We start from the raw sequence: 71,707 nt of genomic DNA, 5'->3' as shown, positions 1-71,707 counted from the left end.
ATTATTTAAATGGAGAAAAATTACATCGTGCGACTGTGCAGAGGGACCTGGGGGTCCTTGTGCACGAGTCGCAAAAACTCAGTCTGCAGGTGCAGCAGGTGATCAAGAAGGCGAATGGAATGTTGGCCTTTATCGCGAGGGGGATAGAATATAAAAGCAGGGAGGTCTTGCTGCAACTGTACAAGGCACTGGTGAGGCCGCAACTGGAGTACTGTGTGCAGTTTTGGTCCCCTTATTTGCGAAAGGATATATTGGCCTTGGAGGGAGTGCAGAGAAGGTTCACCAGGTTGATACCGGAGCTGAGGGGTGTAGCTTATGAGGAGAGATTAAACAGATTGGGTCTGTACTCGTTGGAGTTTAGAAGGATGAGGGGTGATCTTATAGAGACATATAAGATAATGAAGGGGCTGGATAGGGTAGAGGTGGAGAGATTCTTTCCACTTAGAAGGGAAACCAGAACTAGAGGGCACAGCCTCAAAATAAGGGGGGGCCGGTTCAGAACAGAGTTGAGGGGGAACTTCTTCTCTCAGAGGGTAGTGAATCTCTGGAATTCTCTGCCCATTGAAGTGGTGGAGGCTTCCTCTTTGAATATGTTTAAATCACGGGTAGATAGTTTTCTGATCGATAAGGGAATTAGGGGATATGGGGAGCAGGCGGGTAAATGGAACTGATTCGCTTCAGATCAGCCATGATCTTGTTGAATGGCGGGGCAGGCTCGAAGGGCCAGATGGCCTACTTCTGCTCCTATTTCTTATGTTCTTATGTTCTTATGGAGGGCCGAAGGGCCTGTTCCTGTGCTGTACTTTTCTTTGTTCTTTGTTCCAAGTCAAAAATCTCTGAGAGAATTCAATGTTCAGAAATCACTGGTAAGAAGGTCCCAGCTGGAGCAGTGCGTACAATTCTGGGCCTACATTTTAGTAAGGCTGTCGAGGCCTTGGAGAGTTTGCAGCAGCTTCTCTCCCGGCTGATACCAGGGATAAGGAACTGGTGAGATTGGAGAAATTGGATAGTTCTCCTGAGGGCAGAGAAGGTTCAGGGGGGATGGAAAGAACGATGCAAAATGATAGGGCTCCTGATGGAACAAGTCAGGAGCAACTCTTTCCACTGGGAAATGGGTCAAGCAACCTAAAGGATTGAAAATAATTGGTGAAAAAGCCAGAGGGAAAATCAGGAGAGTTCCTTCACAATTCTGAAACACGCTACCGAGAAAAGTCTGGAATCCGATTCGAGAGGAACTTTTAAAAGGTAACGGGAGGTGTATTTGAAGGTGATTAACATGTAGGGTTACAGGGAAAGAGCTGGAGTGTGGCATGAAACAGGACAGTGTTTGTAAAGGGTTAGCACAGGTGTGATGGGCTGAATGGCAGTGCTGTTACAATTTGATGATTCCAGCTGCTACAAGCAGCAGCCACAGTCAGTGCTGCATTGTCCTTCACAGTCAAGGTCACATTGGCCAGAAACCTCTTTCCCTCCAGCCTCTCCCAGCCTGTTACAGGGGATTTGTACTTTCACTCAATCTGGATCGTGACTGTCTCCAAACCCAGTGTTTTCTCTTCTGAGCTTTCTTGTTGTGTGATTGCTGAGCTGCTGTTTGTATTGGCTCTCACACACAGTCACGGCACTTTTCATAAGTTCCTTGTTCCAAGGAACCCAATGTATTTAATCCTGAGCTGTCAAACAACTGATAAACAATCTTCATGGTGAATTGTTTGATGAAAACATTTCAATTCTAAATTTACATTTGTGCCATTGGGTGTGAAATATTGGCACGGATTTCACTGCTTTCTCTTAAAGGTAAATTTTACAAATGCAGGACAATCATTGTTCTGTGTTTAAACAAGAGAGCACAGCGGCTAATCTTCTTAACCATTTGGTGTTAGCTAACCGGACAGGAGGGGATTGAATTTGGGAGTTGTCCAGGCCTCCCTCTGCCTCATCCTCACCCTTCCCTTCATCCTCCACTAGCCTTACTCCCTGACTGAGCTGTGCTTGTGTATCTTCCTCCTGACTGTGGGATTGGTTCAGTGTGTTGATGTGACTCAGCTGCTCTTTCATTCTGCATTTGGGGATCAATTATTCTGGGGAGGGGTTGGACCTCCACTGGACTCTTGGCAGAGCTGGGGGGAGGGGCGGGATGGTGGTGGGAGGCAATCGCCGGGTCATGTGGGACCTCAGGCGTCTCATAACTCACTTTCCGAGATGCAGTGGGGCTTAATCCCTTGCATGCAAATGGGGCTCTACCTCTCTGTCTCGTCCCCTCTCTCTTTCTGTCTCTCTCTCTCTCACACACACTCCATCTCTGCTCCAATGCTCATGTTCACGCTGCTGCTTCAACCACAAGCTGTTTCTTCCCCACCTTCTCTGTTCACTGCTGAGACACATTTGAACCAATCAGCAGCAGATGTGGGAGAAAAGCAGCCTGTGATTGGAGGAGGAGCTCCTCACGCTTTCTGGGGGTGATTTTACCATTGCGTTGCGCCCATTTCTGTGCGCGAAAACTTGGTAAAGTCGGGCCTGAGATGACCAGTGTGATCCATGCCCGCTTCTGCACTGATTCCCTCTTTACCAAGGCCTGAAAATGGTCGCGATTGGAAACTGTCCAAAATGGATGCGATGGACATTTAAATGTATTTGCATGCATTTCAATCCACTTAACGGGCTGCTCGCCCAACTTTACTACCGCGTTGGCCAATCTGGAATCAGCCTGAATCAGACATGCTCCATAAAACTCTGATTCGAGTGAGGAGGTAAGTGCCTGGTGTCCGACAGCTCCCTGATGCTCCTTTTGTGGTGGCCATTTTATTTTTCGGTTTGGTGTGGGCTCTGCGAGTATGTGGGGGTGGTGGAGGGCTGTTGCTCAGCAGGATGTCCAATGTCCGATTTGCAGCACAGACCCGGGTCTCAGCACTGACCTTGAGTCTTGTGGATGCTGCTGGGTCCTCATGCACTCAGCACTCTTCCAGCTGAAGGATGTGCACAAAACCCTTGGAAATTGCACTGCTGCAGCCTCAGAGCTTTTCAAGGAGCTGTGATTCTGTGGGTTATGTGGATGAAGATTAGGGCATCAGTGTTGCTGGGGGCATGTGGGTGGGAAATGGGGGGTCTGTGATACTGGGGGAATGTAGGTGGGATAATGGGCAGTGTGCGTTGCTGGGCTCGGGGCAAGCAGTGTTCCTTAACCTTTTCACATCTTTCTCTCGTTCTCCAAACCAAATAATGGTTGGAATGTGAGTCTTAACAGGTAATCAAGTCTTTACAGGTGCAGACAATGTGAGTCGAGAGAGGGATAAACAGAGGTTAAAGAGATGTGAATTGTCTCCAGCCAGGACAGTTAGTGAGATTTTGCAAGCCCAGGCGAGTCGTGGCAAGTCGCATTCCAACCATTATCTTGTGATTGAGTTTGTGTCTATATATGCCCTGTATGTGAAACAAATCCTGTACTCACCTGATGAAGGAACGGCGCTCTGAAAGCTCATGCTCCCAAATAAACCTGTTGGACTTTAACCTGGTGTTGCGAGACTATTTACTGTGCCTACCCCAGTCCAACGCCAGCAACTCCACATCACTTGCAGGAGTAGAGGGAGACGGAGACTAGAGACAGGAGGTGGCCGTCATTCGCCTGGGATGGAGTGGCGCAGGAGAAAGAGGGAGTGGAGACCCTGGCAGTTCCACGCACGAGTGTCATTTGAACAGATGTTGGACATTGCGTGCCGCCTCCGCCTCCGAAAGGAGAGCGTGCAACACCTGAGCCACCTGTTGCAGGACCTGGCACCTCGGGGCGGGGGGGCACCCACTCTCGGTGGCTGTCAACTTGACGGTTGCTCTGAATTTTTATGCCACTGGCTCCTAGCAGTGATGTATGTGGCGTTTCGGAGTCAGCTGTGCACATCCTGTGTCAAGCAGGTTAGGGAAACCCTGTATGCTCAGGCTGGGCAGTACATCAGATTTAACCTGGACCAGGCCCAGCAGGAAGCCGGGCAGCAGGGTTCACAGCCATTGCGGGGATGCCTAATGTGCAGAGGTCCCTCGACTGCACCCACGTCACCCTCAAGGCCCCGCTGCAGAATCCACAAAGATTCATCAACAGAAAGGGGTTCCACTCCCTCAATGTCCATCTGGTTTGTGACCAACATATGAACATTACGCACGTCTACGCGAGTCACCCTTGCAGCGAGCATGACTGCTTCATTCTAAGGAGCTCTGACATACGGGAGGCCTATGAGGAGGAGCCCAGGCTGCAGGGGTGGCTCGTGTGTGATATGGGTTACCCGCTTTGGACATGGTTCACAGCCATTGCGGGGATGCCTAATGTGCAGAGGGCCCTCGACTGCACCCACGTCACCCTCAAGGCCCCGTCTGTGCAGTACATCAGAACTGTCTGTGTGGAGTTTTGCACATTCTCCTCGTGTCTGCGTGCGTTTCCTCCGGGTGCTCCGGTTTCCTCCCACAGTCCAAAGATGTGCGGGTTAGGTTGATTGGCCATGCTAAAATTGCCCTTTAGTGTCCTGGGATGCGTAGATTAGAGGGATTAGCGGGTAAAATATGTAGGGATATGGGGGTAGGGCCTGGGTGGGATTGTGGTCGGTGCAGACTCGATGGGCCGAATGGCCTCTTTCTGTACTGTAGGGTTTCTATGATTTCTATGATGGCAAATGACGTCTGTGCAGAGGCATGGAACTGAGATGGAGACCCGCTATAATGAGGCCCATGTAGCCACCCGCTCGACAGTGGAGAAGTGCGCAGGCCTCCTGGAAATGCGGTTCCGCTGCCTGGGCCGCGCTGGCGATGCCCTACAATACAGCTCTCTGATCTCTTCCCGCATTGTGGTGGTGTGCTGTGCCCTGCACAACCTGGCGCAGCAGAGAGATGACCTTTCGGAGGAGGAGGAGGACGTGGAGGCCGACCAGCCGGGCGTCGCTGGGGAGGAGTGTTATCCTGGTGTCAAATTTTTCAAAATGGCCCCCCAAGGTTTGTCTCAATTCCTCGCTCGGGTTTATTAGTGTTTTCTCTCTTCTGTGTATGTCTATCATCTCAATCAATCCTATCCCAGCGGGAATGTGTGGTTTAATGCAAAAGGTAGCGTTGTGGATGTTACATATGGCTGCCCCAAACTGGTAATTTTTCGAGCGAGGTTGGAATACAATATTCTCCCTCCCCCCGTAAGCTCCCGGGTGATATCCCTTTCCAAATTTTGAATTTCCAGTGTACAATTTAGGTCAGTGGCTGTTCTAATCCACACAGGGCATGTTCATTTTCACACACCGGATATGGGCACACGTCCGTTTTGTCTGTGTTCACATTTCTCCAGACTGGTGGCAGGCAGGATTAAGGAGAATCCTAAGGCATTCTATTCATACGTTAGGAACAAAAGAGTTGTCAGGGAGAAAATCGGACCTCTCAGGGCAAAGGAGGGGAATTATGCTTAGAACCCAAGGGAATAGGGGAGATCCTAAATGAATACTTTGCATCGGTATTCACGAAGGAGAGGAGCGTGTTAACCGGGAGTGTCTCGGAGGGAGGTGTTGACCCGTTAGAGAAAATCTCCATTACAAGAGAGGAAGTGTTAGGTTTTTTAGGGAACATTAAAACTGACAAAGCCCCAGGGCCTGATGGCATCTATCCTCGACTGCTCAGGGAGATGAGAGATGAAATTGCTGGGCCTCTGACGGAAATCTTTGTCGCTTCTTTGGACACGGGTGAGGTCCCTGAGGATTGGAGGATAGCGAATGTTGTCCCATTGTTTAAGAAGGGTAGCAGGGATAACCCAGGAAATTATAGGCCGGTGAGCTTGACATCCGTGGTAGGGAAGTTGTTGGAGAGGATTCTTAGAGACGGGATGTATGTGCATTTAGAACGGAACAATCTCATTAGTGACAGACAGCATGGTTTTGTAAGAGGGAGGTCGTGCCTTACAAATTTGGTGGAGTCTTTTGAGGAAGTGACAAAAACGGTTGATGAAGGAAGGGCCGTGGATGTCGTCTATATGGATTTCAGTAAGGCATTTGACAAAGTCCCACATGGCAGGTTGGTTAAGAAGGTTAAGGCTCATGGGATACAAGGAGAAGTGGCTAGATGGGTGGAGAACTGGCTTGGCCACAGGAGACAGAGGGTAGTGGTCGAAGGGTCTTTTTCCGGGTGGAGGTCTGTGACCAGTGATGTTCCGCAGGGCTCTGTACTGGGGCCTCTGCTATTTGTGATATATATAAATGATTTGGAACAAGGTGTAACTGGTGTAATCAGCAAGTTTGCGGATGACACGAAGATGGCTGGACTTGCGGATAGCGAAGAGCATTGTCGGGCAATACAGCAGGATATAGATAGGCTGGAAAATTGGGCGGAGAGGTGGCAGATGGAGTTTAATCTGGATAAATGCGAAGTGATGCATTTTGGAAGAAATAATGTAGGGAGGAGTTATACAATAAATGGAAGAGTCATCTGTGTAGAAACACAGAAGGATCTAGGTGTGCAAGTCCACAAATCCTTGAAGGTGGCAACACAGGTGGAGAAGGTGGTGAAGAAGGCATATGGTATGCTTGCCTTTATAGGACGGGGTACAGAGTATAAAAGCTGGAGTCTGATGATGCAGCTGTATAGAACGCTGGTTAGGCCACATTTGGAGTACTGCGTCCAGCCCTGGTCGCCGCACTACCAGAAGGACGTGGAGGCGTTAGAGAGAGTGCAGAGAAGGTTTACCAGGATGTTGCCTGGTATGGAGTGTCTTAGCTATGAGGAGAGATTGGGTAAACTGGGGTTGTTCTCCCTGGAAAGACGGAGAATGAGGGGAGATCTAATAGAGGTGTACAAGATTATGAAGGGGATAGATAGGGTGAACGGTGGGAAGCTTTTTCCCAGATCAGAAGTGACGTTCACGAGGGGTCACGGGTTCAAGGTGAGAGGGGCGAAGTATAAGAACAAGAACAAAGAACAAAGAACAGTACAGCACAGGAAACAGGCCCTTCGGCCCTCCAAGCCTGTGCCGCTCCTTGGTCCACTAGACCAATCGTTTGTATCCCTCCATTCCCAGGCTGCTCATGTGACTATCCAGGTAAGTCTTAAACGATGTCAGCGTGCCTGCCTCCACCACCCTACTTGGCAGCGCATTCCAGGCCCCCACCACCCTCTATGTAAAAAACGTCCCTCTGATATCCGAGTTATACTTCGCCCCTCTCAGCTTGAACCCGTGACCCCTCGTGATCGTCACCTCCGACCTGGGAAAAAGCTTCCCACTGTTCACCCTATCTATACCCTTCATAATCTTGTACACCTCTAATAGATCTCCCCTCATATAACTCAGATATTAGAGGGATGTTCTTTACACAGAGGGTGGTGGGGGCTTGGAATGCGCTGTCAAGTAGGGTGGTGGAGGCAACAATTCTCTCCCTCGGATCCAAGATCTGGCTTTGGGGCGTAACGTCACTGCACCCATTTTGGGTCAATTATGGTTCAAATGTGCATGGAGGACCTCCTCCCCATTCAGCATGACTGGCCATAATTATTCCCTTTTAGGGTTTGTCAAGTTGGTATAGGTAAGGGATTGGGTAGGGGTTCGGTTTTCACTAAATTCCCTCCCGTAGATTCTACCCAAAGTCCTTTGACTATCCTAGTTCTAACTACAGAGTTTGTCCACCTCGTGTTACAGACAGCGGGCTTATGGCCCAATTTACTGGTCGAATCTGTATTAGTCCTTCACTCACTTAAGACTGGCCGTGAGGTGGGGCAACCTGCTCTCTTAATTCAGGCTCAGATGGAATGTTCGAGAATATGGGATTGAAGTTTCAAATTCAGAGCAACGTATCACTTCTTATCAAAATTCCATCTGGGGTGCCAAATATTGTACCTGTTAATTCTCAGTTACCTGACTCGACCAGATTACTTACTCAAAGGTTTTACCCCAGTGCCCTTATTTGCAAGATGGAAAAAGGACAAACACAACTCAAAGTTCAATTAGTTTATGAATAATAATAGTATTAACCCTTAAATTACCCACATAAAACTGTAGGATAGCCCAGATTCAACCCGCAAAGATGGTTTGGTAAACTGCCGGCCCGATTCTCTGAGTCCCTCTGGTCCATCGACATGTAGGTGAGTCTCGATAGCAGCTTCTTCCTTCCTTCTTTCTCTGGTCAGTCTTCCGGATGGTCAAGGTCGCCTCCCTCATCGAGTCTTCGCTGCTTGTGTATCTGAGATGAGTACCTTTATTCCCCTCCCTCCCCGCCTTTCCAGAAACTTCTCTGGCTTCCAGACAATGAGGCCTTGGGAGGGGGTCCCAATACCCAGTGGGTTGCTTGAAGTCTGCCTGACAGGACACTGGGGCCCGTCCCCAGGTGTCCATCTCCATGGTGTTGCTTACATGTAATCTTTTGCCATATAGGTTAACTGCAGGAACTATAGGTGACCCTAGTCTATCTGGCCTGCCCGATGTTTGACTGTGTTTGATTTTAATAAGCCCAATTCTTTAATTTAATATCTCCAATTTAATCAGCCTTATAAGTAGGCCCTGATTATATTACCACAGGGTAAACCTTTTGGAACTGAGGTGAGGAGAAATTTCCTCATCCAGAGGGTGGTGAATGTGTGGAATTCATTACCACAGAATGTAGCTGAGGCCAAAATGTTGTCTTTTCAAGGAGAAATTAGATGTAACTCTTGGGGCTAAAGGGATCAAGGGCTATGGGAGGACTTGGGGATAAGATATTGAATTCGATGATCAGCCATGATCAAAATAAATGGTGGAGCAGGCTCAAAGGGCCGAATGGCCGACTCCTGCATCTGGTTTCTATATTTTTATGTTTCTAAGGTATCCCTGAAGGGGTGAGGAGGGCTATTCCTGCTCCTACTGGCCCACAATGATTCTGTCAAACTGTTCTCTGTTCTCTGTTCAATTTTCCATGGCAATTGCTCGACCAATCAGAGACCACTTGCAACCAAATGGCACTCTCTTGACAAGTGGTATAAATTGTTGTTGCCTTTGCGGTTGAATTGTTCTGATGAGTACAAGATGAAAAGCTTCAACAGCATGTCGATTGTTTCAGTAATATTCAAGTTCTACACTCCCAAAAAATATGAAAATCTATAAAAGTTTCAAACTAACATTTATAGGCTCTCCCATGCCCAGGTTGCCAATGCTGTCAGTTTTAACTGGAGTATTTGTGACTGTGTGGGTCCATGGTGATAACAGGGGGCATGTTCTGATTATACTGCTGGGGGGCAATGATGCTGTTTAAACTAGGCCCCTGGTTCTGTGGGATGGATGGCCATGCAGTGCCCAATATCAGGTGAGTTACACTGATGGGTGTGGGGTGGGTGAGAACCAATGCAGAATGTGGCAAGAAACACTTCCACCATCTTAAACCTTGGTGCCCACCTGTACCCTTGGTACCTGATGGGGACAGAGGTTAAACAAGACCCTGAAATTCAAACGCAGGCAGCTCCATGACCCAGAGAAAGAGGAGACTTGCAGCCGATGGGTTTATGTAGGTTAGTTGGCAATGTGCCCTAGATTCTCCCTCATGGAGATATTCCATGTTAAAAGGGAGCAGCAATAAACAGATTTAGTGAAGCTATTGATGAGGGAGTTATTATATATTTTTATTCAATCCTGTGGTAAGCACTGCTGCCTCACAGCGCCAGGGACCCGGGTTTGATTCCTGCTTGGGTCACTGTCTGTGTGGAGTTTGCACATTCTCCCCATGTCTGTGTGGGATTCCTCCGGGTGCTGCGGTTTCCTCCCACAGTCCAAAGATGTGTTTATATAGTCTCTTATCTTCATCCTTTACCGCATAGGACACTGGTCCTGTTCTTAAAAGGATTGTTCCTGGTGCCCATGGGGTGCTGTTTCCAAAACTTCGCACTTGGACTGTGTCTCCTGGTGAAAAAACTCTCTCAGCTTTTAGTCTATCATGGCCCCTTTTTTGGGCGTTTTGCTTTTCTTCAACTTATCCACTTAAGTTTGGGAAAGTAAGGCTTAGCCTGGCCTGTAGGCACCTGCCCATCAGTAACTCGGTTGGGGATGAACCTGTCGCTCCATGTGACACTGTTCTGTAATTAAAAAGGAAATGTGCCAGTTTTGTGTCTACAGACCCCCTGGTCTGTTTTCTCATTCCCTTTTTAAAAACTTAGACTGCTCGCTCCGCTAATCCATTTGAGGATGGATGGTAAGGAGCTGTGCAGGCATGTCGTATTCCATTTGTTTCCATAAATGTCCTAAATTCCCTACAGGTAAATGGGGTTCCATTGTCTGTCACAAAATTCCAGCCTGTATCTGCTTTAAATCTGATTTCTTGACTATATCCAAATAAAAGAGTTGATGCTGGAGTCTGGTTGGCGAGTCTGGAACCACAGGACACAATTTCAAAATGAGCCACTTCGGACTGAGATGGGAAAAGATTCTTTTACTCAGGGGTTTGTGAATCTTTGGAATTCCCTCCCCCAGAGGATTATGAAAACTCAGTCACTGCGTATGTTTAAAGCAGAGATAGACAGCTCTGTAAATACCAATGACATGAAGCTATAGGGGGCTATTGTGTGGGTAAAGCATCGAAGTGGATGATCAGCCAGCCCTGATCTTCCCCTCCCCCCGATGGCCAGCTCTGATCACCCACTATCCCAATGGTCAGCCCCGCCCACTCTCCTCCAATGACCAGCCCTGACCTCGCTCACCTTGATGGCCTGGCCCGATACCCCCCCAACCTAATGGCCTTATAGCTCCCCCCCGAAGACCAGGTCCAATTCCATCTCCACCCACCCCCGATGGCCAGAGGTGGGGGGTTGGTGGAGACACTAGCTGGCCCATGAATCCAATCCTGGGCTTGCTAATTACATGGAAATTGTAATTTTCATGTGGCAATCAACGCCGCGCCAATTTCCGGTGAAGTCCCCCACGCTGGTGTCTCCCGGGTCAGTGCGCAGCTCGAGCAGAACAACGCGCCAGGAGAATCCCGGCCATCATTTACATTTTTAACTACCCAACTTAAACTCCCATTTTCTGAGATTGAATTCCTTCCACTGATTAATTCCTTGTCATTTAAAACCAACTAAAATATCCCGACATCTCAGTAGGAATAACATTTGGGAAGGGGCGGAACAGGAGGTTGGTATAAATTGACCAAAGCTGTGCCAGCAATTGCAGAAATCACAGTAAAATAAATCCATTCGACATAATGACTGTCCACACTTTCACCGAGTGACATGTGTCATTTCATGCTTTTGTTGCCTGTTGATGTTGCCTGGTCTCGAGGGTGTTGGCTATCAGGAGATAATCATAGAATCCCTACAGTACAGAAGGAGGCCATCCGGCACATCAAGTCTGCACCGACCAGAATCCCATCCAGGCCCTAGTCAGAGGCTGAGGGGGGACCTGATAGAGGTCTACAACATTATGAGAGGACAGTCAGAGGCTATTTCCGAAAGTGGAAGTGTCAATTACAAGGGAGCACCGGTTCAAGGTGGGAGGGTGAAAGTTTAAGGAAGAGGTGCGGGGGAAGTTTTTCTCACAGAGGGTGGTGGGTGCCTGGAAAGCGCTGCCAGAGGAGGTGGTGGAAGCAGGCACATTAGCACCATTTAAGAGGCATCTGGATGGGTGGATGAATAGGGAGGGAATAGAGGGATACGAACTGAGCAAGGGCAGAAGGTTTTTTGAGTTTAGTTCGGGCATCATGATTGGCACAGGCTTGGAGGGCTGAAGGGCCTGTTCCTGTGCTGTACTTTTCTTTGTCCTTTGTTCCAAGTCAAAAATCTCTGAGATAATTCAATGTTTACAGATCACTGGTAAGAAGATCCCAGCTGGAGCAGTGTGTACAATTCTGGGCCTACATTTTAGTAAGGCTGTCGAGGCCTTGGAGAGTTTGCAGCAGCTTCTCTCCCGGCTGATACCAGGAATAAGGAACTGGTGAGATTGGAGAAACTGGATAGTTCTCCCAAGGGCAGAGAAGGTTCAGGGGGGATGGAAAGAACGAGGCAAAATGATAGGGCTTCTGATGGAACAAGTCAGGAGCAACTCTTTCCACTGGGAAATGGGTCAAGCAACCTAAAGGATTGAAAATAATTGGTGAAAAAGCCAGAGGGAAAATCAGGAGAGTTCCTTCACAATTCTGAAACACGCTCCCGAGAAAAGTCTGGAATCCGATTCGAGAGGAACTTTTAAAAGATTTAAAAGGTATACTTGAAGGTGATTAACATGTAGGGTTACAGGGAAAGAGCTGGAGTGAGGCATGGAACAGGACAGCGTTTGTAAAGGGTTAGCACAGGTGTGATGGGCTGAATGGCAGTGCTGTTACAATTTGATGATTCCAGCTGCTACAAGCAGCAGCCACAGTCAGTGCTGCATTGTCCTTCACAGTCAAGGTCACATTGGCCAGAAACCTCTTTCCCTCCAGCCTCTCCCAGCCTGTTACAGGGGATTTGTACTTTCACTCAATCTGGATCGTGACTGTCTCCAAACCCAGTATTTTCTCTTCTGAGTTTCCTTGTTGTGTGGTTGCTGAGCTGCTGTTTGTATTGGCTCTCACGGCACTTTTCATAAGTTCCTTGTTCCAAGGAACCCAATCTATTTAATCTTGAGCTGTCAAACAACTGATAAACAATCTTCATGGTGAATTTTTTGATGAAAACATTTCAATTCTAAATTTACATTTGTGCCATTGGGTGTGAAATATTGGCACGGATTTCACTTCTTTCTCTTAAAGGTAAATTACAAAATGCAGGACAATCATTGTTCTGTGTTTAAACAAGAGAGCACAGTGGCTAATCTCCTTAACCATTTGGTGTTAGCTAACCGGACAGGAGGGGATTGAATTTGAGAGTTGTCCAGGCCTCCCTCTGCCTCATCCTCACCATTCCCTTCATCCTCCACTAGCCTTACTCCCTGACTGAGCTGTGCTTATGTATCTTCCTCCTGACTGTGGGATTGGTTCAGTGTGTTGATGTGACACAGCCTGCTCTTTGATTCTGCATTTGGGGATCAATTATTCTGGGGAGGGGTTGCATCTCCACTGGACTCTTGGCAGAGCTGGGGGGAGGGGGGGGATGGTGGTGGGAGGCAATCGACGGGCCATGTGGGACCTCAGGCGTCTCAAATCTCACTTTCCGAGATGCAGTGGGGCTTAATTCCTTGCATGCGAATGGGTCTCTCCCTCTCGCTCTCGTCCTCTCTCTCTCTCTGTCTCTCTCTCTCACACACTCTGTCTCTCCGTCTCTGCTCCAATGCTCAGGTTCACGCTGCTGCTTCAACCACAAGCTGTTTCTTCCCCACCTTCTCTGTTCACTGCTGAGACCCACATTTGAACCAATCAGCAGCAGATGTGGGAGAAAAGCAGCCTGTGATTGGAGGAGGAGCTCCTCACACTTTCTGGGGGTGATTTTACCATCGTGTTGTGTCCGTTGTCGTGCATGAAAACTTGGTAAAGTCGGGCCTGAGGTGAGCAGCCTGATCCGCGCTCATCTCCGTACCGATTCCCCCTTTTACCAAGGCACGAAAATGGCCGCAATCGGGAACCTGCCCAAAACAGACGCGATGCCCATTTAAATGTATTTGCATGCATTTCAATCCACTTAACGGGCTGCTCGCCTAACTTTACCGGCACAACCCCTTTTATCACCGCGTTCGCCAATCCGGAATTGGCCCGAATCAGACATGCTCCATAAAACTCCGATTCAGGTGAGGAGGTAAGTGTCTCGCATCTGACGGCTCCGTGCTGCTTATGGGGGTCCTTTTGTGGTGGCCATTTTGTTTTTCACAGGAGTAGAGGGAGACGGCCACTGGAGGCAGGAGGTGGCCATCATTCGCCTGAAGAGGGGGGAGGGGCAGGGGGGGAGGGCACATTAGAAAGAGGGAGTAGAAGCCCTGGCATTTCCACACACGAGTGTCATTTGAACAGATGTTGGGCTCTGCGAGTGTGTGGGGGTGGGTGCGGGGCTGTTGCTCAGCAGGGTGTCCAATGACTGATTTGCAGCACTGACCACGGGTCTTGTGGATGCTGCTGGGTCCTCGTGCACTCAGCACTGTTCCAGCTGAAAGATTTGCGCAAAGCCCTTAGTAATTGCACTGCTGCAACCTCAAAACCTTTCAAGGAGCTGTGATTCTGTGGGGCATGTGGATGGGGGGGGGGGGGGGGGGTGCGGGGGGGTGGGGTCTGTGTTGCTGGGGGTCATGTGAGTGGGGAATGGGGTTCTGTGATGCTGGGGGTATATAGTAGAGAGTATTGGCAGTGTGTGTTGCTGGGCTAGGGGCAGGCAATGTTCCTTAACCTCTCCATGTGTTTCTCTCCTTCTCCAAACCATGCCCCCCACTCCACTTCAGAGTGGCGAGATGGCTTTTGCGATGCAACTGATTGATCTTGCTGTTTGTTTGGTTGCTGCTGGAGCTGAGGAGGAGGAGCAGGAGGAAGAATTGCAGGCACAGGAGGCCCAGGCCTTACCACTCACAGGAGTAGAGGGAGACGGCCACGAGAGGCAGGAGGTGGCCATCATTCACCTGAGGGGTCGGGGGGGGGGTGAGGGGGGAACGGGGGGGCACATTAGAAAGAGGGAGTGGAGACCCTGGCATTTCCACACACAAGTGTCATTTGAACAGATGTTGGACATTGTGTGCTGCCTCCGCCTCCGAAAGGAGACAGTGCAACACCTGTGCCACCTATTGCAGAAGCTGGCACCTCGGGGCGGGGAGGCACCCACTCTGAGTGCCTGCTCTGAATTTTTATGCCACTGGCTCCTGAGATGTATGTGGCATTTCGGAGCCAGATGTGCACACCTGTATCGATGGGAGCCATGATGTGGAGATGCCGGTGTTGGACTGGGGTGAACACAGTAAGAAGTCTCACAACACCGGGTTAAAGTCCAACAGGTTTATTTAGTAGCAAATGCCATAAGCTTTCGGAGCACTGCTCCTTCGTCAGATGGAGTGGAAATGACATTTCCACTCCATCTGACGAAGGAGCAGCGCTCCGAAAGCTTATGGTATTTGCTACCAAATAAACCTGTTGGACTTTAACCTGGTGTTAGAAACATAGAAACATAGAAAACCTACAGCACAAACAGGCCCTTTGGCCCACAAGTTGCGCCGAACACATCCCTACCTTCTAGACCTACCTATAACCCGCCATCCTATTAAGCTCCATGTACTCATCCAGGAGTCTCTTAAAAGTCCCTATTGAGTTCGCCTCCACCACCACTGATGGCAGCCGATTCCACTCACCCACCACCCTCTGTGTGAAAAACTTACCCCTAACATCTCCCCTGTACCTACCCCCCAGCACCTTAAACCTGTGTCCTCTCGTAGCAGACATTTCCACCCTGGGAAAAAGCCTCTGAGAGTCCACCCGATCTATGCCTCTCAACATCTTATACACCTCTATTAGGTCTCCTCTCATCCTTCGTCTCTCCAAGGAGAAAAGACCGAGCTCCCTCAGCCTATCCTCATAAGGCATGCCACTCAATCCAGGCAACATCCTTGTAAATCTCCTCTGCACCCTTTCAATCTTTTCCACATCCTTCCTATAGTGAGGCGACCAGAACTGAGCACAGTACTCCAAGTGGGGTCTGACGAGGGTCTTTTATAGCTGCATCATTATCCCCGAACTCCTAAACTCAATCCCTTGATTGATAAAGGCCAGCACACCATACGCCTTCTTAACCACCTCCTCCACCTGCGGGGCCGATTTTAGAGTCCTATGGACCCGGACCCCAAGGTCCTTCTGATCCTCTACCATACTAAGAGTCTTTCCCTTTATATTGTACTCCTTCATCCCATTTGACCTACCAAAATGGACCACGACGCATTTATCTGGGTTGAAGTCCATCTGCCACTTGTCCGCCCAGTCTTGCATCCTATCTATGTCCCTCTGTAGCTTCTGACATCCCTCCGGACTATCCACAACCCCACCAAACTTCGTGTCATCGGCAAACTTACCAACCCATCCCTCCGCTTCCTCATCCAGGTCATTTATGAAAATGACAAACAGCAAGGGTCCCAGAACAGATCCCTGGGGCACACCACTGGTGACTGACCTCCATTTAGAAAAAGACCCATCTATACCCACTCTCTGCCTCCTTTGGGCAAGCCAGTTCTGGATCCAGAGGGCAGCAGTCCCTTGGATCCCATGCCCTCTCACTTTTTCTAGAAGCCTTGCATGGGGGACCTTATCGAACGCTTTGCTAAAATCCATGTAAACCACATCTACCGCCTTCCCTTCGTCAATGTGGTTAGTCACATTTTCGAAGAACTCCACCAGGCTCGTAAGGCACGATCTGCCCTTAACAAAGCCATGCTGAGTATACTTGAGCATACTAAACCTCTCTAAATGCTCATATATCCTGTCCCTCAGGATCTTCTCCATCAGTTTACCAACCACTGAGGTTAGACTCACCGGTCGGTAATTACCTGGGCTATCCTTATTCTCCTTCTTGAAAATAGGAACCACATCCGCAATCCTCCAATCCTCCGGCACCTCTCCCGTCTCCATCGACGAGGCAAAGATCATCGCCAGAGGCTCTGCAATCTCCTCCCTCGCCTCCCACAGTAACCTGGGGTACATCCCATCCGGACCCGGCGACTTATCTATCTTGATGCCATTCAAAGATTCCAGCACAACCTCTTTCTTAAAGTCCACATACTCAATCCCTTCAGTCCACCGCACGCCCGCAGTACACCCACCCAGGTCCTTCTCCTCTGTGAAAACCGAGGCAAAATACTCATTGAGCACCTCTGCCATTTCTACTGGTTCCGTACAGACTTTCCCGCCTTCACCTTTTATAGGCCCTATTCGTGTTGTGAGACTTCTTACTGTGTACACCTGTATCAAGCAGGCCACAGAAACCCTGTATGCTTGGGCTGGGCAGTACTTCAAATTTAACCTGGACCAGGCCCAGCAGGAAGCCGGGCTGCAGGGTTCACGGCCATTGCGGGGATGCCTAATGTGCAGGGGGCCTTCGACTGCACCCACGTCACCCTCAAGGCCCCCCTGCAGAATCCACAAAGATTCGTCAACAGAAAGGGGTTCCAATCCCTAAATGTCCATCTGGGTACATGTTCATAGCTCCTTAAAAGTGGAGTCACAGGCGGACAGAGTGGTGAAGAAGGCGTTTGGCATGCTTGGTTTCATCGGTCAGAACATTGAATACAGGAGTTGGAATGTCTTGTCGAAGTTGTACAAGACATTGGTAAGGCCACACTTGGAAGACTGTGTGCAATTCTGGTCACCCTATTATAGAAAGGATATTATTAAACTAGAAAGAGTGCAGAAAAAGATTTACTAGGATGCTACCGGGACTTGATGGATTGAGTTTTAAGGAGAGGCTGGATAGACTGGGACTTTTTTCTCTGGAGCGTAGGAGGCTGAGGGGTGATCTTATAGAGGTCTATAAAATAACGAGGGGCACAGATCAGCGAGATAGTCAATATCTTTTCCCAAAGGTAGGGGAATCTAAAACTAGACGGCATAGGTTTAAGGTGAGAGGGGAGAGATACAAAAGTGTCCAGAGGGGCAATTATTTCACACAGAGGGTGGTGAGAGTCTGGAACAAGCTGCCAGAGGTAGTAGTAGAGGCGGGTATAATTTTGTCTTTTAAAAAGCATTTAGATAGTTACATGGGTATGATGGGTATAGAGGGATATGGGCCAAATGCGGGCAATTGAGATTAGTTTAGGGGTTTTTAAAAAGAAAAGGGCGGCATGGACAAGTTGGGCTGAAGGGCCTGTTTCCATGCTGTAAACCTCTCTGACTCTATGGTTTGTGACCACAGTATGAAGATTATACACGTCTGCACGAGACACCCTTGCAGCGAGCATGACTGCTTCATTCTGACATACCGGAGACCTTTGAGGAGGAGCCCAGGCTGCAGGGGTGACTCGTGGGTGATATGGGTTACCTGCTTCGGACATGGCTAATGACGCCTATGCGGAGGATGTAACTGAGATGGAGACCCGCTATAATGAGGCCCATGTAGCCACCCTCTCGATCGTGGTGAGGTGCGCAGGTCTCCTGAAAATGCGGTTCCGCTGCCTGGGCCGCGTTGGCGATGCCCTACAATACAGCCCTCTGATCTCTTCCCGCATTGTGGTGGTGTGCTGTGCCCTGCACAACCTGGCGCAGCAGAGAGATGACCTTTAGGAGGAGGAGGAGGACGTGGAGGCCGACCAGCCGGTCGTCGCTGGGGAGGAGTGTTATCCTGGTGTCAAACTTTTCAAAATGGCCCCCCAATGTTTGTCTCAATTCCTCGCCAGGGTTTATTAGTGTTTTCTCTCTTCTGTGTATGTCTATCATCTCAATCAATCCTATCCCAGCGGGAATGTGTGGTTTAATGCAAAAGGTAGCGTTGTGGATGTTACATATGGCTGCCCCAAACTGGTAATTTTTCGAGCGAGGTTGGAATACAATATTCTCCCTCCCCCCGTAAGCTCCCGGGTGATATCCCTTTCCAAATTTTGAATTTCCAGTGTACAATTTAGATCAGTGGCTGTTCTAATCCACACAGGGCATGTTCATTTTCACACACCGGATATGGGCACACGTCCGTTTTGTCTGTGTTCACATTTCTCCAGACTGGTGCCTATGAGCTTCCCTCCTTTCTCAACCACACATGGTAAAGTCCCCTGGTATCCCATCCACATCCCTCCTTTAATGATCCCTATATTTTCAGCTTCAGGAAGTCTCAACCCGACCTTATCTTTCAATATTACTGGGATCCCCAGCACCATTCCTAGTGCGGTCCTCGGGGTTCCTCTACAACTATCGGAAGACCAGACCTGGGTCATTTGCAGTGAATTAGTTGCAGAAACTGGCAGTTAGTGACATTGGGGTGTCTTTTTCCCCGGAACAGATGTTCAATCTGTTCATCACTGATCCAGGACAGAATGTTCCCCCGTCATCTGGTCAAGATTCACTCGTAGTTACTTGACCATCCATTGCCCATAGCTGCTACACAGAGTTCAGTTCTGTTGCCTGGCATCATCTTCCACCCTCCGGCGGGCGATCTGATTAATAGTAAGGGCATGTCCTTCTAGTGCAGTAACAATAAGGCTACCTAACCTGTTCTCAGCCAAATCCGCCTTGGCATCTTGCCAAGTGTTTTAATTTAAAGTTGCAAGGTCTGGTTAACCTGTCGGGTTCCGACTCTGAGCTTATTATCCAAATCAGCCGGATCCAGTGCATTAATGGTGGATACCCTCGCCCCGTGTTCAGCCGTCAGATCATTCAGGATTTCCCTTCTCTTGCGCCCCTTTGACCTGGGCATCTCTTCCCCCTCGTGTGTCCCAGTCTTTCAGCTTAGTAGCCTCTGGGTCAAGTGGAGGTACAACTTTCTAAGTGAGGAAAGACACCAGTCTGGAAAATTGTGTTCCTGCTAAATCGACCACTCCCGGCATTTATTTGTAGTGTGTGCTGCGAATAATATTTTCCTGTATGTTTCAGTATCAACCCATTTTGGGGCCGTGGGGTGGTTTCAGGACAAGTGGGAAGGGGTGTGCTAACAGTTGGTCTTGACCCATTCTTAATTTCATAGTATATATACTCGTTCTGAATAGCCTTACCGGGGCACTTCTCTCCTATTTCCAGCCCTTTTTCTGGGCCATGGGCTAGACAGGCTAGCTCCATGCACCCATGGTTAATGTACGCCCACCAATCACTTGTGAGGGTCGTCCTTAGGGAGCAGTAATCAGAGCTCCCATTATATTTCCTGTACACCACTCTTTGGTTGCTACATCCATAGGTGATCCTCTTATTGGGGTATACCCATTGGATGCCATCCTCACATTTGCCTGCATCTGGTGGGGTGAACCACCGGGGTACGGTATATCCGGGGTATGGTAGGCTGATCTTCTGGTCTTCAGTTGGTGTGATGTCTGTGGTTCTGTCCTTCTGTGTCCATTATGAGACGAGGAGTCCCAGATAGCAAAGAAGTATGTAGTTCATTCTGGGGGAGATCAAGGAAGCAGCTGTTAATTCTTATCAATACCCGATTTCCTTTTCCCTTTCTTTACAAGAATATCGTATCGCTCCCCTCTTTTTTTAAAAAAAAACAAAGAAATAAGCAGATGAATAATAAAGACCAAGAGTGACATACGAAGCGTTGCTCGGCAATCAGTGTTTAATGGGGTTGAGTGGGGTAAGGAGTTTGCACAGCGTTGCAACAGGAAGTGTACGGTATCAAGTGAATTTCCACAGGATAGTAGCGGGAAAAAATTATTTTGGGTTGTCTCAAATAATAACAGATGGCGATGGTGTGTAACAATGATTTTAACCAGAGGAAAATGTCTGTCAAGCGATTAAAAAAAACATTTTGGGTATGTGGCATGTGTCCTTGTTGTCGGAGGACTATGGCACAGTATAACAAGAGATTCTTTATCCTACAACCAAACTGTGGTGTGTCGGAAGATTATGGCGCAGTATAATGTGGGCGGATAAGAAGCCCTTTTCAATTGGGTGATGCGTGGAGTGGGCGGATTAAGCTATTTACAATTTGGACTGCGATGTCCTGATTCCTCTTCGGTGGAGGGAAGCTACGTGGGCGGGCTTTGGCTGCCGGGTATCCACTGCGTTACCACCTCTGGTAGTGAGCACCAGGTCAAGTGGTTCTGGGATTCCCAGAACCAGGGGTGCCATAGGGGGTAACGTTTTCTGGTGCCGTGGAGTCCTTTTGGTCGATGTCTCCTTAGATGGGACCTTCCTCCTGACATCCGGTGAATTAGAGCAGGGAGCGGGCGGGCCGGAATCGATTCCAGAGTCATAGGGTGGAGTTTTGGGGCCTGGAGTACAGGGTGTGGGTTATAGTGGCTTGTCGGGCCAGTTCTTCGAGAGGCATGGGTTGGGGTCCTGATGCACCATCAATCAAGCAAAGACTAGTTTGTATGCAAGAACAAATACGCTTTTATTTGCAAAAGACTTGGAGCACACCCATACCGATGAACTGGTCCAGACTGAGGCAGGGGGGTAGGGAGCAGTCGCCTTTATACTTGGACCGGGGGGGGTGGAGTCCTGGGCAGGGCCGGCTGGGATGTGTCCAGGCATGTCACACACACAGGCAATAAGCTAACAGTGGTTTACCACAGGTCCATTGTTAGGGAACCGCTGAAACGGTCGTATGGGGTAATTGGGTGATGCCCTACAGTCCCGGGCATAATGGTTGGGTTTCCCGCAGTTACAACATTGTGCTTGTGGGGGTGGGCCTCTGGGCTGGGCTCTGCATGCTTCTCGGTCTCAGGGGTTGGAGCTTTGTCCTGTGCAGGCATGTGTTTCAAAGAACAAAAGAACAAAGAACAATACAGCACAGGAACAGGCCCTTCGGCCCTCCAAGCCCACGCCACTCCCTGGTCCAAACTAGACCATTCTTTTGTATCCCTCCATTCCCACTCCGTTCATATGGCTATCTAGATAAGTCTTAAACGTTCCCAGTGTGTCCGCCTCCACCACCTTGCCTGGCAGTGCATTCCAGGTCCCCACCACCCTCTGTGTAAAATATGTCCTTCTGATATCTGTGTTAAACCTCCCCCCCTTCACCTTGAACCTATGATCCCTCGTGAACGTCACCACCGCCTGGGGTAAAGCTTCCCACCGTTCACCCTATCTATGCCTTTCATAATTTTATACACCTCTATTAAGTCTCCCCTCATCCTCCGTCTTTCCAGGGAGAACAACCCCAGTTTACCCAATCTCTCCTCATAACTAAGCCCCTCCATACCAGGCAACATCCTGGTAAACCTCCTCTGCACTCTCTCCAAAGCCTCCATGTCATTCTGGTAGTGTGGCGACCAGAACTGGACGCAGTATTCCAAATACGGCCGAACCAACGTTCTATACATCAGCAACATCAGACCCCAACTTTTATACTCTATGCCCTGTCCTATAAAGGCAAGCATGCCATATGCCTTCTTCACCACCTTCTCCACCTGTGACATCACCTTCAAAGATCTGTGGACTTGCACACCCAGGTCCCTCTGCGTATCTACACCCTTTATGGTTCTGCCATTTATCGTATAGCTCCTCCCTACATTAGTTCTACCAAAATGCATCACTTCGCATTCATCAGGATTGAACTCCATCTGCCATTTCTTTGCCCAAATTTCCAGCCTATCTATATCCTTCTGTAGCCTCTGACAATGCTCCTCACTATCTGCAAGTCCTGCCAATTTTGTGTCGTCCGCAAACTTACTGATCACCCCAGTTATACTTTCTTCCAGATCATTTATATAAATCACAAACAGCAGAGGTCCCAATACAGAGCCCTGCGGAACACCACTAGTCACAGGCCTCCAGCCGGAATAAGACCCTTCCACTACCACCCTCTGTCTTCTGTGACCAAGCCAGTTCTCCACCCATCTAGCCACCTCCCCCTTTATCCCCTGAGATCCAACCTTTTGCACCAACCTACCATGAGGGACTTTGTCAAACGCTTTACTAAAGTCCATATAGACGACATCCACGGCCCTTCCCTCATCAACCATTCTAGTCACTTCTTCAAAAAACTCCACCAGGTTAGTGAGGCATCACCTCCCTCTCACAAAACCATGCTGACTATCGTTAATGAGTTTATTCCTTTCTAAATGTGCATACATCCTTTCTCTAAGAATCTTCTCCAACAACTTCCCCACCACGGACGTCAAGCTCACCGGCCTACAATTACCCGGGTTATCCTTCCTACCCTTCTTAAATAACGGGACCACATTAGCTATCCTCCAATTCTCTGGGACCTCACCTGTGTCCAGTGACGAGACAAAGATTTGCGTCAGAGGCCCAGCGATTTCATCTCTCGTCTCCTTGAGCAGCCTTGGATAGATTCCATCAGGCCCTGGGGATTTGTCAGTCTTTATATTCTCTAACAAACCGAACACTTCCTCCCTTGTAATGGAGATTTTCTCCAACGGTTCAACACTCCCCTCCGAGACACTCCCAGTCAGTACATCCCTCTCCTTTGTGAATACCAACGCAAAGTATTCATTTAGGATCTCCCCTACTTCTTTGGGCTCGAAGCATAATTCCCCACTTTTGTCCCTGAGAGGTCCGATTTTTTCCCTGACAACCCTTTTGTTCCTAACGTATGAATAAAATGCCTTGGGATTCTCCTTAATCCTGTCTGCCAAGGACATTTCATGACCCCTTTTTGCCCTTCTAATTCCCCGTTTGAGTTCTTTTGTGTCAGTGATCAGCAGGGGTGTATGGGTGCTCGGGTTTGCTGCTCCCCTGAAGTTGGGTGGTGCCCTTCAGTCCCGGGCAAAATGGCTGGGTTGCCCGCAAGTTATAACACAGTGCTTGTGGGAATGGATATCTGGTGTTGGTTTTATCTTGTTCCCTGTAGCTGGGGTTGGGAAAATATCGGATTCTGCGTGGGGCTGTGGTTCCCTGTATCGATGATTGGCAGCAGTGTATGGGGGTGGGTGCCCTGAGTTTCCCAGTCTCGTGTTTCCACCTCCCCCTTTGTTAGGCCAAACCGGGGCCAGGTCTGGGTGGATCGGATTCATCTTTCCGTGTTTCATGGACTTGGGGTTGTCTGTTTGTCTGACTTCCCATTCCCACACGCGAATCATTTTGTGGATGGCCCACTCTTGTGTGTGTTATCATCGGAGTCAAAATTCTCACAATTCAGACTCTCCTCGATGGCGTGTGCTATCAGGGTCCAGATCCATGTGGTCCATGGTGTGCCTTTAATTATACTCGATTTAATTGGCCGAAAACCCCAACAAATTGGATCCATAGTTGGCCATCATAGGCCGTCGGGCGTTCCCCTCTCTTTTGTTGGCTGTTGTTTAAGCTTTGTACCGGGTCATCCCTATTGTAGCCTATGGCAACCAGAATGGCTGCCTTCATTTTCGGTAGGCTTCCCCCAGCCACATTCTGGGGTTTGGGTAGGACGGAACGGATGGCGGGACTTAAACATAACAGAATAATTTTAACCTCTTCTGCCTCATCTCGGCCGTTTAAAACTCAATATTGGGTAATCTGGTCAAAGAGAGCAGGTGGATCCCCGGAGGGTTTGAATACTCCAATCGCTTTAGCTTTGTCAGTGAGTTGGGTCATGGTTTACAGACTTACATCAGTCACATTGTGGTTCTGTCCATTCTGTTGTCGGATGGTGACTAGATTCATTGGAACAGGAACTGGTTTAGTGACTGGAATCAGCGGGATGGGAATCAGACTTGGGATGGGATCTAGTAAGATAGCAGTCAGACTAGAGGTGGGATCTACTGGGATGGAAACAGGACCAGGGGCTGAGATTGAGTTTTCCGGGATGGGAGCTGGATTAGGTGGTGCCGTTGGTTCCATTTCCGGGAATGGAGGTGGGGATCCCCAGTCGGCAGTGGCACGAGCTGTTGCAGAATGGCAGGCATCCTGTTCTAATTCCCCCCCACTCTACCCCTGGATCACTATCCCCGGTTTCGGTGGTGTATGCATGCATTACACCCCTTTTTATGGATAGTTGTGATTTTAAATCTTCAACCTTGTGCAGGCATTTGGAGTGGTTTGTTGCGTGGGCAGTATTTTCATTTCCTGCTTGGTGCAAAACCTTTACTGCAGCCTGCAGGTCACTGCATTTACATTTAACTTCCTCTACCTGTTACAACATGGCCTCTTTCTCACTGACAGCGTGCTGTGCCTTTTGGTAGGCTTTACCACATTGAGCCTGGAACTGGCGCATGTGTATCATATTAATCTGGTTCCTTTCCTCTCATTTGCCTACCTCCACTTCGAATTGTTGTATGCGCGTGGTCGCACTCATTAAATCCTGCTTTAGTTGGGTTACCTGGGCCTTTCTCTCCCGTTTAACCCGGATAATTTCCATTTCTCTACCACGGAGCTGTTCTGGAAAATTGGCGATTGCAATTTCCTTACTAAGCTTGGGAGCCCTTTTAGCCACTTTCTCATGGGCATGACTCCAACAATTCTCTCCCTCAGATCCCAGATCTGGTTTTGGGGCGTAACCCCACTGCACCCATTTGGGTCAATCATGGTTCAAATATACACGGAGGACCTCCTCCCATTCAGCATGACTGGCCATAATTATTCCCTTTTAGGGTTCGTCACGCGGGTATAGGTGAGAGATCGGGGTAGGGGTCCAGTTTTCACTTATTTCCCTCCCATATATTTTACCCAAAGTCCCTTGACTATCCGAGTTCTAACTACACAGTTTGTCCACCTCATGTTACAGACACCAGGTTTATGGCCCAATTTACTGGTCGAATCTGTATTAGTCCTTCACTCACTTAAGACTGGCCGTGAGCTGGGGCAACCTGCTCTCTTAATTCAGGCTCAGATGGAATGTTTGAGAATATGGGGTTGAAGTTTCGAATTCGGAGCAGCGTATCACTTCTTATCAAAATTCCGTCTGGGGTGCCAAATATTGTACCTGTTAATTCTCAGTTGCCTGACTCGACCAGATTACTTACTCAAAGGTTTTACCCCAGTGCCCTTATTTGCAAGATGGAAAAAGGACAAACACAACTCAAGGTTCAATAAGTTTATGAATAATAATAGTATTAACCCTTAAATTACCACATAAAACAAGAGGATACCCCAGATTCAAGTGTACTACCTGCAAAGATGGTTTGGCTAAACTGCCGGCCCGAATCTCTAAGTCCCTCTGGTCTGTCGATATGAAGGTGAGTCTCGATGGCAGCTTCTTTCATCCTTCTTTCTCTGGTCAGTCTTCTGGATGGTCAAGGTCGCCTCCCTCATCGAGTCTTTGCTGCTGATGTGCCTGAGATGTGTACCTTTATTCCCCTCCCTCCCCACCTTTCCAGAAACTTCTCTAACTTCCAGCATATGAGGCCTTGGGAAGGGATCACAATACCCAGTGGATTTCTTGAAGTCTGCCTGACAGGACACCGGGGTCCGCCCCCATGGTCCATCTCCATGGTGTTGCTTACATGTAACCTGTTACCTTATAGGTTAACTGCAGGAACTATAGGTGACCCTAGTCAATCTTGCCTGCCCGAGGTTTGACTGTTTTTGATTTTAATAAGCCCAATTCTTTAATTTAGGATATCCAATTTAATCAGCCTTATAAGTAGGCCCTGATTATATTACCACAGGGTAAACCTTTTGGAACTGAAGTGAGGAGAAATTTCCTCACCCAGAGAGTGGTGAATGTGTGGAATTCATTACCACAGAATGTAGCTGAGGCCAAAATGTTGTCTTTTCAAGGAGAAATTAGATATAGCTCTTGGGCCTAAAGGGATCATGGGCTATGGGAGGACTTGGGGATAGGATATTGAATTCGATGATCAGCCATGATCAAAATGAATGGTGGAGCAGGCTCAAAGGGCCGAATGGCCGACTCCTGCATCTGGTTTCTATATTTTTATGTTTCTAAGGTATCCCTGAAGGGGTGAGGAGGGCTATTCCTGCTCCTACTGACCCACAAGGATTCTGTCAAACTGTTCTCTGTTCTCTGTTCAATTTTCCATGGCAATTGCTCGACCAATCAGAGACCACTTGCAACCAAATGGCACTCTCTTGACAAGTGGTATAAATTGTTGTTGCCTTTGCGGTTGAATTAGTGTGTGACTGTCCTGATGAGTACAAGATGAAAAGCTTCAGTAGCATGTCTATTGTTTCAGTAATATTCAAGTTCTGTACGACCAAACAAATATTATAATCTATAAAAATTTCAAGCTATCATTTATTGCCTCTTCCATGCCCAGGTCGCCAATGCTCTCAGTTTTAACTGGCGTATTTGTGACTGTGTGGGTCCATGGTGATAACAGGGGGGATGTTCTGAGTATATTGCTGGAGCGGTAATGATGCTGTTTAAACTCGGCCCCTGGTCCTGTGGGATGGGTGGCCAGGCAGTTCCCAATATCAGGTGAGTTACGCTGATGGGTGTGAGATGGATGAGAACCAATGCAGAATGTGGCAAGAAACAATGCCACCATCTTAAACCTCGGTGCCCACGTGTACCCTTGGCAGCTGGTGCGGACAGAGGTTAAACAAGACCCTGAAATTCAGACATCGGCAGCTCCATGACCCAGAGAAAGAAGAGACTTGCAGCCAAAATGTTTATGAAGGTTAGTTGGCATTGTGCCCTGGATTCTCCCTCTTGGAGCTATTCCAAGTTAAAAGGGAACAGCAATAAACATATTTAGTGAAACCATTGATAACGAAGTTACGATCTAATTTTATTCAGCAGTAAATGTACAGCATCCAAAATATTTTTGTTTTAAGGTGTGCCAGGTTTTGGTAACACAATCGAGACCAATGTACACATATTCACCACCCCTTTCTCATAAGAAAGTGACTTACAGGGAAATATTTAATGAACATGAGTTGTTATTTTTACAATTGTAATAATTCCTGGAGTTGGATGTAAAGGAACAGTGCTTCATTGCACCAAATAAAGTAAAACAAAACCACAAGGCTGTGGTGAACACAAACAGGTGCCATCCGAGACAATGCAATAATGGACCCACTCAGGGTCCTGCTTTATAAAGGACTCTGTATACAAGCTCCATCTGGCGAGTTGATTACCAATCCCCAAGGAGCTCATATTCACTGCGTCCTCCAGGGAGGTCAATCAGTGATCCCCCCTGCAAGTCCTGGGGGTTATCACACCCCTCCATCTCTGAGTCCGAGAGGTCTCCCTCACGCTTTGGATGCCAGGGCCTGTTTCATCTTTCGACCCACAATCTTTTCTCTGTTTCACACTCCCCCTGGTCAGGTGGGGCATACAGTATCGGCGAGTGTCTCTTTCTGGATGACTGTCGAAGTATCACTGGAGGTGATTCTTCCTCAATGACGACTCCTGGCTGAGATTCCTCTGCTGTTTCCATGTCAGAGTCAGAAATCTCACAGGATGTTTTTCAGCCTCCCGTTGGTTGAGTTGCTTTGTCGTTCCTCAGTGTACTGGGGGTCCCAGATGGCATCCTTGCTGTGTTAGCTCCTTCTATCAACAGCTCCTGATGGAGTAGGTGGTCTACATGTTTCTTCAGTATCTTGTTCCAACCTTTACCGTATAGGACACTGGCCCTGTTCTTAAAAGGATTGTTCCTGGTGCCCATGGGGTGCTGTTTCCAAAACTTCGCACTTGGACTGTGTCTCCTGGTGAAAAAACTCTATCAGTTTTTAGTCTATAATGGCCCCGGTTTTGGGCTTTTTGCTTTTTTTCAACTTACCTACTTAAGTTTGAGAAGGTAAGGCTTCGACTGGTACCCCCCTACCCTGATGGCCTGGCCCGATACCTCCCCCCGCCCCTGAAGACCAGGCCCAATACCAACCCCTCACCCCGGATGGCCATCCCCAATCGCCTCCTTCCTTCCTTTCCCACCGATCCCAGTGCATAATCACAGCGGATCCCCCCCATCAGTAATGTTCGAGGGGGGCAATGTCCATGGGGACCAGGGGAGGCATTATCTGGCCTGGGAGGGATGTGGCAGGGGAGCAGCATTCTATCTTTTTTTGCAACCGTGCATGAGCAGTTGGAGGCTCCGATCGGAGCTGCAGGGTTTTGGGTGTGGTAAGCCCCGCCCACAGGCTTCTGCAGCGAGATTTGGATTCACTGATATTTTTAATAGGCAGAGTGCGTATGGGGGCTCCTGAGAACGGGCCCAGAAAACGGATCTGAAACACTCCCAGTTTCATATCCACCCAGCACTTAGAATGAAAATGGTAAAATCACCCCCTCTGTCTCTCCCACACATGAGGATGGCTTTTCTCTCATTGGTCACCATGGTGATTGGATTTTACCTGGGGTTTTGGGGGGGCTATCGGGGGTAAATTCACCCACCATTTTGGGTGTATTTTGAAGCCTGCAGGGGTAGATGGAGTTAAATGACAAATCAACCACAATCCAATAGAATGGGGAAACAGAGTTGAGGGGCTGAAAGAGGTGAGCTGTAAAAGTTGTTTGTCAATCAGTTGATGTGAACACGAGTGGCAAAGATCCCTCTTGGTCTGTCTACTGGTCAGTGAGAAAGAGGATCTTTGTCGAAACAAACATAACCACAGGAGAGAGCAGCTCAAAGCAGCTCAGAAACTGTCCCTGCTGCGATTCTGGATAATGTTGGTGAAGGGCAGCATGTGGGTGAGAAATAGAAGGAAGCGAAGGATAGATCCTTGGGGGACACCATCGGTAACTGTGTGGGAGCAGGAAGGTAATCCATTGAGGTGATACTGTGTCTGTGGTTGAATAGATAGTTGGGAATTGAGGAATTCCCAATGTCATTCTCCCGTTTCTTGAGCAGCAGTGCCTGCCTGAACTATCCTGATGACAGGGAGTAGTGGCCAGGCTGGAGTCAAGCTTGCCACCTACCTCAGCAGGCCTGAGGTGGAGACAGAGGCAGGATGACACTGAGGTGATCAAGTTAAAATCTCCCTCCTTCACTGAGACATTGGGCCTATTTCTGGAGATGATAGTGAGGCCCCCAATCTTCATCCCCCTGTCCCCACCCGTGTAACACCAATAAACCCTTCAAACCTCCTCCTCAGCACCGCTGACTCTTAATATCCCGGAATCAGGCCCTGTGCGCTCATTTCTAAAGCCGGCCTGACATGGTTCAGGCCTGAGTTGGGGTGGAAGAATCTGGCCGAGCTTCTCTGAAATTGAAGTTCACATCCCAATTACAAACCCATTCTGTACATTTATCGGTATCTTTCCATATCTTCTCACTGTCTATCTCTGTCATAATTTTAGGTTTAGATAACTTTTAGGTTTACTTCACTGAATTTTTCTGATTCTAGACTCCAAATGTTTGAGGTAAACAGTGTAAAACAGTGGTTCCCCAACACCTCTCGTTGTGGATCACCATTTTGCACCTTGTGCCAGTTTGAGTAAATCCCCTTCGCCTCTACTCTCTGTTTTCTGTTTTCAAGCCAGCTTGCCGTCCATTCTACTATTTGTTCCTTTAGCTGCTCTGGCTGTTATCATGAGTCTCCAGTACTAATCTTTACAAATGGGTTAAATTCTCACTGCTGCCAGTGAATGAAAGAGATGCACTGTTATGGTGAGAAATGGGGGAATAGATGGGATTCAGATCTATTATAAAAGAGGTTGGATTATCTGATGTGCGTTCTCATGTTTTGAGACTATTATCCTTTTTTCGAGGTCTTTATCTCATTATAATGATGAGAGAATTCTAAATGTTCTCATTAATTATCAAATCCTAATTTCTGAAATCCATTCATTTAGAGTCTGATTAATGGGGTTCGGAACAGTGAGTCAATCATAGAATCTACAGTGCAGAAGGAGGCCATTTGGCCCATCAAGCCTGCATCGACAACAATCCCACCCAGGTCCTGTCCGATCCAAATAACCCCACATATTTACCCTCCTAACATGAAGGAGCAATGGCCAATCAACCTAACCTGCACATATTTGGACAGTGGGAGGAAACTGGAGCACCTGGAGGGAACCCACACAGACACGGGGAGAATGTGCAAACTCTGCACAGACAGTCACCCGAGGCCGGAATTGAACTCGGGTCCCTGGTGCTATGAGGCAGCAATGTTAACCACTGTGCCACCGAGTGCAGTTTCCATTTCTCACTGAGGAGTGACAGCGCCACATTACACAATCTCAGATGTGGCACAGTAAATATTTGAACATTTTCCAGCTCATCCTGTTGGCTCTCAGCCACTAATTGGTCAACAATTATTTTAACATCATTAATGGTCCAGCCAATCGGATTTGATTTCAATCGCACCATTGATTGTCAGTCTGTCTATATATTTTTGCAGTGACACTTGAAACCTCATCACAAGAGACAACTGCGAAAAGAGAGGTAGGAATGGAGATGGGAAATTCCCACTTTTCAATGGAAATCTTGATCTTAATGTTGAATTTTTTTGTATTTTAGGTTTGTGGAAATAAGCTTCACTGCAATATGATGCTGATTGGAGTTTTGCTGCTGGCTGCATTATTCAGCGGTGATGTGGCAGGTAAACTGAAATAAAAACAGAAAATGCTGGAAAAACTCAGCAAGTCTGGCAGTTTCTGTGGAGAGAGAAACTGAGTGAATGTTCTGAGTCCAGATGGCTCTTTTTCAGAGCTGACGAGGGGTAGAAATGTGATGGGTTTGATACTGTGGAATACTGCGATTGCATGGGAGGATGATGTGGGAAGGGGATGAGGTGCTGGGGTGATAGAGCAGTGTCACAGAGGGAATGGTTCCTCCAGAATGCTGACAGGAGACGTGAGGGGAAGATGTGCTTTGTGTTTGCATCATGCTGGAAATGGCGGAGGATGAGCCTTTGAATGTTGAGGCTGGTGGGTGAAAAGTGAGGACAAGGGGAACCCTATCATGATGCTGGGAGGGAGGGGAAGGGGTGAAGACAGAACTGTGGGAGATGGGATGGACACGGTTGAAGGCTCAGTCAACCTCAATGTGGGGAAACCTCGGCTGAGGAAAATGGAAGGCACGTCAGAAGCACCATTTTGAAAGGTAGAATCACTGGAACAGACGTGACGGAGGCAGAGGAACTGGGAGAATGGGTTGGAGTCTTTACAGAAAGTAGGGTGTGAGGAGTTGTAGTCAAGATGGCTGTGGGAGTTGGCATGTTTGTAATGAATATTGGTGGTCAGTCTATCACCAGAAATGGAGACATAAGTCTCGGAATGAAGGGAAATGTTGGAGATGGACCATGTGAAGGTGAGAGAGACGGTGGCAATTAGAGGCAAAAAAGACGGGCATAACTGGGGCCCATGCAGGTAACCATAGCCAGAGCTTTTATTTTCAGGAAGTGAGTCAAGTTAAAGGGGAAACTGTTCAATGAGAGAACAAGTTCAGCCAGGTGGAGGAGGCTGATGGAGGATGGAGATTGTTCAGGTCTCTGTTCCAGGAGGAAGTGGAGACCACTGAGAGCATCCTGGTGGGGATGGAGGTGAAGAGGGATTGGACATCCATGGTCAAGTGAAGGCAGTTAGGGTCAGGAAACTGCAAATTGTGGATATGACGTAGAACATCAGAGGAGTCCTGAATGTAGGTGGGAAGACACTGAAAAAGGGGAGAGAGAACAGAGTCAAGATAGAACATAGAACATTACAGTGCAGTACAGGCCCTTCGGCTCTTGATGTTGCACCGATCAGTGAAACCAATCTAAAGCCCCTTTTAATCTACAATATTCCAATATCATCCATATGTTTATCCAATAACCATTTGAATGCTCTTAATGTTGACGAGTCCAGTCCTGCTGCAGGCAGGGCATTCCACGCCCTTACTACTCTCTGAGTAAAGAACCTACCTCTAACATCTGTCCTATATCTCTCACCCCTCAATTTAAAGCTATGTCCCCTCGTGTTAGCCATCACCATCCGAGGAAAAAGGCTCTCACGATCCACCCTATCTAATCCTCTGATCATCTTGTATGCCTCTATTAAGTCACCTCTTAACCTTCATCTCTCTAACGAAAACAACATCAAGTCCCTCAGCCTTTCCTCATACGATCTTCCCACCAAACCAGGCAACATCCTGGTAAATCTCCTCTGCACCCTTTCCAATGCTTCCACATCTTTCCTATAATGCGGCGACCAGAACTGTACGCAATACTCCAAGTGCGGCCGCACCAGAGTTTTGTACAGTTGCAGCATGACCTCCTGGCTCCGATAGGAAAAAATTAGTTAATTGGGGCAGGAACAGGCTGAAACAATGGCTCTCGCAGGACAGTCCTGTTTGTGGATTTTGGGAAGGAGGTAGAAGCGGGTTGTGTGGGGTTGGTGGACTATGAGGTTAGAAGCTGTGGAAGGAAGATTTCCAGAGGCGATGAACTCTTTCGATGGTGGGACATGGTCCAGGGGAGGGTGAATGAAGTGTATGAGAGTTGGCGCTAAGTCTCTGCAAAGTAGAGGTCGGAAAACCAGATAAGAACAGAAGCACCCTTGTCAGCAGGTTTGCTAACAAAGTCAGGGTTGGGCCTGAGAGGACGGAGTTCAGCAAGTTCAGAAAGAGACAGGTTGGACCGGGTGAGAAGAGCAGAGGAATTAAGATGGTCGATTTCACACCAACAGATTTCAATGAAAAGATCAGGAGCAGGTAAGAGGCCAGAGGAAGGGCTTCAGTTAGCGGGAGAATGCTGGACACGGGTGAAAGGATCAGTTGAATGGGGAGAGGAATCCTGCCCAAAGAGGTGATGATGGAAGAAGAATTCAGCATTGTGCCGAGCCTGAAATTCATTGAGGTGAGGGCGGAAAGGGATAAAATGGAATCATTTGCTGAGTACAGAATGTTCAGTAGCAGAGAGGGGAAGGTCAGAGTGCACAGTGACTATACGGGCAGAGCTGGGATTAGGAGGGATGGGGCTAGAGGGATGGGAAGGGCTGGAGGAGCCTAAATAGACTGGAGACGGTAAAGTTGTTGGAGCTTGCGTTCCTTAAAAGCTGAGAGAAAGGGGGCGATTTTACCATTTTGATTCCAAGTGCTGAATCAGGGCATAATTCAGATCCGACTTGTAAACCTGTTCTCAGGTGCCCCTAACGCACTTAGCCTTAAAAAATAATCACGAGTCTGAATTGCGCTTTGACTGGGCTTATCGTGCCCGAAACACTGCTGCTCCGATCGGAGTCTTCAACTGAGCATGAGCAGTAAAAAAAATTTGAAAAATGCTCCCCTGTCATATTGCTCCCGGGCTTCAAAAAGCGGATATAACGGCCTGGGAGTGATGGCCCCCACAGACATCGCCCCACCCCCACAACAGAACTGTTCCCCTTATCCACCCACCCGCCCCGCTAACCAGACTGATTGTGACCCCCTGCCCCCCTTCCCCCCCACCGATCGCCCACAGAGTGGCAGCGGACCCCCCCTGCCCCCCCTCCACCAGAGATCCATCTGGCCTCCTGCCTCCTCCCCTCCCCCCCACCAGAAAATGATCTGGCCCCCCTCCTCCTCTCCTCCCTCCACCAGAGAGACATCTGGCCCTCCTCTTCCCCCGTCCACCAGAGAACGATCTGGCATCCATGTTCCACCCACCCCCCTGAGAATAATGTGGCCTCCCACATTCCCCCTTCCCAGCAGAGAATGATCTGGCCTCCCTCCTCCCCCCCCGCGCCCCCCCCCCCCCCGCCCCACCAGAGAATGATCTGGCCTCCCTGCTCCCCCCCCTCCCCACCCCCCAACCAGAGAATGATCTGGCCTCCCACCACCCCTCCCCTCACCCCCCCCCCCCACCCCCGCCACCAGAGATGCATCTGGCCTTCCTCCTCCCATGCCCTCCCCGCACCCCCCCCCACCAGAGACCGATCAGGCCTCCCTCCTCCCCCCGACCAAAGAACCATCTGGTCTTCCTCCTCCCTCCTGCCCCATCCACCAGAGAACGATCTGGCCTCTCTCCTCCTCACCTCTCCCCTCCACCAGAGAATGTTCTGACCCGCCTCCCCCCCTCCCCCCACCCCCCTGCCACCATTCTGAGTTCGAGAGCCGCCGAAGCTCTGAACTTACTTCTTCAGAAGCTGGAACGCCCGAAACAGACCTTTACCGAGCATAGAAAGGAATAAACTCATTACCGATAGTCAGCATGGTTTTGTGAGAGAGAGGTCATGCCTCACTAACCTGGTGGAGTTTTTTGAAGAAGTGACTAGAATGGTTGACGAGGGAAGGGCCGTGGATGTTGTCTATATGGACTTTAATAAAGCGTTTGATAAAGTCCCTCATGGTAGGTTGGTGCAAAAGGTTGGATCTCATGGGATAAAGGGGGAGGTGGCTAGATGTGTGGAGAACTGGCTTGGTCACAGAAGACAGAGGGTGGTAGTGGAAGGGTCTTTTTCTGGCTGGATGCCTGTGACTAGTGGTGTTCCGCAGGGCTCTGTATTGGGACCTCTGCTGTTTGTGATTTATATAAACGATCTGGAAGAAGGTGTAACTGGGGTGATCAGTAAGTTTGCGGACGACACAAAAGTGGCTGGACTTGCAGATAGTGAGGAACATTGTCAGAGGCTGCAGAAGGATGTAGATAGGCTGGAAATTTGGGCAAAGAAATGGCAGATGGAGTTCAATCCAGATCAATGCGAAGTGATGCATTTTGGTAGAACTAACGTGGGGGGAGCTATACGATAAATGGCAGAACCATAAAGGGTGTAGATACGCAGAGGGACCTGGGTGTGCAAGTCCACAGATGCTTGAAGCTGATGTCACAGGTGGAGAAGGTAGTGAATAAGGCATATGGCATGCTTGCCTTTATAGGATGGGGCATAAATATAAAAGTTGGGGTCTGATGTTGCTGATGTATAGAACGTTGGTTCGGCCGCATTTGAAATACTGCGCCCAGTTCTGGTCGCCCACTACCAGAAGGACATGGAGGCTTCAGAGAGAGTGCAGAGGAGGTTTACCAGGATGTTGCCTGGTATGGAAGGGCTTAGTTATGAGGAGAGATTGGGTAAACTGGGGTTGTTCTCACTGGAAAGACGGGGGATGAGGGGTGACCTAATAGAGGTGCATAAAATTATGAAAGGCATAGATAGGGTGAACGGTGGGAAGCTTTTTCCCAGGTCGGTGGTGACGTTCACGAGGGGTCGTAGGTTCAAGGTGAGGGGGGGCGAGGTTTAACACGGATATCAGTCGGACGTATTTTACACAGAGGGTGGTGGGGGCCTGGAATGCGCTGCCAGGCAAGGTGGTGGAGGCGGACACACTGGGAACGTTTAAGATTCATCTAGATAGCCACATGAACGGAGTGGGAATGGAGGGATACAAAAGAATGGTCTAGTTTGGACCAGGGAGCGGCGTGGGCTTGGAGGGCCGAAGGGCCTGTTCCTGTGCTGTATTGTTCTTTGTTCTTTGTATATCTGTTTCACGCCGAATCTGGATGGGCGAACGCGATGGTAAAGGGGAAAATGGGCGTCCAGCTCATTCAGTCAATTTAAATGCATGCAAATTTTGGGCATTTTTGGGCCTTGGTAAAATGGGAATCTGCGCAGACGTGGGCGCGGATCATGCTATTCACTTCACGCCTGAATTTACCAAGTTTTCGCACCCGGAAAACGGGGCCAACGCAATGCTAAAATCGCCCCTAAAGAGTCGTTTCTTGTTAAGATGTCAGATGAGTTGAAGATTGAAATGGAACTGGGGCCAAGGACAGCTTTTGGAATAGGGAGAGTTGGTGCTGCTGGAGAGAGGCAGGTAAACTGATTCTATTCGCTCCAGAAATCAATGACAACTAACACAAAATGAAGATTTAAATTGGCAGCACAGGAGGTGGTGTATCCAGATAATAGAAATGGGAATAAGGGGGCAATCAGACTGTCCCGGATAACTACACCTGTCGGAAGTGTCCCTTGCATGAGGCACAGCAGCTCAGAGTCATTGAGCTGAAGTGTGGGTTCAAGACTCTCCAACAGAGGTGGGGAGGGAGTGGAGGGGAGGGATACCCACAGAGCTTTCTCCAGATCACAGTCACCCCATAGTAAAGCACATTGCAGGAAGAGGATTGTGTGTGTGTCTGTCAGGAGACAAGAGGAGGCAGAGAAGGAGGTCCCTGTGGTGAACCATCGTTGGTTCCCACTGTGGGATTGTTCTAATGTTGTTGTTGGGCTAGGGTGTTCCCACTGTGGGATTGTTCTAATGTTGTTGTTGGGCTAGGGTGGGTTTGATACACCTGTGGTTGTTACTGTTTTGGCACATCCCAGTCGGGCTCCGCCTCCTGGGAGAGGTATAAGACCCCCTGCTCGGGCGGGACCTCGTCAGTCTGGGATAGTGTGTTAACGTTCTATTAAGTTCCATTGTTAGACAATAAAAGCCTTCTGTTACCGAAGCTTCGTGCCTCGTGTTCAATTGACGCGCATCAATTTTATTGTCTAACATTAAGCTCTCGACGGAAGGGAAAAAGAAAGGAGAGTATGGAGCAAATCCTAAAGCCAGAACGTCTGACGCTAGATCCACGTGCGGTGGGCGCTTCTAACACCTTCGACCACTGGCTGAAGTGTTTTGAAGACTACCTGGCAGCCTCCGCAGCGGTCACCACAGATGATGACAGACTCCGGGTCCTCCATGCGAGGGTAAGCGACACAGTCTACCTCGCGATCCGTGCGGCCACCACTTACCCGAGGGCCCTCGAGCTTTTAAAAAAGCGCTACACGAAACCTCCCAACGAGATCCACGCTCGTTACCTCCTCGCTACATGACGTCGGCAGTCGGGCGAAACCATGGAGGATTACACCAATGAGCTCTTGCAGCTTGCCAGGGGCTGTGACTGCAAAGCTGTGTCGGCTGAGCAGTACATGTATGACCTCGCCCGAGATGCGTTTGTGGCAGGGGTAGGGTCTTCATACATCCGTCTCAAGCTGCTAGAAAAGGGGAATCTCAACCTGACCCAAGCTATGGAATTGGCTGAAATGCTTGAGGCGGCTTCGAAGAGCTTGGTCCTGTATCCGGAGGACCACGTGGAGACAACGTGGCAGGAGCAGTCGCAAATCCCTCCTCGCCCCACGGGCTTGAAGTGCAGTGTTATGGCGTGCTCCCATGTAGACCCGACGACGGCTGCAGCCCCATGCGGCCCGCGGTGCTACTTCTGCGGAGGAGCCAAGCATCCACGACAAAAGTGTCCCGCTAAAGCGGTAGTCTGTAACCTATGTGGTAAAAAGGGGCATTATGCGAAGGTGTGCAGATCGAAGCCCAAGAACGGCAGTGCGGCCTGTGACCCTTCAGAACGGGGATCATCGCCATCGTCGTCGAAGTACTCACGGGGTTCGTCCACGTGCGAGTCCAGGATGACGCCATTGTGGTCGACGGAGTCGGAGGAGGATGACTACCAGGAGTCGCTACGTTTGGCGCCCTCAACCATGTGCGATTCATGGGGGCGGCCATTTTGGTCGACGATGACCATGAGCGACCAGCAGTGGTCCTCAGCATCGACCTCAGCTGCCTGCAGTGACGTTCACGGACCAACGGTGGCGTCGATCACCCTGAACTAGGCTAAGCACCACAGGCTTGACTGTTCGATGATGGACATACAGGTAAATGGTCGTGCAATTTATTGTCTGTTTGACAGCGGGAGCACTGAGAGCTTTATTCACCCTGACACTGTAAAGAGGTGTGGACTCCAGATTCAACCTGCCAAACAGACAATCTCTATGGCATCAAGGTCCCGGTCTGTCCCTGTGCTAGGACGTTGTGTGGTAACCTTGAAAGTGCAAGGCACAATTTACGAGCGATTCAGGCTCCTTGTGTTGCCGCATCTTTGCGCACCAATTCTCCTCGGACTAAACTTTATGGTCCACATGAAGAGTGTGATCCTACAGTACGGTGGGCCACTCCCTTCGCTGATAGTAGGGGAACAGCTGCAGTCTCCAAATTGTCCAAAGCGCCCCGCATGCAATCTTTCTACATTAAAGATCACCACACCCTCTTTATTCAAGAATCTGGTACCAGGCTGCAAGCCCATCGCTACTAAAAGTAGGCGTTAAAGCACTGAAGATCGGATTTTCATCAGATCTGAGGTTCAGCGACTCCTCAAAGAAGGGATCATACAGCCCAGTGTTAGTCCGTGGAGAGCACAGGTTGTGGTGGTCAAGAGCGGGAACAAACCCCGGATGGTCATTGATTACAGTCAGACCATTAATCGATATACGCAGCTGGATGCGTATCCCCTCCCGCGCATATCTGATATGGTCAATCAGATTGCGCAGTACCGGGTGTTCTCCACCATAGACCTTAAGTCCGCCTACCACCAACTCCCCATTCGCCCAGAGGACCGACACTACACGGCCTTTGAGGCGGATGGTCATCTGTATCAGTTTCTTAGGGTTCCATTTGGTGTCACCAATGGGGTCTCGGTCTTCCAGCGTGCTATGGACCGAATGGTGGACCAGAACAGGCTGCGGGCTACCTTCCCGTACCTGGATAATGTCACCATCTGCGGCCATGATCAGCAGGACCATGACACAAATCTCCAAAACATTTTACGCACTGCATCTCGCCTGAATTTGACCTACAACAGGGAGAAGTGTGTATTCCGTACGCGCCGGTTAGCCATCCTGGGATACGTGGTGGAAAACGGGGTCATTGGCCCTGATCCAGACCGTATGCGCCCCCTTGCTGAACTTCCCTTGCCCGCTAGCGCAAAAGCACTGAGAAGATGCCTAGGCTTTTTCTCCTATTATGCGCAGTGTGTCCCCAACTACGCGGACAAAGCCCGTCCGCTTATTAAGTCCACGACTTTTCCACTCACGCCAGAGGCCCAATTGGCCTTCAAGGAATTGAAACACGACATCGCGAAAGCCACGATGCACGCGGTAGACGAATCCATCCCTTTTCAGGTGGAAAGCGATGCATCTGATTTCGCCCTGGCCGCCACACTAAACCAGGCGGGCAGGCCCGTCGCGTTTTTTTCCCGCACCCTCCAAGGCCCCGAAATTCGGCATTCAGCTGTGGAAAAGGAGGCCCAGGCCATTGTGGAGGCCGTCAGACACTGGCGCCATTACCTGGCGGGGAAGCGGTTCACCCTGATCACGGACCAGCGGTCCGTGGCGTTCATGTTCAACAACACGCAGAGGGGCAAGATCAAGAATGATAAGATCTTGCGGTGGAGAATTGAACTCTCCACTTATAACTACGATATCATGTATTGTCCAGGGAAACTCAATGAGCCCTCGGATGCCCTCTCGCGCGGAACATGCGCTACTATGCAGGAGGATCGCTTGAACGCCCTCCATAATGACCTGTGCCATCCTGCGGTCACTCGGCTCTACCACTTTGTCAAAGCCCGCAACCTGCCTTACTCGGGTGGAGGACGTCAGGTCGGTGACAAGGAGCTGTCGGATTTGCGCGGAATGCAAACCGCACTTTTACCGACCTGACCGGGCGCATTTGGTCAAGGCCACTCGTCCCTTCGAGAGGCTGAGTGTGGATTTTAAGGGCCCCCTTCCCTCAACAGATCGGAACGTGTACTTTCTGAATAGATGAGTACTCCCGGTTCCCGTTTGTTGTCCCCTGCGCGGACACGTCGACTGCCACGGTGATCAAGGCATACCGTGATCTTTTTACCCTGTTCGGGTACCCCAGCTATATCCATAGCAACAGGGGCTCGTCGTTCATGAGTAATGACTTGAGGCAATTCCTGCTCTCATACGGGATTGCCTCTAGTAGGACCACGAGTTACAACCCTAGGGGTAATGGACAGGTGGAGCGAGAGAATGCTACAGTCTGGAAGGCTGTCCTATTGGCGCTGAAGTCCAAAGGCCTTCCAGTCTCCCATTGGCAGGAGGTCCTCCCTAATGCGCTTCACTCCATTCGCTCCCTCCTGTGTACGGCAACCAATGCTACTCCCCACGAGAGGATGTTCTCATTCCCTCGGAAGTCGTCCTCGGGGATATCTTTACCAGCCTGGTTGACGTACCCAGGACCCGTCCTTCTGCGGCGACATGTAAGGGCCCGCAAGTCCGACCCCTTGGTCGAACAGGTCAACCTCCTCCACGCCAACCCTCAGTATGCCTATGTGGCATATCCTGACGGGCGAGAGGACACAGTCTCGATCCGAGACCTGGCGCCCGCAGGGGACGTAGCAACTCCTGTCACTCCCATACCCCCAGTGACGAATCCCTTATCCCTTATTTCTCCCCCGGACGTGGCGCGGACAGCACCGGGACCAGTGCTTAACAGTTTTACTCCAATGCACAGCTTGCCTGAGCCCCGGAGATCGGCGCCATCGCAGAATGTACCGGGATCCCCTGCACTACCGCTTCATCAGGGTCAACCGGCCTGTGAGTCCGTGGGAGAACAGCTGGAGGCTGTTTTGGGGAGAACGCCACCGCAAGCACCTACTCCGGTGTCACCGCCGGTATTGAGGAGGTCACAACGACGGTGCGGTCCTCCAGACCGTCTGAACTTATAATCTGTTGACATTTTAGTCTGTTTTCGTACCCCGCCGGCCTTTGTTCTCAAAGGAGGGGTGAATGTGGTGAACCATCGTTGGTTCCCACTGTGGGATTGTTCTAATGTTGTTGTTGGGCTAGGGTGTTCCCACTGTGGGATTGTTCTAATGTTGTTGTTGGGCTAGGGTAGGTTTGATACACCTGTGGTTGTTACTGTTTTGGCACATCCCAGTCGGGCTCCGCCTCCTGGGAGAGGTATAAGACCCCCTGCTCGGGCGGGACCTCGTCAGTCTGGGATAGTGTGTTAACGTTCTATTAAGTTCCATTGTTAGACAATAAAAGCCTTCTGTTACCGAAGCTTCGTGCCTCGTGTTCAATTGACGCGCATCAGTCCCACAACTAGTCCTAGCTGCCTGTGAGGATTAGGATGGAGGCTGCAGTATTCACTTGAGGGGAATCGACATCAGCAGATGGGGAAGATGGGAATGTGGTGATATAGTGGTCGGGTTAGAGGAAGTAAACAGAATGGGAGGAGACTCCTGAGGGACAGAAACACAGGCACTGACGAATTGGAGCAAATATCCTCTTTTTGTTCTGTAACTTCTCTATAGTTTGATGTAAACTTGGTGTGTGAATGCAGTCAGGTGAAATGTCCCACTCCCGAGGCTGGTCTTGTCTACCACGTACTCAACAATCTCCAGCCCCATGAATGAGGAATGAACTGTGGATGTTGTGATGATTGCAACTTGTTTTAATCTGCAGCTGAACCTGATCTGAATATAGAATCGGTGAATCTGACAGAGACGAATCAGGAGCTTGAGGAACGTGATTTCTCAGGGAAAGGATTGTGTTATGATGGTGTGTATTATTTTGGCCGTTGCTACAAGTTTGTCCATTCCAGAAAGACTTGGATCGAAGCAGAGGTAAGTCCCTACAATCGTTAATTATTCAAGTATTTGTTTCTCAATGTGTCTGAACTTGACCAAACACAGAATGAAAGAAACTAGAATAGAGGAAGCTGGAAAAACTCAGCAGGTCTGTCAGCTTTTATCAGGAGAGAAACAGAGTTAATGTTTTGAGTGTGGACCCTTCATCGAGCAACAGAAACTGCAACAAAAAGTAGCAGCTTTAAGAACAAACAACAGCTGGCTGGAGTGAGAGGGAAAGGGGGTGTTTTTTACTGAGGCAATACGTGTATGGAATATAAAGGGAAAAGAAGAAAAGGGAGGTTGAAGATGGAGGAGAAAGATCAAAATCTAAAGTTGCTGAACTCAACATTGAATCCCGAGGGTTGCAACTTGCTCAACCAGAAAGTGAGATTCTGCTCCTCCAGCTTGCACTGGGCTTCAGTGGAGCATTGCAGCAGGCCAAGGAAAGACATGTGGGCATGAGAGCAAGGTGCTGAGTTAACATGGCAAGTGACCAGAGGTTGGGGTCGGTCATGTGTGTGAATTGAGCAAAGTGGTCACCCAGTCTGCATTTAGTCTCCCCATTGTAGAGGAGAATGTTCCCTGATCCTAATCACCGTCCAATGCAACTTTCTGCAATGTACCTGGTGTGGAAGTTTAGTGGGGACGGATTAGGATCTGGACCTTCAGATCAAAGGAAAGAAGGTTGGTGGAAAGATCTGCTGTCAGCCAGGAATGGTTGTGTGAAAAGTGTTCAGACATTTTAAAAATCCCAGAAGATGTATCGAATCATAGAATCCCTGCAGTGCAGAAAGAGGCCATTCAGTCCATTGCATCTGCACTGACTCTCCGACAGAGCCCTATTCCTGTAACTCTAGATATTAACCCCACTAATCCCCCTAACCTACAAATCCTGGCTCACTAAGGGGCAATTTAGCATGGCCAATCCACCTAACTTGCACATCTTTGGAGTGTGGGAGGAAACACGGATAACATAGTCAGCACGGATTCGTGAAGGGCAAGTCGTGCCTCACAAATTTGATTGAATTTTTTGAGGAGGTAAGTAAGTGTGTTGATGAAGGTAGGGCAGTTGATGTCATATACATGGATTTTAGTAAGGCGTTTGATAAGGTCCCCCATGGTCGGCTTATGATGAAAGTAAGGAGGTGTGGGATAGAGGGAAAGTTGGCCGATTGGATAGGTAACTCTGATCGAAGACAAAGGGTGGTGGTGGATGGAAAATCTTCGGACTGGAGGCAGGTTGCTAGCGGAGTGCCACAGGGATCAGTGCTTGGTCCTCTGCTCTTTGTGATTTTTATTAATGACTTAGAGGAGGGGGCTGAAGGGTGGATCAGTAAATTTGCTGATGACACCAAGATTGGTGGAGTAGTGGATGAGGTGGAGGGCTGTTGTAGGCTGCAAAGAGACATAGGTCGGATGCAAAGCTGGGCTGAAAAATGGCAAATGGAGTTTAACCCTGATAAATGTGAGGTGATTCATTTTGGTAGGACTAATTTAAATGTGGATTACAGGATCAAAGGTAGGGTTCTGAAGACTGTGGAGGAACAGAGAGATCTTGGGGTCCATATCCACAGATCTCTAAAGGTTGCCACTCAAGTGGATCGAGCTGTGAAGAAGGCCTATAGTGTGTTAGCTTTTATTAACAGGGGGTTGGAGTTTAAGAGCCGTGGGATTATGCTGCAACTGTACAGGACCTTGGTGAGACCACATTTGGAATATTGTGTGCAGTTCTGGTCACCTCACTACAAGAAGGATGTGGAAGCGCTGGAAAGAGTGCAGAGGAGATTTACCAGGATGCTCCCTGGTTTGGAGGGTAGGTCTTATGAGGAAAGGTTGAGGGAGCTAGGGCTGTTCTCTCTGGAGCGGAGGAGGCTGAGGGGAGACTTAATAGAGGTTTATAAAATGATGAAGGGGATAGATGGAGTGAACGTTCAAAGACTATTTCCTCGGGTGGATGGAGCTATTACAAGGGGGCATAACTATAGGGTTCATGGTGGGAGATATAGGAAGGATATCAGATGTAGGTTCTTTACCCAGAGAGTGGTTGGGGTGTGGAATGGACTGCCTGCAGTGATAGTGGAGTCAGACACTTTAGGAACATTTAAGCGGTCATTGGATAGGCACATGGAGCACACCAGGATGATAGGTAGTGGGATAGCTTGATCTTGGTTTCAGATAAAGCTCGGCACAACATTGTGGGCCAAAGGGCCTGTTCTGTTCTATGTTCTATGTTCTAAACCGGAGCACCCGGAGGAAACCCATGTAGACAAACGGCACACAATCACCCGAGACCAGATTCGAACCTGAGTCCCTGGCGCTGTGAGGCAGCAGTTCTAACCACTGTGCCACCCCATTTTTTGGTATATTTGGTTGGGTTTGTTGACTGGGAATTGATTTTCAGTTGTCTCCTCAGGTCACTTTCACTGGGTCAGTCATGTCTCTCAGGTCAATTAGTTTTCTCCCTTCCTATTGGACAATCGTCTTCCCATTCAGTCATCCTTGTATTTACATTTAAATGTTGGCATTTTCTCATGTGGCATTAACAAGGTAAATAGCTGAGTCTAATTTATACTGAGCCTTTACTGGCTGATTAGGACTTTCATGATATTTAATGGTGTTACTGCTTCAGGGAGTGGAGTAAATATTTGAAAGAAGTCAGGATCTAAATACCATTAAAACTGTGAATGCAGCGTGAACTTCCTGTCTATACTTTCTGTCACATTTTATAATGGGGAAACTCTGAACCAGGTAGATGAAAAATTAACACCACGTTCTTCGTTATCACAGAATAATGAACACATTCCAGAATAGCAATCAGTGGAAATGGAATTTGAGGACTTGGGGCTGAAATTGATCCATTTTGCACTGAATAAACAGGTGATCTGGGTGTGAGGGGAGCGCTCACCTCAGTCACTGTTTGATGTCCAAATCCAGCCCAATGTAACATTCAGCTCCACAGCCACATCCCCAAAACCTGCCTCCGTTTACTCATGTGCAAATCACGGTCTGTTTTTCGCACTGTGGGTGGGACCTTGATTCAAAATTCAGATACAGATCAGTGGAGTTTGCATCGTACACATTCCACCCAGTTCCACCATTACCGCTGACCAAAAGCTTAATCAAAAATTGTAATTTGAAAGAATGTTTTGAAGGAGAGAGAACTGGGGAGTCAGTGAGGTTTAGAGAGGAAATTGCAGAGGTTGTGGCCAAGGCAGCTGAAGAGCTGGCTGCCAATGGTGAAGCAATTAAACATCAGGATTGTGCAAATGGTCAGGATTAGGAGAGGGTAGAGGTGCTGTCAGATTGTAAGGCTGGAGGAGATTCCAGGGGCAGGGGTAAGGCCATGGAGGGATTTGAAAACAAGGATGGCTTCATTGTTTATGTAGCTCAGTAATGACAGGGATGATGTGTGGAAAATAGGAACAAGAGTAGGCCATTCATCCCTTCAAACCTGTTCTACCATTCAAATAGGCCATGTCTGATCTGTATCTTAACTCCATCTACCCACCTTGGCTTCATAATCTTTAAAATGATTGTGTAATTTTCCAGTGACCCTCAGTGTTATCGAGGGATTGACTCCCAGTTTTCCACTGCGCTTTGTGTGAGGAACGCTCCCTGACATCACCCTTAAAGGAATAATACTGATTTTAATGTGATGAGGTAATAGTTCATCCATCAACTTCATGAGCTCCGCTGAGTGATATTCATGACCTCAATTTGTGCACAACATAATCTTCTGGTGAATCTGCTCTTTCAGTCTTTAATCTTGTTCATTGTTTGTACCTGTCACCTTTAGTGATTTCTGTCCTTGGATCTTAAATCTCTCGGCTTTCTGATCGTTCCTTGTTTCTCTCCATTTTATGAAGTTGTTGTAATTTATCTTTTATTCGGTCCAAAGTGAATCATCTCATTCTTCCTCACTTCAAGCTCCAACTGCCAACCCCCACCCACCCTGACAAACCCCCTCCTACCTGCCCCTCAACACCTCCTCCATGCTCCACCCTAACCACTCTCCAACCTTCCTCCCACAACACACTCAACATCCGATTGATTCTAAAATGACATCACTGACCATTGTCCAACCAGCACTCTCAGTTTCCGGGCTGCATCTGACTTTCAGGAAACTCAGTGGATTTCTGGTGTGCTTCTCAAAATAACAACAGAACCATGAAGCTGCCCGAAGTTTGGAAGCAGCTCAGCAGTTCAACAAAACTGACCTGAAAGACTGGCTTTAAAAAAAAAACAGAACTCTCAGGCTGACAGTTTGTATTTTCGTGACAACATTTTTCAGGTCTGAAGCTTTGTCTGCTTAGTGGAATGATGAGAAACTTCATTTAAAATATTGAGTTCTGGACCAACCCATTCCCTCAGGCCACCCCATCACTCCAGCCCTCAGACCTCCCCATTATCCCCACCCCATCACTCCAGCCCCCAGGCCTCCCCATTATCCCACTCCATTACTCCAGCCCCCAGGCCTCCCCATTATCCCCACCCCATCACTCCAGCCTCAGGCTCTGGGATTTGGCACTGTCTGCATCCTCGCTCCCACACCATGATCAGTACCATATCAGGAGCTCATGGACATGTAGCAAGAGGTTGTCATTTTATTCTTCCCATTCTGCTAAACAACGCATTTTCAACAGTAAACATATTGGAGCAACAAAGTGGAATATCTTCAATGTAAATCCCACAAAAACAATCTTTTTTTTAAGCTGCATTGCCAATCTCTGGGTCCAGGCAGCCATCTTGCCTCCATACACTGGGAGAATCAGAATGACTTGATGGGAAAGATGATAACTGAAGTCAGTGGAAGTCCTGTCCATGCTTGGATTGGTTTGAGTGACATCTACAAGGTAACGTTTCTTGAGTTTTCACATTGTTTATGGTGAAAAATTATACATTTTTAATTGTAATGATTTGATATTTCCACAGGAGGGGACTTTCCTTTGGACTGATGGATCTCAAACAGATTTTACAAAATGGAACCAGGGTCAACCCGATAATCACCATTCAAATGAAGACTGTGCACATTTGGGAAATGGTAAGTTGCTGTTGCTCAGTGTGATAGTGTCTTATGGGAAAATAATTCCAGACAAATAGATCAATGGATGAGATTCTATGTGGAGTCCATGTGGTTGAGTTTTAGACATTGACAGAGCTCTACTCCCTGTCCCTCTGGCAGTCACCTTCCAGGTCAAACTGTTTACTGGGGGAAAGTACATGGGTCATATGTTGTCGATAAAGGAGCTTTCACTGGGACTAACACTAAAGTTTCTCCTTCTGATCAATTGTCTCTGTGGATTGTGCAGTGTTGAGGTTAGACCAAGACCAGCCTTGTAACTGCTGCACATTTAATGAGCTGATCCTAATATGTCACAGGCTGTAGCCGTGCTCCCGGTGAGCAGGATTCCACTCCGTGTTTATACAACATTCCGAGGAAAAATAATCAACCTTCCTGTATCCAGCCGTCACTTTACTAATGCACCAACCACCCTTCTCCCTTTCCCCAGGATTCAATTCCCAGATTGTAGATAATGTAATACAGACAGATATTCGAAAGCTGGATTCTAATTGGGAATGTTCCAATTGTGTGAAGTCTGTGCAATGGGGAAGGAGACTGTTTAACCCTGATGGTGAGGCCTTGCTGTCCACCCACACGGGAGAATCTCACCCAGTGGAAACTCAGCATCTTCACTCAGGAAGTGTCCAAACCCCCACTGAATATCGTCAGGTTTTCAGATTTCAATGACTCTCACACTGACTGCAAACGGGATCACAACAGGAAATATCTCAGCTCATTTACAAAGTTACTCATGGATGACGAGATGGGTGAAATGAAAAGATCATTGACACTCTCAAAACAGAAAGAATGAACTAATTAGACAATAAGCTGCTCACTTCGCTCAATCTGATCTTTTCTTTCTCTGTCCAGGACAGCAGAAGCTTTGGAATGATCTGCCTTGCAATTACAAGCTGTCTTTCATTTGCTCCTACAAACTACTCGGCTATTAGAAGAATCTGGTGATGCTCCATGATCCTGTCCAGGAGTGGATTCAGTCTCTCGATTTGTTTGTAGACACAGTCACTGCCTGTGTGACTGTACTTAGTTTGTGAATCAATAATAAATAGAATTGCATCATGAGCTGTGTGTTTGATGCTGTGTGAGTCTAGTTTATAGCAGCTTTCCTGTCTCACTGTAGCTTCCCACCCACCTCTTCACTCAATACTACATTGGGAAGAAGACAGCACGGACTCAGATGTTTTTATTCATTCATTTGACGGGAGCATTGCCGGTGTTTATGACAATCGACAATAGTTTCACTGTTACTAGCTTTTCACTTCCAGATTTATTAATGAAATGTAAATTCCAGTGGCTGGCATGGTGGGAATTGTAGCCATGTCCCCAGCCTGGGTTTCTGGGCCAGTGTCATTACCACCATTCCTTCCTGAGCGATGAGAGATTTGATCAGGATTCTTCTCCCCTCGTCCCCATGTCCTCTGTACTCCACGTCCCGACTAGCTGATAAACTCTGTACACGACACCCACACCACAACCGCTTACATTCTTCTACCGTTCAACACATAAACCAGTGAGTGAATATAAAAACACTGAATTCAAGAGAATAATTCATCAGCTACATCTACAGCTTGAAATACAAAACATCAATAAGAGCAGATGCAGCAAACAATCCTAGGGCAAAGATGTGCAGGTTCAGTGGATTGGCCATAATCAATGTGTGGGGTTACAGGGATAGGATGGGGGAGTGGGCCGAGGTAGAGTGCTCTTTCAGAGGTCAGTACAGATTCAATGGGCCGAATGGACTCTTTCTCCACTGTAGGGATTCGATGATTCTATGATTCTATGATTCGATGATTCTATGACGCAAACATTTTAAAAAGCAGCTGGTTTGCTTTACGCTGTCCTTGTTCTTCTCAAGGGTAAAGGTCACAGAACTGGAAGGTTTTGTCAAAGGATGATTGCTGAGTTCCTGCAGTGCATTTTGTGGATGGTACACATTGTTACCATGGTGTGCTGTTGTTGGAGGGAGCAGCAAACAAGCAGCTTGTTTTGTCCTGGAAGATGTGGCGATCCTTGAGTTGTTGGAGCTGCATTCATCCAGGCAAGTGGAGATATTCCATTACACTCCTGACTTGTGCCTTGTGGATGGTGGACAGGCTTTGGGGAGTCGGGAGGTGAGTTACTCAGAGCAGGATTCCCAGCCTCTGACTTGTGTTAATCTGGTTGGTCCAGTTAGGTTTCTGGTCAATGGTGGACCCCAGGTATTGATAGGGGGAATTTGAACATCAAGGGTGGATGGTTGGATTATCACTTGTTGCTGATGGAACTTGCTTGGCACAAATGTTACTGACCATTAATGAGCACAAGCCTGAATATTGTCCAGGTCTCGCTGCATGTGGGCATGGACTGATTCAGTATCTGAAGAGTCTCAAACTGATGCTGAACATTATGCAATCACCAAACATCCTGATTTCTGATTTTATCATGGAGGGAAGGTCAGTGATGAAACAGTTGAAGATGGCTGGGCCTCAGATACCTGAGGGACTCCTGCAGTGATGTCCTGGGGCTGACATGTTTGGCCTTCAGCAAGCACAGCCATTGTCTTTTGTGCTGGTTATGGCTCCGAGCAGACGGCAGTTTTCCCATTGATTTCAATTGACTTGGGTCACATGATCCTGTATTGGCTTCAATGCTGCCTTGATGGCGGAGAGATTGGAAAGGGGTTTGGGGGAGGTTAGAGAGTGGTGTTGTGATTAATTATCATTAAAGAATAAGCATTGGGTCTCCAGTTTTACATTGCTACAGTCGCTCTGTGCATTGTGTGTAAGTGTAATGAAAGAAAGGCAAATCAACATTTACACAGCACCTTTCACGATGTTGTTTCTTGCTTTATGGACAACCACATTGTGTAGAGATGTAGTCACTGGTATCATGTAAGCAATGTTCTCAAATGGTGCAGCAGGCTTGAGGGGCCGAATGGCCAACTCCTGATACTAATACGTATGTACCTGTTTCTGGGGTCACAGCAAATGAAATATTTTCCTCCAAGGAAGACAATTTTCAAAAGATATTACCTCAAAGAACAAAGAACAAAGAACAGTACAGCACAGGAAACAGGCCCTTCGGCCCTCCAAGCCTGTGCCGCTCCTTGGTCCAACTAGACCAAGGAGCGACCAGGAAGGAGGTCCAACTAGACCTCCTTCCTGATCCCTTTTCAATCATTATCAGCGAGGTTAGAAGTACCTGGATTTTATAAGGGTCTGGGGATTCCTCGAAAGAAAATTGTATTTCCCCATTTAGGAATTACAGTGAGGGGGATTCTTAAACTGCTGACAGAAAACTACATGGGACGTTAATTTTATGAACTCATTTACCAGTTTATTAAAAAATTGTTTAACATGCAATACACTCAGTGGTGGATAATTACATCGTAACGTTAAATAGCAGGGAAAGATGGGAAACATAGGCTGGAATTTTCCCATCCTGCCTGTGGTGGGCTTTGTGGCGAATGGGAGTGGAGAATCCAGCTTGTGTCAATCGGCCCGGTTTTACCATCACGTTGCGCCCGTTTTCAGGCGCAAAAACTTGGTAAAGTCGGGCATGAGGTAAGTAGTGCGATCCACGGCCGCCTCTGCACTGGTTCCCCTTTTACCAAGGCCCGAAAATGTCCGTGACTGGGACCACGCCCGAAATGGGCACGACGGCCATTTAAATTGAATTAATGGGTTGCACGCCCAACTTTGCCGGCAGTTCCCCCTTTACCACCGCATTCACCAATCCGAATCGGTGCGAAACAGACATGCTCCATAAAAAAACGATTTGGGCCCTCCATCAGTGAGGGTTGGTGAGGAGGTAAGTGCGTAGCGTCCGACGGTTCTCTGCTGCTCACGGGTATCCTTTTGTTGCGGCCATTTTCTTTCTCGGGTCGGTGGTGGCTCTGTGAGTGTGTGCGGGGTGGGGGTGGGGTGGGGGCTGTTGCTCAGCAGGGTCTCCAATGTCCGACTTGCAGCACGGACCCGGGTCTCAGCACTGACCTCGGGTCTTGCGGTGCTGCTGGGTCCTAGTGCACTCAGCTCACTTCCAGCTGAAGGATGTGCACAAAGCCTGAGAAATTGCATGGTGCAGCCTCTGAATTTTGCAAGGAGCTGTGATTGTGGGGAGCATGTGGCTGGGGGAATTGTGGGGCTGTTATTGTGGGGAGGATTTGGCTGGGAGAATTGGGGGGGGGGGCTGTGACTGTTGATGTGCTAGGGGCAAGCAGCGTTCCTCAACCTTTACATGTGTGATTCTCCATCTCCTCTCCCCGCTCCCCCCACTCCCCACGCCATTCAGAGATGAGATGGCTTTTACAATGCAACCAATCGATCTTGCTGTTCTTTTGGTTGCTGCTGGAGCTGAGGAGGAGGAGCTGGAGGATGAAGCCCGGGCCTTACCACTTGCAGGAGTAAAGGGAGATGACCACCAGAGGCAGGAGGTGGCCGCCATTCACCCAGTGTGTGTGTTGGGGGGGGGGGGGGGGGGGGGGGGGGGTGGCGCAGGAGAAGGAGGGAGCAGAGACCCCGGCAGTTCCGTGCACGAGTTTCATTTGAACAGATGTCGGACACCGCGCGCCACCGACATCTCCGCCTCCGACTGGAGACAGTGCAACACCTGTTCCACCTGTTTCAGGACCTGGTACCTGGGGGCACGGGGATGGCGGGCGGGGCGGGGGGGGCAGGGGGGCACCCACTTTAGGTGGCACCCACTTTAGGTGGCTGTCAAATTGACAGCCGCTCTGAACTTTTATGCGACTGGTTCCTTCCAGACCCCGAGCGGAGATGTCTGTGGCATCTCCCAATCAGCTGTGCACACCTGTGTCAAGCAGGTCACAGAAGCCCTGTATTCCCGGGCTGGGCAGGACATCAAATTTAACCTGGACCAGGCTCATCGGCAAGCCCGGGCTGCAGGGTTCGCAGCCATTGCGGGGATGTCTAACGTGCAGGGGGCCATCGACTGCACACACGTCGCCCTCAAGGCCCCCCTACAGAATCCGTGATTCATCAACAGAATCAACTCCCTGAATGTTCATCTAGTGTGTGACAGTAACATGAACATTATGCAAGTCTGTTGAAGATATCCACGAAGTGTGCACGACAGTTTCATTGTCAGCAGCTCTCACATCCCGGAGGCATTTGAGGAGGAGCCCAGGATGCAGGGATGGCTTGTGGGTGATATGGGTTACCCGCTTCAGACATGGCTGATGACACCTGTGCGGGGGCCTGTGATTGAGGCGGAGACCCGCTATAATGAGGCCCATGTAGCCACCGCACGTGATAGTGGAGAGGTGCATTGGGCTCCTCAAAATGCGATTCTGGCGCATGGCGGGGCCCTCCAATACAGCCCTGTGATCTCTTCCCGCATTGTGGTGGTGTGCTGTGCCTTGCACAACCTGGCTGTACAGAGAGATGACCTATTGGAGGAGGAGGAGGACGTAGAGGTTGACCAGCCGGGCATCGCTGGGCAGGATGACCAGCAGGAGGAGGAGGAAGATGAGGAAGAGCATGCCGAGGAACACCAACCAGGCGCTGGAGGGCTGGCAGCCCAGGTGAATTATTTTTCAGTTAAATTAGTGAAAAAAATCGGAGATTTTTTTTCTAAACAGGAAATAGGCCCAGCAGCAGCCTGGGAAGGTTTTGGAGGGTTTAAAAGTGCTTAACTTGGAGGTTTCAGCCTCATTGTTCCACAGGAGCAGGCTGAGGGTAAGGGAGCTTGTGTGTGCACTAATTTATTTAATTATTTTTCAGTTAAATTAGTGAAAAAAATCGGAGGTTTTTTTTCTAAACAGGAAATAGGCCCAGCAGCAGCCTGGGAAGGTTTTGGAGGGTTTAAAAGTAGGCCGCACCTTTGAGCGGGCAGCGTCGTTAGCAGGCAGCAGAGTGAGCAGGGGACAGAGTGAGAGCTATAAGGGCTTTGGCTCACAGGGCTTCGGCGAAGGCGAGGAAGGTTGTTTGTTTGTTTTTCTTCGGTTACACCCCCTTTTTGTTCTTTCTCCCAAAAACTAAAAAGGACATGGCTGGTATGAGTGGGAGGCCAGTATACTGCATTCGGTGTGGGATGTGGGAGTTCCTGGAGACAACTTGCCTCCCGGAAGTCCATATCTGTGCCAGATGTGTGGAACTGCAACTCCTGAAGGATCGTGTAAGGGAGCTGGAGCTGAGGCTCGATGAACTCAGTTTAGTTAGGGAAAATGAGAGAGTAATAGATAAAAGTTATAGTCAGGTAGTGACATCAGGGTCTCGGAAGGAAGACACGTGGGTCACGGTTAGGAGGGGTAATAGTCAGAAGGGTGATGTGCCAGAAAGTACCCCAGTGGCAGTCTCCCATAAAAGAAAGGGATGGGCAACAGATGGGAGAAGGGAAGGGAGTGAGCAGTCTGTGGAGGGATCCCCTGTGGTTGTCCCCCTCCAAAATAGGTATATTGTTTTGGATTCTGTGGAGGGGGATGACCCTCCAGGGGTAAGCCACGAGGGCCAGATCGCCTCCACGGAGACAGGCTCAGGGGTCCGGAAGGGAAAGAAGGGGTTTAGGAGAGCGATAGTTGTGGGGGACGCAATGGTTAGAGGCACGGACAGGCGCTTCTGTGGGACTGAACGAGAATCCAGGATGGTAGTCTGCCTCCCTGGTGCCGGGGTACTGGATGTCTCCGAGAGGGTAGGAAGCATATTTAAAAAGGAAGGTAGTCAAACGGATGTGATTGTACGCATTGGGGGAAATGATGTAGGTAGGAAGAGCAGGGGGGTCATACGAGAGAAATTCAGGGAGTTGGGTGCTAGGCTAAAAAGTAAGGCCTCCAGGGTAGCAATCTCTGGACTGCTCCCGGTGCCTAGTGCAAGTGAGGCTTGGAACAGGGAGATTCTACAGTTGAACGCGTGGCTAAAGGACTGGTGCAAGAGGGAGGGTTTTAAATTCATAGATAACTGGGAAATCTTCAAGTCAGGATGGCAACTGTACAGAAAGGATGGGTTGCAACTTAACTGGAAGGGAGCAAATATCCTGGCTGGGAGTTTTGCTAGAGTGTTTCGGCAGGATTTAAACTAGTGTGGCAGGGGGGTGGGGAACAAAACAGGAGGTCAGTAAATACTGAGGCTGGGGTTGAGCTGGGGGCCAGGGCAAGGCTAGCTAAGAAGAGGAGCACTCTGGAGGAGGAGGACCTGACTGGGCCTGGAGGTCTGGAGTGCATCTGCTTCAATGCGAGGAGTGTAACGGGTAAAACAGACGAACTTAGGGCCTTAATGCTTATGCGGAATTTGGATGTGGTTGCGGTGACGGAAACTTGGTTAAAAGAAGGACAGGACTGGCAGCTGAATATTCCGGGGTATAAGTGTTTTAGGCGAGACAGAGGAGGGGCTAAAAAAGGTGGGGGAGTAGCGATATTAGTTAAGGAGCATATTACCGCGGTGCAGAGGGTAGACAACTTAGCGGGGTCATGTACTGAGTCGCTGTGGGTGGAACTCAGAAACAGGAAGGGTGCAGTCACTATGCTGGGGGTGTACTACAGACCACCCAACAGCCCACGGGAAGTGGAGGAAAGGATATGTCAGGAGATTCTGGATAGGTGCAGAAAACATAGGGTTGTTGTAGTGGGGGACTTTAATTTCCCTGGCACAGACTGGAAAGTGCTGAGGGCTGGGGGTCCGGACGGGGAGGAATTTGTAAAATGTGTACTGGAAGGTTCTTTGGAACAGTATGTAGATAGCCCGACTAGAGAGGGGGCTATACTGGACCTAGTTCTGGGAAATGAGCCCCGTCAGGTCGTCAAAGTTTCGGTTGGGGAACATGTGGCAAATAGTGACCACAACTCTGTTAACTTTAGGATAGTAATGGACAAGGATGAGTGCTGTCCTACGGGCAGGGTGCTAAATTGGGGGAAGGCTGACTATAGCCGGATTAGGCAGGAATTGGTGGATGTTGATTGGGAGAGGATGTTCGAGGGTAAGTCCGCGTCTGGCATGTGGGACTCTTTTAAGGAACTATTGATAAGGCTGCAGGATAGGCATGTGCCTGTAAAAAGGAAAGATAGGAAAGGTAGGATTCGAGAGCCGTGGATAACCAGGGAAATTGAGGATCTGATTAAAATGAAAAGGGAGGCGTACGTTAAGTCCAGGCAACTGAAAACAGATGGAGCTCTGGAGGAATACAGAGAGAGTAGGAAAGATCTCAAACGGGGAGTTAGAAGGGCAAAAAGAGGTCACGAGATGTTCTTGGCAGGCAGGATTAAGGAGAGTCCTAAGGCATTCTATTCATACGTTAGGAACAAAAGAGTTGTCAGGGAGAAAATCGGACCTCTCAGGGACAAAGGAGGGGAATTATGCTTAGAACCCAAGGGAATAGGGGAGATCCTAAATGAATACTTTGCATCGGTATTCACGAAGGAGAGGGGCGTGTTAACCGGGAGTGTCTCGGAGGGAGGTGTTGACCCGTTAGAGAAAATCTCCATTACAAGAGAGGAAGTGTTAGGTTTTTTAGGGAACATTAAAACTGACAAAGCCCCAGGGCCTGATGGCATCTATCCTCGACTGCTCAGGGAGACGAGAGGTGAAATTGCTGGGCCTCTGACGGAAATCTTTGTCGCTTCTTTGGACACGGGTGAGGTCCCTGAGGATTGGAGGATAGCGAATGTGGTCCCGTTGTTTAAGAAGGGTAGCAGGGATAACCCAGGAAATTATAGGCCGGTGAGCTTGACGTCCGTGGTGGGGAAGTTGTTGGAGAGGATTCTTAGAGACAGGATGTATGTGCATTTAGAATGAAACAATCTCATTAGTGACAGACAGCATGGTTTTGTAAGAGGGAGGTCGTGCCTTACAAATTTGGTGGAGTTTTTTGAGGAAGTGACAAAAACGGTTGATGAAGGAAGAGCCGTGGATGTCGTCTATATGGATTTCAGTAAGGCATTTGACAAAGTCCCACATGGCAGGTTGGTTAAGAAGGTTAAGGCTCATGGGGTACAAGGAGAAGTGGCTAGATGGGTGGAGAACTGGCTTGGCCATAGGAGACAGAGGGTAGTGGTCGAAGGGTCTTTTTCCGGCTGGAGGTCTGTGACCAGTGGTGTTCCGCAGGGCTCTGTACTGGGACCTCTGCTATTTGTGATATATATAAATGATTTGGAAGAAGGTGTAACTGGTGTAATCAGCAAGTTTGCGGATGACACGAAGATGGCTGGACTTGCGGATAGCGAAGAGCATTGTCGGGCAATACAGCAGGATATAGATAGGCTGGAAAATTGGGCGGAGAGGTGGCAGATGGAGTTTAATCCGGATAAATGCGAAGTGATGCATTTTGGAAGAAATAATGTTGGGAGGAGTTATACAATAAATGGCAGAGTCATCAGGAGTATAGAATCACAGAGGGACCTAGGTGTGCAAGTCCACAAATCCTTGAAGGTGGCAACAGAGGTGGAGAAGGTGGTGAAGAAGGCATATGGTATGCTTGCCTTTATAGGACGGGGTATAGAGTATAAAAGCTGGAGTCTGATGATGCAGCTGTAAAGAACGCTGGTTAGGCCACATTTGGAGTACTGCGTCCAGTTCTGGTCGCCGCACTACCAGAAGGACGTGGAGGCATTGGAGAGAGTGCAGAGAAGGTTTACCAGGATGTTGCCTGGTATGGAGGGTCTTAGCTATGAGGAGAGATTGGGTTGACTGGGGTTGTTCTCCTTGGAAAGACGGAGAATGAGGGGAGATCTAATAGAGGTGTACAAGATTATGAAGGGTATAGATAGGGTGAACAGTGGGAAGCTTTTTCCCAGGTCGGAGGTGACGATCACGAGGGGTCACGGGCTCAAGCTGAGAGGGGCGAGGTATAACTCAGACATCAGAGGGACGTTTTTTACACAGAGGGTGGTGGGGGCCTGGAATGTACTGCCAAGTAGGGTGGTGGAGGCAGGCACGCTGACATCGTTTAAGACTTACCTGGATAGTCACATGAGCAGCCTGGGAATGGAGGGATACAAACGATTGGTCTAGTTGGACCAAGGAGCGGCACAGGCTTGGAGGGCCGAAGGGCCTGTTTCCTGTGCTGTACTGTTCTTTGTTCTTTGTTCTTTGAGGCATGCGAGGGTGGCAAGGGATGCCCTGATCACCAGGCCGTTCACCTGCTGAGGGTTTCTGTCTGTGGGTTCCATTCCCCCCCCAACCCCAAAATTGCTTCTATCTCCTGCAACATTGCCACACCAGAGTGGAGGGCCTGGGTACGCTGTGTTAGCGAGTTTCTTTGGCAGGCAGGAGGGTGATGACGATTTGGTAAGCACCATTATGATGATGCCCTGGTGCAAACTTGTCTGACCCCTACCTGAGCACTGCTTGGAAACTTGGAAATGGAAAATGTTAAGGTGCTTAAATATCTTTCTAACTAGTGCAGCCCTTCACCCGTGCCATCTCAGTGCAACTACAACTTCCGAACCTTAAGTGGCCGACCACTACGTCTCAGCGACTCCCAGAATGTACATTGGAGGTGGAGGGGGCCAGCTGTCTACCATACCCTGTGGCCTGTGATGCACATGGCGGGTGTCCTCTGGAGGCTCTGGGCCTTGAGGGCCCGAGCCTACTTCCAGGTGTCTGGGATGTTTCCCTGACACCCTCTTCATCCCATTGCTGCTGAGAGGCCCCAGTGTCAGGAAGAGGGGAATCAGAAGGTGTAGCCACAACCACAGTCTCCTGGCTGGAAAGCCCTGGCATGGGCTCGAGCCCTTCCTCCTCCTTTGAGGTTCCTGTGGGCCCCTGGGTCACTCCATGGGACGGCGGTGCTTCTGCAGTGAGCTCCAGAATCTCTGACATCACCTGACCCTGCCAGTCCTGGAGGATCACCTGCGTCCTACCCATGGTGGTCGAGCCCTCTGCGATGGCCACTTGAGTCGGGGGCCACCTCTCAATGGCAGCAGCAAGTGCCCTCTGAGACTGGGCCCACGCTCTGCAAGCCCTCAGCCATGACCCTCTGCAACTGGGCCACGTTCTCAAGGGCTGCTGCCATAGTCCGCTGTGTCTCAGAGCTGTCCCACTGGGTCTCCTGCAAGCTCTTGAACCTCTCAGCCATGGACTGCAGAATCTCGAGAAGCCTGTTCAGGCCCTCAGCTGTGGCCTGCTGTGACTCGGCCATCGCTTGGAGCCTGCCACTCATGGTGAGGATCCCCTGCCCCAGGCTTTCCACTGCAGACGCCACCCTTGCAGTGTTGGCCTGGGAAACAAGCAAAACAGGCAATAGCTGGTCCACCTGAAAGCTTTGGGACTCCTCCCATCAGCCTCACAGTTGGGCCAGTGTGGCCATCAGCCCCTCCTGCATTCCCTGGCCCTGTTGCTGCATCTCCAGCAGCTGAGGGAGAAATGATCTCAGAGGCCCAGCATGTAGCCTGGAGCCAGCTGAGCCTGAGCCTCCAACAGGCCCCCGCGTGCCAGAGGCCTCGGACGTTCCCTCCTCCACCCGATGTACATTATCAGATGTGTTGTGATCACCAGAGAGTGACGCAGAAGCCTCACCACTAACTGGACTCACCAATGTGTCAGTATCTGGGATGGTGAGTTGTGAGGTGGAAGCTGAAGCCAAAACTGTGCCACCCTCGGAGGTCCCTTCACCCATATCCTCCGAGGACTCGTCCAAGCTGTCCTGAACAGGAAGGGTGGGAGCTGCAGTATGGTCTGAGTCCAGAAGGCCTCGGGGCGTCCGGATCCCTGCAACACAGGACACAAGGTTAAGTACAAGGGAGGGAGAGGAATCCGGGATGCCAAACACGTGATTCATATTTCTCCATTGAACATAGAACAAAGCACAAAAAAAATTATATCACAGGAACAGGCCCTTCGGCCCTCCAAGCTGTAGCGACCAGGCTGCTCATCTGATCTGTTACCCCCCACCCCTCCGGGGTCCATATGCCTCTATTCCCATCCCATTCACATAGTTGTAGAGATGCCACTTAAAGGTCGTTATTGTATCTGCCTCCACGACCTTTCCCTGGCAGTGAGTTCCAGGCACCCACTACCTTCTCTGTGCAAACAAACATGCCTCGTACATCGCCTTTAAACTTTGCCCCTCGTACCCGAAACTCATGCCCCCGAGAGGTTGCCCCAAAGTGAGTGGGGGAATGACAGGTGCTCACATCTTGATGGCAACGCGACCATGCTGTCGCTAACAGCCCGCGGAATAAAGCTCTGACAAACTATAGACTGCAAAATAAAGACCTTACAATCAAAAGCAGTGAAAGTAGCCTGACCATTGTCAGCCAGTCGGCTGTTTCCATTTGCCCCGCATCATTTTTGAATCCTGACGTTATCTCAGGAGCTCCAAACTCCAAGGTAGCACTCAGATTTCTCACCAACTCTCGAGGGTTTTCCTGAGTTGTCACTCTCTTTTGTCCGACAAGAAGTGACTGTAAGGACACCATTCCCAGACTGCTTCAGGGCGACGCTGACTGTGAGGACACTCTTCCCAGAGTGTTCACCCCTGTGATAGTCCATTGACCTCCTGAAAAGAGACCCCCTCCAAGGAGCTGGCGGGCTCCAACTTGACAAGAAACCACTCTGACAGCAGAAAATTGCCACCGCCTTCATAAACCAGTCCATATTTCTTCCCTTTTTATGTCAAATTTACCCCCAGCCTGCCCCTGGAAATTCTGCTGAAGGTGGGATTGGGTTGGGAAATCGCATCAAGGCTTTACCCTGTTTTTCCCAGCTCTCCCCTCCGAATCCATCTCCACAAGAGCAGGAAACTTTAGCCCCATTTAAAAATCGGTCTCAGTTGTGCCACCATGAGGTCTGCACTGGAACTACAGCGTCTTCACTTGCGGCATTTGAAATCAGTGCACTTGCAGTACCGCTAGAAGCCTGCAGATGACAGTGTTGAGGTACTGTAGCACTTGGTCTCGCAGTGCCACCTGGGGGTCTGCACTGGAACTACAGCATCTTCACTTGCAGCATTTGAAATCATTAGAAGGACTCACCTGATGAAGGATCAACGCTCCGAGAGCTTGTGATTCCAAATAAACCTGTTGGACTTCACCTTCTCTTGTAGCATTCGAATATTAGTAACTGTAAAATTGTTGCACTATTACTGCTGTGAGTGAGTGACCTCACAACACAGCAACTACTTGCACTTCTATATCACATTCCAAGCTGCCTGACTCAAGCATTATTATTCTGAAGTTCTTCTGTCTGGGTCGCTGAAAATTCTCCAACATTGGAAACATTCTTCCCACATCCAGCTTGTCCAGTCCCTCAGGATTTTATATGTTTCTATGCAATCCTCTCTCATTGTTCTAAATTCCAGAGAGCACAAGCTCAGTCGATCCAGTCTCTCTTCATATGTGGGGTCACATTAGCTACCCTCCAGTCCATTGGAACTCTTCCAGAGTCTATAGAATGCTGGAAAATGATCACCAATGTGTCCACTATTTCTTGGGCCAGTTTCTTAAGTACTCTGGGATGCGGAGCATCGAGTCCTGGGGACATAATCGGAACCCCATAGCACCGAGAGGAGCATTAAACAAATGCTGGAAAACAAGGATGTTTCAAAGCTAAACTGGGTTGGTGCAAATCTCCAATTATCCGATTGTTTTACTAAGAGGGGTGCGGGCACTGGAAAATTGTTGAGAAAGCTGGAGAATGGTTACCTCAAATTAATTTGAAGAAAATAGAAAGGGAAACTGTTACAATGTAACCAATGGCAACATGGTGTGATGGTCAGCTGACCCGGTAGAAATAGGAAGCAGGTGGGGATTGGGGGAGAATTTGTGGCCCAGTAACCACCTTTATTTTGGATTAATTTTGTGAAGTTGGTTTTTTGTATATTATTGCTTGCTACTAGAGGATTCTTCCTGCTGGATAAACACACATCATTATCAAGGCAAGCATGTTGCGATTACATTTCTGACAGCCAATGACATTGTTTAAACCAGGACCCCTGTTGCTGTGGGATGGGTGACTATTCAGTGCCCAATTCCAGGTGAGTTAAAATGATGGGGAATGTGTGGGGTGCGGGTGGTGAGTAGGATCCAATTTGGTATGCAGCACAAAATACTGCCTCTACCTTAAACCTCTGCGTCCACCTGTACCCTTGGCACCTGGTTGGGACTGGGGTTAAACAAGACACCTGTGATTCAAACACAGGTAGCTCCATAAGATGCCACATCATCCAGTCCAACAGAAGGCTTACAGTCTATGGGCAGAATTTTCCCATACAGGAATCGCAGCAGGCGGGACAGAAAATTCAGCAACCATGCAAAGGTCAGTTGACCTCGGGCAGGAATTTCAGGCCTTGGGCGAGCGTGGCTGAAAAATCCCGCCTCATGTGTTAAAGATCAGCAAACAGATCTGGATTGTTCCAATTCCAAGTTAAAAGCGAACGGCAATAAACAGATCCAGTCAAACAGCTGACCAGGAAGTTGTCACTTATTCAGCAGAAAATGTGCAACAGCTAAAAATATTTCTTCTTCAAAGTCTGCCAAGTTTTTTTGGCTCTCCACTATCACCCAGCTGGGTGGGACTGCATTCATCTGATTCCATTCTTATCAGTCTAATTATAACCACAGTATGGCCTCAATAGGCGGCATGGTGGCACAGTTGTCAGCACTGCTGCCTCACAGCGCCAAGGGCAGGGTTCAATTCCTGGCTTGGGTCGCTGTCTGTGCAGAGTCTGCACGTTCTCCCTGTGTCTGCATGGGTTTCCTCCGGGTGTTCAGGTTTCCTCCCACAGTACGAAAGATGTGTTTGGTTAGATGCATTGGCCGTGCTAAATTCTCCCTCAGTGTACCCGAACAGGCACCGGAGTGTGGCGACTAGGGGATTTTCGCAGTAACTTCATTGTAGTGTTAATGTAAGCCTACTTGTGATCCTAATGTATAAACTTAAAACACTCCTGCTCCTGCACAGTTATCTCTGGTGTCCTCCAAACATCTGTACTTGGTTTCCTTCTGTTTCTCATCGCGAGCTGTAACTCCGCAACATCATCCAAAATATTGATCCGGCCCACATCCCAGTCCCTCTCCTTCCTCAGCTCAGCTCACTGGTGCTGCTCCCGGGATGGCAGGTCTGTCATATGAGGAGAGGTGAAGTCGGTTAGGATTATCGTCACTGGAGAAGAGTGAGAGGGGATCACATAGAAATTTATAAAATTCTAACAGGATTAGACAGGGTAGATTCAGAAAGAATGTTCCCAATGGTGGGGGAGTCCAGAACTAGGAGTTTTAGTTTGAGGATAAGGGGTAAACCTTTTAGAACTGAGGTGAGGAGCAATTTCTTTACCCAGAGGGTGGCGAATGTGTGGGATTCACCACCACAGAAAGTAGCTGAGACCAAAACATTGTCTGATTTCAAGAAGAAATTAGATATTTTGATTTGATTTGATTCATTGTTGTCATATGTATTAGCCTACAGTGAAAAGTATTGTTTCTTGCGCACTATACAGACAAAACATACCGTTCACAGAGAAGGAAATGAGAGTGCAGAATGTAGTGTTAGTCATAGCCAGGGTGTAGAGAAAGATCAACTTAATGCAAGTTCCGTTCAAAAGCCTGACGGCAGCAGGGAAAAAGCTGTTCTTGAGTCGGTTGGTATGTGACCTCAGACTTTTGTATCTTTTCCCCGACGGAAGAAGGTTGAAGAGAGAATGTCCAGGGTGCATGGGGTCCTTAATTATGCTGGCTGCTTTGCTGAGACAGCAGGAAATGTAGATAGAGTCAATAGATGGGAGGCTGGTTTGCGTGATGGATTGGGTTACATTCACAATCTTTTGTAGTTTCTTGTGGTCTTGGGCAGAGCAGAAGCCATACCAAGCTGTGATACAACCAGAAAGACTTCTTTCTGTGGTGCATCTGTAAAAGTTGGTGAGAGTCGTAGCTGTCATGCCAAATTTCCTTAGTCTTCTGAGAAAGTAGAGGCATTGGTGGGCTTTCTTAACTATAGTGTCGGCATGGGGGGAGCAGGACAGGTTGTTGGTGATCTGGACACCTAAAAACGTGAAGCTCTTGACCCTTTCTACTTCGTCCCCATTGATGTAGACAGGGGCATGTTCTCCTTTACGCTTCCTGAAGTCGATGACAATCTCCTTCATTTTGTTGACATTGAGGGAGAGATGATTGTCACTCCACCAGTTCACCAGATTTCTATCTCATTCCTGTACTATGTCTCGTCACTGTTTCAGATCTGTCCCACTACGGTGGTGTCGTCAGCAAACTTGAAAATCGAATTGGAGGGGAATTTGGCTACACAATCATACGTACATAAGGAGTATAGTAGGGACTGAGAACACAGCCTTGTGGGGCACCAGTGTTGAGGATGATCGTGGAGGAGGTGTTGTTGCCTATCCTTACTGATTGTGGTCTGTGAGTTAGGAAGTTCAGGATCCAGTCACAGAGGGAGGAGCTGAGGCCCAGGCCATGGAGTTTGGAGATGAGTTCCCTGGGAATAATGGTGTTGAAGGCTGAGCTGTAGTCAATAAATAGAAGTCTGACATAGGTGTCTTTGTTATCTAGGTGTTCCAGGGTTGAATGTAGGGCCAGGGAGATGGCATCTGGTGTGGACCTGTTGCGGCGGTCGGCAAACTGCAGTGAATCCAGGCAGTCTGGGAGGCTGGAATTGATTCGTGCCATGACTAATCTTTTGAAGCACTTCATGATGATGGATGTCAGAGCCACCAGACGATAGTCATTCAGGCACGCTGCTTGGTTCTTCTTAGGTACCGGGATGATGGTTGTCTTCTTAAAGCAAATAGGAACCTCAGATTATAGCTCCAGGGACCGAAGGAGTCAAAGGATATGAGGGGAAGGTGGGATCAGGATATTGAATTCGATGATCAATGTCTAAATCTCGACTTCCGAGTTTGACTTTAACACAAACACACATTAACACAAGATGCTTAACCGACAGATTGTCTTTATTTTTTATTTGCCAGCAAGCGGAGGGTGCTTGACGCAAAAGGTCAAAACACCACTCCACTGGACAAAGGAAGTCATCATGAAGTCATCATGGTTTATACAATTCTACAGCTCACAGTCAGCTGGACACAATCCAATCAAAAGGGTTACAAATGACATACATTACATATTGATGTAATAGAATGAAATACTGAACATCCCTGGGCTGTGTGATCACGGTACCTTGTGGGACACCCAATACGTCACCATCAAGCCTTGTGAACTGTTCTTGATTCCCTGACCTCAATCTTTCTCTTAGTCAGACATATTTACCGAACGTCTCTTATTTTGAAAGCAGCCTCTCAAAGCAGCTTAATTAAAACAGTCTCACATGTGGGGCCTGATTCTCCCATCGCGACCCGCAACTTTTCTGCGGGTCCGGTCAGGAGAATTGCATAATTGGCCTTTTTCCGGGATTTGCGCCGGGAAGGCATGTGTGTCTCCCAGAGCCGGAGAACAGTCACAGTCGAGACCACGCTGAAAACCGATGGGAAGAGAGGTGAGTCATTTGAATATTTTTTAAATGTAGTTTAAATATGCTTTGCATGTCATTATCGGGAACTTGCCGGGCTGATAGATTCTCCCACCCCGCCAGGAATACTTCATTCCGGCAGGGTTTAGAGTAGCATCCGCGTTCGGGGAACTAGCCGGAGACCCCACCGGAATGAAGGGGAGGAATCGGGGCCCTCGAGGGGGTCAGGCGGAGGGGGGGGCGGTGGTTCCCCCGGGCATGGGCACCCTGGCAGTACCAGCCTGTGCCTCCTGGCACTGTCCAAGGGGCAAAGTGCCCATGCCCAGGGGGCACCTTGGCACTGTCCACTGGGCACGGAGCAGTGCCAAGGCCAAGGGGCCTATTGTGGGCGGGGCCTAGGGGTGATTGGTGGGGGTGGGGGGATCCCGCTGCCACTCTGCATGGTCTATGCTGGAGGGAGGCCAGCAATCGGGGCGGACAGGGAGGGGTGGTCTGCCTCCCGAGGGGGGGTCTGCCTCCCGAGGGGGGGGTCTGCCTCCCGAGGGTGGGGTCTGCCTCCCGAGGGAGGGGTCTGCCTCCCGAGGGGGGGGTCTGCCTCCCGAGGGGGGGGTCTGCCTCCCGAGGGGGGGGTCTGCCTCCCGAGGGGGGGGTCTGCCTCCTGAGGGGGGGGTCTGCCTCCCGGGGGGTCAGCAGGGGGGGGGTCTCCCTGGGTGAGGGGGTGGGGGATCGCCTCTGCTGGGGAGTGTGGGCTGTACATCGGGGCACTCTTGGACGGCGGGGGGGTGGTGGTCAGGGCTGGCCCGGGAATTGTTGTGGGGGCCGTGATCGGGTCGTGTGGGGGTGCTGGAGGGGCAGCACTGTGGGGGTCCTGGACTGGCCAGCGATCAACCTGGCCAGCAAACGGGGAGACTGACAGATCGGGGCCACTGCGCATGCGCAGAGTTCCAGTGCTGTCAGACTCCGGCGCGAATAGGTCCCGCCCCCCTGGATTTTTAATGAGATTCCCGATTGGGACCTCTGCATTGCACAGAGTGCGGAGATTCGAGTGTGAAGCTGCACTGAGAAAACAGTCGTGATCTGGAACAGTTTTCCCAACAATTCAGCACTTTTGGGAGAATCGCCCCCGTGGCTTCTTCAATTGACAAAGGGGCCCTACTAAAGCCATTAGTATTTTATTGCCTTGTTGGTGAAGTCAGCTGAATCTGTAAGGAATGTGGTCAAAACAACTTGACTTTGGGATATTCCCTGATTATACTCCATTTTGATAAGTTTGTTCATTGCCAATATAAATGAAACACACATATACATATGTGTAGACTAACTAATTACTGTATAGCAAATAACAATTGTTACAAGGTACTAAACATCTAATTACATCGACTGAAAACGTGCTTACCATTGATTAAAAGCTTTTGAGGGCCCCATAACCCCATGTATCTACCCTAGCTGGTCCCCTCTAACACTAAGGGACAATTCAGCATGACCAATCATCGAACCTACACATTTTTGGGCTGTGGGAGGAAACCTACGCAGTCACGGGCAGAACGTGCAAACGCCACACAGACAGTGATCCAAGCCAGGAATTGAACCCGGGTCCCTGACGCTGTGAGTCTGCAGTGCTCACCACTGTGCTGCCATGCTGCCTGATGCGCGATTAATTCACTCGGGAGGCTGGGTCGTACCTGGGAAATAAAGGCTTTTATTAGTAACAAGAATGGAGCATACTGCTTAACAATACAATCCCAGACTAAAGGGTCACTAGGCAGCGCAGTGACCTTTATACTCCTATAGATAGGCGGAGCCAACCGTAGTGTACCACAGAACAATACAAACAGGTGGAACATCCCAACCCTAACCCCAACAGTAACAAGAGTAACATATGTACAAGTACCCATAGTGATAACCATCTATGGTTCAGTACCCATAGTGGTAACCATCTATGGTTCACCACATTCACCCCTCCTTTAAAAACAAAGGCCGGTGGGGCAAAAAAACAATACGAACTGTCCATATATTCACAAGTTCAGTCGTATCGGAGGGCCGCACCGTCTCTGCGACCTCAACACTGGCGGTAGCGCCGGTTCTGGAGACCGTGATGACCCTCTCTCCAAGGGGGTGTCCAGTGACTCCTCCAGTTCCTCACGGACGGGTGGACCACGAGGTGGCGACAATATCCTGGACTCAGGAAAACCCCGAGGTGGCGACAATCTCCTGGACTCAGGCAAGCTGTACACGGGAGTAAGAGGATTAAGTGATGGTCCCGATACTGCCCGCGCCGTGTCAGGAGGGGAGATAAAGGGCAAGGGGTCCCTAACCAGGGGTGTGGGAGCGACGGGGGTTTCCAGGTCCCCTGCAGGCGACAGATCTCGAATAGAGACCGTGTCCTCTCGCCCGTCAGGATATGCTACATAGGCATATTGAGGGTTGGCGTGGAGGAGATGGACCTGTTCAACCAAAGGGTCAGACTTGCGGGTCCTAACATGCCGCCGCAGGAGGACAGGTCCTGAGTACGTCAACCAAGACGGCAGTGAGGTCCCAGAGGAAGACTTCCTAGGGCAGGTAAACATCCGCTCATGTGGGGTAGCGTTGGTTGCCGTACACAGGAGGGACCGGATTGAATGGAGCGCATCAGAAAGTACCTCTTGCCAATGGGAGATTGGAAGACCCTTGGACCTCAACGCCAGTAAGACAGCCTTCCAGACTGTAGCGTTTTCTCTTTCGACCAGCCCGTTACCCCTGGGGTTGTAACTCGTAGTCCTACTTGAGGCAATCCCTTTAGAGAGCAGGTATTGCCTCAAGTCGTCACTCATAAATGACGAACCCCTATCACTGTGGATGTAACTGGGGTAATCAAACAGGGTGAAAAGATCCCGCAAAGCTTTGATAACCGTGGCAGCGGTCATGTCTGAACAGGGAATGGCAAAAGGGAATCGGGAGTACTCATCAACCACGTTGAGGAAGTACACATTCCGGTCTGTCGAAGGAAGGGGGCCCTTGAAATCAACACTCAGTCTTTCAAAAGGGCAAGTGGCCTTAATGAGGTGTGCCCTGTCAGGTCGATAGAAGTGCGGCTTGCATTCAGCACATACCTGGCAGCTTCGAGTTATCGACCTGACATCCTCTACGGAGTAGGGTAGATTCCGGGCCTTTACAAAATGGAAGAGCCGAGTGATCCCCGGATGGCAGAGATCATTGTGGAGGGCCTGTAGCCGGTCCTCCTGCACACTGGCACATGTTCCACGCGACAGGGCATCTGAGGGCTCATTGAGCTTCCCCGGACGGTACATGATATCATAGTTGTAGGTGGAGAGTTCGATTCTCCACCTCAAGATTTTATCATTTTTGATCTTACCCCGTAACGTGTTGTTGAACATGAATGCCACGGACCGCTGGTCTGTGAGCAGGGTAAATCGTTTTCCAGCCAAGTAATGGCGCCAATGCCGGACGGCCTCCACAATGGCCTGAGCCTCTTTTTCCACAGCGGAATGCCGAATTTCAGGGCCTTGGAGGGTGCGAGAGAAAAAGGCGACGGGCCTGCCCACCTGGTTAAGTGTGGCGGCCAGGGCGAAATCAGATGCATCACTCTCCACCTGGAAGGGGATGGACTCATCGACAGCGTGCATCGTAGCTTTCGCGATGTCAGCTTTTATCCCTTCAAAGGCTAAGCGAGCCTCTGCTGCCAGGGGAAAAGAGGTAGACTTTATGAGCGGACGGGCTTTGTCCGCATAATTGGGAACCCACTGTGCGTAATACGAAAAGAAGCCTAAGCATCTTCTCAGTGCTTTGACGCTAGTGGGTAGGGGAAGTTCAAGGAGGGGACGCATACGGTCTGGATCAGGGCCAAGGACCCCGTTTTCCACCACGTATCCGAGAATTGCTAGGCGGCGCTTGCTGAATACACACTTCTCCCTGTTATAGGTCAGATTCAGGCGAGACGCAGTGCGTAAAAACTTTAGGAGGTTGGCATCGTGGTCCTGCTGGTCATGGCCGCAGATAGTGACATTGTCCAGGTACGGGAAGGTAGCCCGTAGCCCGTTTTGGTCCACCATTCGGTCCATTGCACGCTGGAAGACCGAGACCCCATTAGTGACGCCAAAGGGGACCCTTAAGAAGTGGTAGAGATGACCATCCGCCTCAAAGGCCGTATATTTTCGGTCCTCTGGGCGAATGGGGAGCTGGTGATAGGCTGACTTCAAGTCAATGGTGGAGAACACCCGGTACTGCGCAATCTGGTTGACCATGTCAGATATGTGCGGGAGAGGGTCCAGCTGCGTGTACCTATTAATGGTCTGACTATAGTCTATGACCATCCGGGGCTTATCTCCAGTCTTAACCACCACGACTTGTGCTCTCCATGGGCTAGTGCTAGGTTGAATGATCCCTTCCCTGAGGAGCTGCTGAACCTCAGATCGAATAAAGATCTGATCCTCAGCGCTGTAACGCCTGCTCTTAGTTGCGATGGGCTTGCAGCCTGGCACGAGATTCTCAAATAAAGATGGCGGGGTGATTCTGAGTGTCGAGAGACTGCATGTGGAGCGCGCCGGGCAATTTGGAGGCTGCTGTTCTCCCACTGAAAGTGGAGGGAGTGGCCCATCGTACTGCAGGGTCACACTCCTCAGGTGGACCATAAAGTCTAGTCCCAGGAGTATCGGAGCGCAAAGGTGCGGTAACACGAGGAGCCTGAAGTTCTCATAAACTGTGCCCCGCACCATTAGGTTGACCACGCAGCTCCCAAGAACGGTAACAGATCGGGACCTCGGCGCCATAGAAATTGTCTGTCTGACAGTCTGTACTCGGAGACCGCACCGTTTCACGGTGTCAGGATGAATGAAACTCTCCGTGCTCCCGCTGTCAAACAGACAATGTATCAGGCGTCCGTTTACCTCTATGTCCATCATGGACTTGTCGAGTCTGTGAGGCTTGGCCTGGTCCAGGATGATTGACGCCACCGTTGAATCTCGAGTGCAACTGCAGGCAGCTGAGATGGTCGATGATGATGACCCCTGCTGGTCGTCTGCGGTCGGTGTCGACCAAAATGGCTGCGCCCATGGATTGCACGTGGTCGATGGCGTTGAAAGTGGCGGCACTCGCAGGTCGCATGTGACAACGTCGTCCTCAGGAATGGCGGCGCTCGTGAATCGCACGTAGTTGAAGACCTCGACGAAGCCGGAGACGAGGAGACAGATCCTGGAGAGTCACACGCCGCACTGCTTGGCTTCAAAGGTGGTTTAGCTCGGCACACTTTAGCATAGTGCCCTTTCTTCCCACACGCGGAGCAAAATACCGTTCTGGCCAGACATCGCTGATGAGGGTGCTTTGCCAATCCACAGAAATAGCACCGTGGGCCACCCGGAGCTGCCGCCGCCGTCAAGTCCGAGGTTGCAAGCACGATCGCGCAGTTCCTAGGAGCCGCTGGGTAGAGTTGAGTCGGTGGCTGTACTTGCCATGATGTTCCCACATGGTCGGTGGGGTAAGTTTCAAGACTTCTGGAGGCCGTTTCCATCGCATCAGCCAATCCCACCGTCTTAGCTAGGTCTAAGTTACCTTGCTCTAGCAGCCGCAGGCGAATATAGGATGAGCCGATTCCCGCCACGAACGCATCTCGGATCAAATCGTTAGTATATTGAGTAGCCGACACTGGCTTGCAATTACAGGCTCTGGCTAGCTGCTGAAGTTCGCGCAGGTACTGTCCCGTCGTTTCGCCGGGCTGCCGCCGTCGAGTGGCTAGTAGGTACCGAGCATGAATCTCGTTTGGCGGTTTGTTGTACAGCTTCTTAAGTAGTTCAATGGCCCCTTTGTAGTCTTGGGCCTCACGGATTGTTGTATACACAGTGTCGCTTACCCTTGCGTGGAGGACCCGCAATCTATCGGCGTCGTTTTGAATTGCTGTTGAGGCGTCGATATAATCCTGGAAACACTTCAACCAATGGTCGAAAGTGTTCAACGCTCCAGCGGCACGGGGATCTAAGGTAAGCCGATCGGGTTTTAACATTTGCTCCATGGTTTTTTTTTCAACCAAAATTGTTACTAATAAAATTAGTAAAATTAATTAAATTAGTAAAAGTAAAATTAGCGATTAATTCACTCGGGAGGCTGGATCGTACCTGGGAAATAAAGGCTTTTATTAGTAACAAGAATGGAGCATACTGCTTAACAATACAATCCCAGACTAAAGGGTCACTAGGCAGCGCAGTGACCTTTATACTCCTATAGATAGGCGGAGCCAACCGTAGTTTACCACAGAACAATACAAACAGGTGGAACACCCCAACCCTAACCCCAACAGTAACAAGAGTAACATATGTACAAGTACCCATAGTGATAACCATCTATGGTTCACCACACTGCCATTTAGAAGAGGTGTTGGAGAGATTTCAGGAGACTGGGGTTTCCCTCAAGAAAGAGAAGTGCAACTTTCAAGACACTGACATAACCTACCTCGGGTCCCATGTAGATGCACAAGGATTACACCCCATGGAAGATAAGGTCAGAGCCATAAAGAAGCACTTCAGAACTTCATCACCCTCAATAATATCAAGCATATTTGAACTGCGTCTTACCACCCAGCATCCAATAGACCAGCTGAACAAACTGTCCAAAACTTTAAGTCTGGCCTAAAGAAGCAGCCAGGAGGCACCCTGGAGACCAGAATCTCACAATTCCTTCTTGGCTCCCAGACCACTCCACATCCAACAACGGGAGTCCCACCAGCAGAGTTGTTCATGAACCGTCGTATCAGAACGAGACTAAGCCTTGTGTTTCCAAATTTGCCGGGGAGGGTAGAGGCCAGCCAAAGCAGTTAGAAGACAACACACGATTCACTTCAGTCAACACACTCATTTTCACTGGATGAAGCCGTGTCTGTGAGGAATTTTGGAAGTGGATCAAGTTGGGTTCCTGGAGTTGTTGTTTACAAAGCTGGAACTGTGTCTTATCAAGTGGACGTAGAAGGAAGGATCATTTGGAAACATGTAGACCATCTGAGAGAGTGAGATTTTCCCCAGCAGCTCTGACTCAAAGTGAGAAAACAGCTGTGGTTTCAGATCTCATTTGGTTTTTGCGATTAAAAACCTTGCTTGTATGATCCCCCTGCTGGAGACAATTCTCTTTCTGTGAAAGAAGGTTTTGCAGACTTGAAGCAAGGTCATTCAGAGCTGGAAGGTGAGTTGATAAGAAATGTGCAGCTCCTTCCGTCATTACAATGGGAGAACCTGTCCTCAGACTGTTCCAGACCCTGATATAGAACCCAGTTCTGAGCTGACTTGTCTCGCCTCTTTCATTCCCAAAGGACTTGGAGAGATACAGGATAAGCTGCAGAAAGAAGCTGTTTGTATTTGTGTTTGAATGCGATTGTTCCGATTGTTGACTCAGTTCAAGTTAAAACATAGCAAATGAGTTTACTGTTTCCTTTTTGTGTTACTGAAGACTTTTTAACTTGTTGTGTTTAGTTCCTTTTGAAAAATGTGTAGAAATTAGAATGGGAGGAAAAAGTAGAAGGTTTGATAAAGCAGAGTTATAAAAACATGAGTCGGAATTCTCCCAAAGAAATTCTAAATATCGAATTTGTGTGAATTAAATCACATTGTGTTTTTCAGTGGGAGTTCAGAGAAGAATCTCCAACATTCTGTGTACAGCAGAGGTCA

General features: G+C 49.2%; 1 protein-coding gene across 1 annotated transcript; it reads left to right on the top strand.

Annotated features, from left to right (window-relative positions):
• The first annotated feature begins 30,621 nt into the window (after window positions 1-30,621).
• On the top strand, window positions 30,622-47,781 carry LOC144508032 (C-type lection lectoxin-Enh3-like). The gene is made up of 6 exons (XM_078235747.1): window positions 30,622-30,697; window positions 30,773-30,854; window positions 41,473-41,633; window positions 46,352-46,492; window positions 46,572-46,680; window positions 47,572-47,781. Exons 2-6 carry the CDS (start codon window positions 30,800-30,802, stop codon window positions 47,649-47,651), a joined length of 546 nt encoding a protein of 181 aa, XP_078091873.1. The 5' UTR covers window positions 30,622-30,697; window positions 30,773-30,799; the 3' UTR covers window positions 47,652-47,781.
• The last annotated feature ends 23,926 nt before the right edge of the window (window positions 47,782-71,707 follow it).

This window comes from Mustelus asterias, chromosome 19 (genome assembly GCF_964213995.1).
Source record: "Mustelus asterias chromosome 19, sMusAst1.hap1.1, whole genome shotgun sequence".
Lineage (NCBI taxonomy): Eukaryota > Metazoa > Chordata > Chondrichthyes > Carcharhiniformes > Triakidae > Mustelus > Mustelus asterias.
This window is presented reverse-complemented; position numbering and strand designations above follow the sequence as displayed.

Coding starts and splice junctions, on each gene's coding strand:
- LOC144508032 (XM_078235747.1), top strand. CDS start 30,800: ATGATGCTGATTGGAGTTTTGCTGCTGGCTGCATTATTCAGCGGTGAT. Junction 41,634..46,351: donor AGACTTGGATCGAAGCAGAG/GTAAGTCCCTAC, acceptor CTTTTTTTTAAG/CTGCATTGCCAATCTCTGGG. Junction 46,681..47,571: donor CTGTGCACATTTGGGAAATG/GTAAGTTGCTGT, acceptor TTCTCTGTCCAG/GACAGCAGAAGCTTTGGAAT.